The 72,089-nt window shown below is 39.6% G+C and overlaps 1 long non-coding RNA gene across 1 annotated transcript; it reads left to right on the top strand.

The window, feature by feature from the left end:
- Positions 1–20,222: 20,222 nt before the first annotated feature.
- LOC123378371 lies at positions 20,223–56,811 on the top strand. The gene is made up of 3 exons (XR_006582575.1): positions 20,223–20,363; positions 34,697–34,840; positions 56,554–56,811. It is a non-coding gene; the product is annotated as an uncharacterized LOC123378371 (long non-coding RNA).
- The last annotated feature ends 15,278 nt before the right edge of the window (positions 56,812–72,089 follow it).

The following is a 72,089-nucleotide window of genomic DNA, read 5'->3' as shown; positions in this document are numbered from 1 at the left end:
ATGGTATTAGTTATAGTTGGTGCTACACAGCCTTATCACAAACTACATATTTTAGGGGAGATTTTTGATGTAATTTGTTGTAGATTTTTTTTAAATCTACTTACTAGCAGAGGCAAATTAAAATCATTCAGCAAAAGCCCTTAATTCAAAATAATAAAACCTTAATGTCCATATATATGACTTTCCACTTGGTAGTGTTTCATTTTGAAGGTGTACCCATATGTTTCCATCTGCAGAAAAGAAGAGGGCCACTGGGATTCACATCTTCACTTCATTTCTCTGGGCACCTCGGACTCAACGTTCTCACTGGGCTGCACACCATCTCTTGTTAAAAAACATATCACAGTATTCTTCAGCAATGGTCCCAAACATTTCAGCTCACAGTAACGTTACTATAGTGATCTGGACCATTACTCTAATACTGCAATATCTTTTTATAAAAAATGGGCATTTGATATTGTATGGAATCCTCAAAAAATGAAAACAAAAAACAAAGCACCAACAAAGGGCTGGGGGGTCGTACACAGAGACAGAGCCCAGATGCTCCTGCTCCAAAAGGACTCCTGCCTTTAGGGGAGCAGTTCTGGGAGAGCAGTCCATTAACATACATTTTGATTCTTGTCCCCTGGTGCAACACTTTCACCACTGTTCACGTTGGGTTTTTGACAGTAGCTACTGAAATCAATAACTACCTATTCTGTATGGCACCACAACGTCTCTTCTGACTAGTCTTATGAGGCTGAGGTGGATCCTGAATCATAGTTAAAACATACCACTGCTCCAGCCCCTAGTAACTAAAATCTGTCAAAATCATGCACCTTAAGAGGTGATTTCTGTGCTTCTTGCAATGCAGCTGCATATGTCTCCTTCTAGTAGCAGAGTGCTTTTTTATTGTAAGCTCTTTGGGGCAGGGACATTGACTTATTTTTGATGTGTATTGTGCCTAACACACTATGGGTGCTCCTATAAACAAGCAAATAATAAAGGCAAAATTCATAGTTTTTGTTTGGTACCTGATATGTTTTGCTCAATTTTTTTGGCTTCTGGCTCTGCATTTTCTCTGTATTTTTGCATTGTTCTTCATATTTTGAGGCATAAAATATACTGTGGTCTTTTCTTATTTGCTTGCGAGTAAGTTAGTTGAGTTTTAATCAGTTATTCTTACAGTGTACAGTTGCTAACACATTTGAAAGTCCAGTCAATTTCTTAAGCTATATTAGCTTAATGAGCCATATATAGGCCCCCATAGTCTTTGTATTTATATGGCAATTTCCTGATTAATCCTAATTAATGACACATCAGTGCACATTTGAAGTGAATGATGAAAATGATCAGTCAACCCTGCTAATGAATGCATTCCCTCTAAAGCAATACCCAAGCCAGGAGTCAGAGAGGGAGAAGCTGGGTAAACATGTTTGTGTTTCTGTTTTCTGCTACAGCAAGTAGAAATCAAGCAGTGTTTGTTTTTAAGTTGCAGGAAGCCCCAACAGATTTGACTGATGGTTTCTGCTTTTCTGGTCTTTTTTTAAAGCTGCTTCCTAACTAATTTAAGAATGGAAGCTGATAGTCAGTGAGGAGCTTGAGAAAAAGGGAAATGCAGACTGCCCTAGAAACCAGCAGAGAAGAATGCATTTAGATATAGGTCAGATGAAAAGGGGCAATTTGAAGACCAAATCTTTCAAAAATCTTCAACAGTATCTTAAGAGATCACTCTTGCTATTATATTCTCAGACTGGTAGCAAATGAATGGGAAGAGTGGTTATGGTAACATTTGCCTAGTGGGAGCTGCTCAAAGGGAGAAGGTCGGGCTGGGGAATTCAGTGATATTTTATATACTAGAACTCTGACTTCCACTTATGCAATCTGCCATTCCTACTCTTCCACTGGGAGTATGAATAATGTGAGCACAACAATAAGAGCTTCTCTGCCAATATTCTGCACTTCCCTAGCATCTTGTAGTTAAGAATCTCAAAGTACCTTACCAACACTCATTAATTCTTACAATATTCCTGGACGGTAGGTATATATTACTAATATGGTTCTTAGTGACAGAGCCAGGAAGACCACCTGCCTCCCAGCCACTTGTCGAATTGTCTGTATTCATTATGGTAGTCAGAATTGAATTTAGGTAACTTCCTATTATTCTCCAGTTCTTCCATAAACAATCTGTGTAACAAAGTGGCTAAATTTATTTTGATCCCCTCTTATATCTGGGTTACAGAGGATGTAAGCTACCACTGCCACCAGCCGCCACAGTTCAGGGCAACTGTGACCCTAACAACCCCGCAATGTCAAAGTGCTCACTGTTCTGTAAAGACAAATTTTAGAAGGCCTGACACTACACGGTTGTCATAAATTTTATCCAAAAAGGAACTTGTAGGGTATCAAAAGAACACTGGTGAGTTTCTGGTCATTAATATTATTGTGTGATGTATCTATGGTTAGTATGTAAAGAGTTATGTATTTGTGCTGGAAATGTGTGTCTAAAATCTGTTCAGACCAAACAATCTGAGTAGAGTGGATGAACAGGTTTGCCTTAGCCAAGGAAATGTGGATTTATCAGTCTGCCTGAGCCAAGCTTTGTAAGCCAGAGACAATGAAAGAACAGCTGCATCTAAGATGAAGCAATCAAACCAATGGAAAAAGCTAATTGACAAGAGGATGAAAAAGGGACATGGATCCTGCACCCTGAGAAACAAGCAGGATGAAAGAAAAACTTTTTCTGGGAGGTTCCTTTCCCAAACACATTTCAAAGGTTTCTTGAGCCATAAGAAGAGGGGTAACAGACATTGAGGTTATCCATCACTTGGGGGACAAAGCGGTCAGCACTTTTAGGATCTGTGAATGGTGGATCACTGCAGCCATGTGGATTGAGGACTATGAAAACTGGCTGTAACTGAGAAATTGCCTGAGGCCAGGATTGTAATCTGTTAAATTTTAGACACTAATAAACATGTTTTATTTGTAGCCATTTTCTGTTTCTATTATTCTTGCTTACTCCCATGTAACTCCCCTGGTCTTTAATACATTTATTTTTTTATTTTACCATTCAATCACATCAGCGGAATATCTTAAAGTAAAGTGTGGTTCCTCAGCTAAACTAACAGGCTGGTGTGCCTCTCTCTCTGGAGGCAGCGGATTTGGTAATTTCTGGGATTGCCCAGTGGTAGGGGCTGGGTACTGCAGAGGAACTCTTTTCCAGGGTTCGGAAATGGGGGTTCACTGACTGTTACCTATAAGGCAAGGTTAAGACTGGCAGCATCTCAAGGAGTTTGCTAGTGAGGTGGACAGAATAAAGCAGCAGGGAGATAACACACAGTTTAAACGCCAACAAAGCTGTCTCTTGGTGAGGCAGAAGGGGAACAAAATGGCTTACAGTTTTGTATGCCCCAAAAAAGTGTCACAGCAACTACACCAGTATTCCCCCTCTCTGGTCTGCCAAGGACACCCACTCTAGGCTTCCAGCTCCTCAGCCTTTCTTGGGTGGAGACCCATGTCTCTCTCCCTCTTGACCAGGGTTTTTCCAGGTTGCTTTGAAGTTTCCTGCCTACACTGAGTTCCCCAGCACATCAGGCTGCTCTAAGTAGCCTGCTTTTCTTTTTCCTCAGAGGCTATAAAAAGCATAATTGCCACAGTTAAAAGTTACCACACAGCCCTTTCTAAGCAAGCACATTTATTCTTAAGATGAAAGCATCAGAGAGAAAACATATTAAAAACTATTACAAAAATCCTGCATGCATGCTAATTACCAGAGATCACCTCCAACACCAATGATGGGTCTGGCAGGTGATCAGTCCTTCAAACCCCACACAGGGGTTTTTCTGTGGTTACAAGTTCATGATAGCTGTTAGCTCAGAACAAGAACACCCATGAATCTGTGAGTCATTCCTTTATACAGTTGGTCCTTTTGATTTTGGAACCCTGGGACCAGGTAATCATCAATCACCCTTTCCTTAGGGCATAGTGTCAAAGGGAATAGTTTTTGCATAGCCAGGATGGGGTGGGTGGGGGATTTGTATTCACCTCCCACTAGATCAGGGGTCGGCAACCGGTGGCTCGCGGCTCGCCAGGGTAAGCACCCTGGCGGGCCGGCCCGGTTTGTTTATCTGCTGCGTCGGCAAGTTCGGCCGATCGCGGCTCCCACTGGCCGCGGTTCGCGGTCCCAGACCAATGCGGGAGGCAGGAAGCGGCACGAGCCGAGGGATGTTCTGGCCGCGGCTTCCTGCCTCCCGCATTGGCCTGGGACCGCGAACCGTGGCCAGTGGGAGCCGCGATCGGCCGAACTTGCCGACGCGGCAGATAAACAAACCGGGCCGGCCCGCCAGGGTGCTTACCCTGGCGAGCCGCGAGCCACCGGTTGCCGACCCCTGCACTAGATAGTTCTCAGGAAATCCACTTCACTTGTATTGTCCAAAAAGTTCATTTTTGTAAGCCAGATTGTTCAATATAAACCTTTCATCATTCAGGCCCACAATAATACATATAATACAATGGATTCCAAAGACACTTAAATGTAATTAAATAATATCTCCCAAAGAGATTACAGGAAATTGCCATATCTGTCAGAACAGCCAGTGGAGTTACACCTTTAGCTCATGTGAAAGGCCTGTACTTGTTGGCATGGAAAGTCACAGGTAGACCTGGGCAAAATTTTTCATCCAAAACTATTTTTCAGCAAAAAATGCAGATTTGGCAACTTCATTTCATGAATTCATTTGGGTTTCATTGAGTAGAAGAGCCTCTCCCCAAAACAATCTGAAAGAGCCTAAATATTTTGTTTTGGCATTTTCAAGATGAAACATTTTGATTTTTGGATTCAAAATAACTTCGGAAATTCCCTTCAAATTTATTTTTAAAAATTAAAAAGTGTAAAAGAACACGCAAAATATAAACACATTTTATTTTAGTTGAACTCAATATTTTGTTGGACTCAAAATGGATTTCTTTTCACTTTTCCATTCACTGACAATTTTAAATAAATTCAATTTCATTTCAACCCCAAACATTTTTTCTCCCATATTTTTCAGAATTGCCAATGAACAACAAAAATCCCTTACTCACACAGCTCTGATCACAGGTTCGCTCCTACTTGATGGCCAATGGTAGGGTGTCATTACAGTTTCATACCAGTAAGGCATGAAGCATAGCCTCTCAGAAAGACAGCTGAAAGATTACAAAGCAGATACAATGAAAAAGGCTTTTCCATCAAGCTGACATCAAAGGCTAATTTTAAGCCTTTTGAAGATTTTTCTACACACCACATAATGAACTGCTTTTAATCTCTTCTTCTGAAGTGGGGCACAGTTGTACTTCCCACGCACTTTAAAGCTTTCCCCAAAGCAAGTCCTGTGCTGTTCTCTCTTGCACCATGACGTGTTCTTTTCCTAGGATGAAGCATATTATCTTCTTCTCATTACTGTGTTATACCTGGCTGCACATCCTAATGGGAGAGCGACAGGACTTGGCCTTTTCAATCCTGTTCATGATACACCACTGCCTTTGTCTGAGGCAGCCATATATATGGGTCTCATGACAGTCCTGCTGCAATCCTAGTCCTTTCTCTGGCTAAAGAAATGAGCAACAGTGTTATTAATATTATAATAGGTTATTTGAAGAGCTGGTAAAGAAAAACGTGTTTTCAGAAAAAGCATTAGAAAGAAGTGACAATTTTTCATTTTTTCCCAAAACTTTGTGGAAATGTTCTGGTTGTTTTTTTATGGCAAACCAAAAACTTAAAAAAATAAAATAATAATAAATACAAGGTTTTATTTTTCAGTTTTTCATTGAGAAAATAAAAAAATCCTTTCATTTCCAAACAAAGGCCTTTTCACATTAAAAATCAAGTTTGATTGAAATGTTTTGATTCGCTGTAGTTATTTGTATTGCAGTAGCACTTAGAAACCCAAACAAAGATAAGGCCTAGACCATTGTTCTAGGCTCTGTACAAATACATGGCAAAAGACACTCCCTGCCGCAATGAGCTCACTGTCTATGGAAAAGTAACAATACTCTCCACTATGGTGCAATACCAACATTCTCAGAAGACCAGCACAGGACATTCTGTATAGTTCCCTAAAACTCCAAACCACACCTACAAGGTGCATTATTGAGCAGTCATGGCCATCACAGCTTCCTCCTATCTTTCTCTTAGTTCCACACGGTAAAAAGTCAGCTTCCCAGAGTATTGTTCATCTAATGAAGGAGACATATTCTCAGCTGCCATTGGGACAAAATGTAAAAGCAAAATCTCCTGGCCTGTCTCCCTGGGGTCTGTATCCTCAATATTGAGAATGTAAATACTGTGTTTTTAAGGCTCTATGTATGCGACTCTGCTCTAGTGGAGAGCAGGTGTGACTGACCCTGCTAATTTATACTGTTGCAAGCTCCCTTTTGTCTACATTAGGGGGTCTGCACCTAATTAGTTACACTGGTGAAAATTTTCCTAATCTAGACAAGTCCTTTGTGTGATCTGATTTCAGATTTTATTAAAAAGTCACAGTTTATAAATAAAAGACCAAAGGGGCCTAAATTTCACCTTTGACATTTATATTCTTTCTATACTTACACATAATTATTATATGACCCCATTTGATGGCAAAACTCTCATTGATGCCAATGGGGCCAGGACTTCACCCCAAGCAGGAAGCGGAATTATTGACTAGAAGTAAAGGGATGGGTCCTGCGAAAGGAAAGAAAAAATATATAAAAAATTCCTAACATTATGGTCTATTAGACTGTGAAATAGCCTCCCAAGAGAAAGAGTTGAAGTGTCTTTGCATGAGTCATTTAAAATTGGCTTGGAAAAAATTACTGACAATATACTGCAGGGTACTGGATGAACTAATAGGTCTTTTTCATCTCTAACTTTTACAGCTCTGTGATAATAAAAGACATAGAAATCAATTCTTTCAAATGATTCAAGGGATTGCTTTGCTTTAGGAAGCTAAAAATATGCCTCTTCACTTGGTCATGTGCCTTTAAGGTGACATTCTAACAAACTGCATTCAATTATCCCTAATTTGAAAAACTGAACTATCCTTTTCCACATTCAAATGATTTCACACATTTTTGACAGAACTTTTTTCTTAGACAATTTGCATCTTAGCTGAAGGAGAGGTGGGGTGAGGGCTGCTTCTGTTGTAGTGTAACTGGGAAGAATAAACATTAAGCATAAATTTGTATATTTTTAAAAAGAAATAATGTGATTACTGAGAAGGCAGTTTTGTATACATACTAATGATTTGTTCTAAAAAGCAAATACTGGTAATTGGATATTTCTACAACCTTCTACTACTGCTGAATAAAAAGGAAAGTTTTTTACGGCATTTATTTTTAAAAGTACATGTAGTAGCCACTTTAATTTATAAAGTACATCATACACTAGCCATGTTGGTTTTACTGAAAAGAATGGTCACTAATTTAATGAAAGCAGCAAAGAATCCTGTGGCACCTTATAGACTAACAGACGTTTTGCAGCATGAGCTTTCGTGGGTGAAGGTATTCACCCACGAAAGCTCATGCTGCAAAACGTCTGTTAGTCTATAAGGTGCCACAGGATTCTTTGCTGCTTTTACAGAACCAGACTAACACGGCTACCCCTCTGATAATTTAATGAAGGAAGCAAATGTGAGAAGTCAAAAATTTAGTTTGGGTAATGAAGAAATTGACCACACTGAACCCTTTGGAGACTAGGGGCTAAATCCTGGTTCCAATGACAAAACTCCCATGCAATGGGGCCAGGATTTCACTAAGAGTGGGTAGGTAGATAGATTAGGGAGATTATCCTTAACATTAATTTGTATGGCAAAGTGGAACATCTAACAAATTTTTCAAGTTAAACCATTTATTTGATTTGTGCCAGTTCAAAATATACACAGAAGTTCAAAATACTTTGGCTTACCTTCACTCCTTTGGAGTCATATTGGTTTATTTCTTTTCTACAAAGAAATACTAGAACTAATAGACCAGTCTATAATTAAATTGCTAAACTGCTCCTTCTAGTGGTACAATAGTAGCCCTGCATTGTTCTGAACTCTGAATACAAGAAACAAACAAATAATATATAAAAAATGATGAATTGAAAATTAGCTAATATACTTGGGTATCTTGGACACTTTTGTTACTTGAAAGGAAACAGATGTGCACTTGAAAGAACATAGATATTCTTCTTAATTTTTATGTTTTATCCTTAATAACTATGCAGAAAGAGCAATTAGGCAAGCTCAGCATAATAATATAACCACTATATATTTTGTATATAACAGAGAAAATGTAGTGATGGGCTGTAAAGAGAGAGCTAAACATATAAATACCAATTAAAGGCTTACATGGCAATGTACTTCAGAATTCGGCCCCATTTTAACCAAGCAGGTAAGCACATGTTTGTATCCATTCATATTTAGCACATCACTTAAGCATGTCCCTATGTCCCATTGACCTAAAAAAGATCTAAACATATGCTTAAAGTTAGGCATGTGCTTAAATGCTGTGATGACTAGAGATGGATGGCTGAATTGGAGTCTCTCTCCAGACTCCAAACACAATTAACTCTTTTGTTTTCTTTGCTGATCAGGATGTGGTAATGGATAAACATCTTAGACGTCTTAAAGAGAGAAGTTGAGTGAGGTAGTATCTTTTATTGGACCAACTTCTGAAGAACTGCTCTGTGTAGCTCAAAACCTTGTCTCTTTCACCAACAGAAGTTGGTCCAATAATAGATGCTACTGTCCTCATCCACCTTGTCACTCTAATACTACAACACTGGAAACAACAATTAAAAGTCTAGAGTCCCTCTTCAATAGTATGAGAGCAGATACCTTTACTGGCCTTGGGTTGAACCAGTGGTGGGCAACCTGCATCCCGCAGGCCACACGCAGCCCATCAGTTTGCCGTTCCCGGCCACTGGGAGCTGCGGGCGGCCATGCCTGCAGACAGTCAATGTAAACAAACTGTCTTGTGGCGCACCAATGGATTACTCTGATGGGCCACGTGCGGCCCGTGGGCCACAGGTTGCCCACCACTGGTTTGAACCATTACAATATCCTAAATGTATTCCAAGGCGCATGCCTTAGGTACCTTTTACAGTTATATTGACAATCTATTACAGAAAATAGTCATATTTTAAAAGGGACTGAACCTATGGTAGCAAGGCTACAAATGGTTAAAATAGCAAACTAGGGTTTAAGCAAACTAATAAATCAAATGGTTAAAATGACAAACTAGGGTTTACGCAAACGATTTAATAAATCCTTTAGCTATCCCTTTCATTTTTAGGATCCCTCTCATGTTCTGCACATTTGAAGTCATGCCACAGCTACTGAACACACCTGTCTATTATTTGAAGATGAACTTCACACGCACTGTACAGATATTATGGACCAAGGCAACCTAATATGGCTGGGCCTCTGATGCTGTCTTCTGTGTCTCAGGCTCAATGTGGCAAGTCCATTACTGTTTCTTCAAAAGTAATTTCAAAATGCAAATACATTTGCTAACAGATTCTTGTCTCAGAAAGATTGTCAATTTCCTGGCCCCGTGCACATTTATTTTTCATACAGAATGAAATATGGGGCAGAGATTTATTTGGTGACAGTTATCAGCAGTAACTCAGACTCAACACTGACCTAAATTCTTCTTGCTTAGGAGTGGTGAATTAGAAAATAATGAAGGTGATGTTATTTCTGAAATGCAAAACTTGAAATTGCTGGAATTTATTCAAGTTCCTTGAATATCGGAGAGATCAGGGCCTCTGGGTTTACCGTTCTATTTCTAATAGTGAATTCTGATGTCGACAAATTTGATTCTTTTCTATGTATCTTCATGCTGAATCGGATGCCCTAATAGTGTCTGTCTCTCTCCAATTTTTTTGCAAAAACCTTTACCGAAAAAACATTTTAACCATATTTATGAAAAAACAAAAATTCACAATTCTGTGTTCAGTTGTAGGCTATTGAATTTGTACATGTGTGTTGAGTTCAGGGCCGGCTTAAAGCACAGGCATTATGGATTCTCCATGGATTTGGTGGTATTTATGCTGTCCAGTATGCTGCTGTTTGAAAATCTGGAGAGGTCCAAAATAAAAGCTTGGGACTTAAATGGTTGGGCTTTGAATTTCGCCATAGGTGAAAAAAAAAAGCTGAGATTCCTTTTGCTTCTGTCTCCGGGTTCTCCCTATTTACATGTTTTTAAACCAGCCCCTCTTTCAGAGATGAATCAAAGTAGCTGGAAAAGATTGACTAATTCCAAACCAGCCTAACTTTGATACCTGGAAAGATACTGGAACAAGTGATTAAATAAATAAATTTATAAACACCTAGAGTATAATAGGGTTATAAGGCATAGCCAGCATAGATTTGTCAAGAACAAGTCATGCCGAACTAACTTCTTTCTTTGATAGGGTTACTGGCCTAGTGGATGAGGGGATGTTGTGGAGGTGATACAATCTAGATTTTAGTAAAGCTTTAGACACAGTCTGATATGACATTCTCTTAAGCAAACTACGGTAATACAGTCCAGATGAAATTACTATGAGGTGGGTGCACAAGTTGTTGAAAGACTGCCCTCAGAATGGTTTGCTTCAAAGTGGGGGGCATGTCTATGGGGGTCAATAGGGCTCTGTGCTGGGTCCAGTACTATTCAATATTGTCAATAAGGCTTGGATAATGGAGTGAAGAGTATGCTTATAAATTTTGAAAATAACACCAAGCTGAAAGGAGTTGCAAGAACTTAGGAGAACAGGGTTGGAATTCAAAACAACCTTGATGAATTGGAGACTTGGTCCGAATTCAACAAGATGAAATTCAACCAAAATAAGTATTTAGGAACAAAAAAAACAAATGCACAATTACAAAATGGGGAATGACTGGTGAGGTGGTAGTACTGCTGAAAAGGATCTGGGGGTTATAGTGGATCAGAAATTAAATATGAGTCAACAATGTGATGCAGTTGCAAAAAAGGCTAATATTATTCTGAGGTATATTAATGGAGTGTTGCATTTAAGACACAGGAGGTAATTGTCCCACTTCTACTCAGAACTGGTGAGGCCTCAGTTGGAGTACTGTGTCCAATCCTGGGCAATACACTTTAGGAAAGATGTGGACAAACTGGAGAGAGTCAAGAGGACAGCAACAAAAATGATAAAAGGTTTATCAAACTTGGCCTATGTGGAAAGATTTAGTCTTGAGAAAAGAAGACGGAGGGGGGACCTGATAACGGTCTTCAAATATGTTAAGGGCTGTCAGTAAAGTGGACTGTGATCAATTGTTCTCCGTGTCCATTTGAGGTAGGACAAGAAGTAATGGGCTTAATCTGCAGCAAGGGAGATTTAGGTCAGATATTAAGAAAACTTACTAACTAGAAGGGTAGTTAAGCTCTGGAATAGTCTTCCACATGAGGTTGTAGAAACTCGATCATGGGAGGTTTATAAGAACAGGTTGGACAAACACCTAACTCAGGGGTAGCCTAGGTTTACTTGGCCCTGCCTCAGCACAGTAGGCTGGACTCGATGACTTCTCGCAGTCCCTTTCAGCCCTACATTTCTATGATTTTATGAAACACACAAGCTATTCCAATCCTTGAGTAATCATGAATTTCAGCTTCCTGAGTAGCCTTCAGATCAGTGACTGCAGCCTTCTTTGATAATGTTTTTATTTGGATGGCATAAATTACTGCAGCCAAAGGTAATTAAAGCTCTGTATGTAGCTTTGACATCTCAATAGGAAATACCACCTTGCAGCTCAGAATTTTTAGGGAGAGATATAGATAACAATATGGAAGTCTCCCAGGACCCATGGTACCCTCGGGTAAGTTGATACGCAGACAGTTGTCTCATATACTGTGTCTGAATACCAATAGTTCTCAGATGTCTTTCTTTTGCTGTTTCTCTTCTTTCTCTGCATTTACTATAGTTGGCTAACTGCTGACTTCAGTCTGACATTAGGGATTGTTTTTCCCCACAGGGGTTTGTCTACCTGTCAAAGGCTTCCTTTCAATCTCCAGGGGTGAATGGAACAGAAGACAATGACTGAAGAAAACAAATTGCTCAAGAACATTTCCCACAGTGTTGAGTCTGATACAGAAATACAAATGAGGACTGAGAATTAGCATAGAAACCAAAGAACACCATCACAATGCTATACAGAAACTTCTCACCATAGGAGTAGAAGAAAAGCTTGACTTCCTTGGCATCTATACAGGCAAGGGGCAAATCGTTCTCTTCAATAATATCTACAATATTATTACTGATTTAAACTGATGTGATTGGAATGAATAGTGGATATCAATCAGGAAAAGAAAAATACACAGGTAAAAGTCAGCCTGAGAAGTTATCTGCAGGAAAGCTGAATTATTTTTAAAAATTGATTTAAATTTTTGTAGAGAGGAAATTCAGCGAAGAGCATTTTGAAGAATTACAAATCACATTAAAGGAGAACACTCAGCTCTGTCTCTCTGCAATATATAACTCCACACCAGGAGAACCTAAATTGTCTTTATTTAGATGAAGACATTTGTTGCAAGAACACATTTAATTCATATCTAAATCTGTTGTGGTCCTCTGGAGGCAAGGGAAGAGATGGAGAAGGAGGGTGCAGAACAGGCATAGGCTAGAGAGGTGAAATCTATTCTGATCCCACAGGATCTAATGGTGGCTGGCCCCTGCTTTGGTGTGCGTGTGAGGGATGGGAGAGACCTCTTGCAAAAGGGTGGCAAGGAAAGGTACATGTGGCCCCGCCCCCATGACAGAGGGCGAATAGAGCTGGCCCAGCACTGAGGAGAGAAAATGGTGTATCTTTCTGAGGGCTTCACATCTTCACACCCCTTGTCTAGTGTAAGAGACAGCATGTGGCTGCACTGTCTAGGGAGAACTCCAGGGAATTTGGCTCCCAGGAATAGTGTTCTGCTACTCCTAGTTGTGGTGGCTGATGCATTGGAGGAAGAAGCCAGCTGTGCCTATTCCTTGCCCCTCTCTGTGTACCTGCAGTGGACATGCAGGGAGGCTGTGTGTGGATATGGTTTGTATGTGTTTTACTCCACATTACACCCCTGCGTGGCTGTTTAGGCAAGGCAATGATCTAGTCCAGTGGGATTACGTGTGGAATAAGGTACTACACAATGTAAAGGTGGCAAATCTAGCCCATAGTGAACATTTATAATGTATGGTAATTCAGTGAGAATCTGAAGGGAATTTTAAAGAAAAAGAGCTGAAAATGGAGGTTCTGCTAGCATGGCCTAATATTCTATAATAAAGTATTTTGTTACGTTAATTCATACACACCTTTTAGCTTGAGATATATTGTAGTACAGTGAAATCAGGGAAAAATAATAGAACATGGAAGTATCACATACAGTAGGGGTTTCATATACTGTATGATATTCTGCTAATAGAAGATGTCATCTTACTAATGCAATTTTGTATTATTCATACTTGCATATTGAATTTTCACTTTTCATATTGTAATTTGTATTTGATCTCATTATTATACTTTCCTAGACGGCCATACTCCACTGGGGAATTGTTAGGCTGAGTATTTGGTCTAGTTTTATTTTCCTGCTCATGCTGTTCCGCTCTGAGGTGTTGTTAAGCCGAGAGTTTGATGTTTTATATTTTGAATCATTTGTATACCTCAGAAGGCTCATTATTTGAAAGCGTGGTATGTACATGTACATGTATATATATGTGTGGGTGTTGCTGTAAATAAGGAATATGGATAATAAATTAAAACATGGACACAAAGCTGGGCACCTAAATACATTGTTATGAACTAATTACCGGTAATATTGAAGTAAAAAGTAGGTGCAGGAGCTGACCCCCCTATGAAAATCTGGCCACTTCTTCAGGTCTTAAATATGGATTAAGGTATTTACCTTTAGGTTCTTAAGTTTGAAAAATCTTGGCCTAAGTGTGCAAGTGTATGTGAGTGTATTTTAACCTCTGCATGCACATACACATATTTACACTGCATATTTAATATTATTGTCTCTTCTATGATGCCATTGGGCATTGAAAAAGTGGGAGCTATGAAAAAAATGTAAGTTCTATAGTTTAAAAACTCAGATGAATCAAGATCTGGAGTTGAAACATATTACTATTATTCTTTATATTGTGGTAGAGCTTAGAAGCCTGAACTAGCAGCGTTGTGATGGGTACATTTTTTATTACACTGATAAAATACACATATTAAAACAAATTAATACGAATTGCCTTTTTATTCCTATTACTAAGTATCTATCCCAGACTATCTTGTTTCCTGTAGTCTTCAATGCTTTCTTTTTAAATGGTTCCCTGTATCACCTGTTTTTAGTTCTTTTTGAAGTCTGTTGTTATGTGTATATCTGAATGTGTGTGTGCTTGTATGCGTTATTTATATGGGCACCTCTCTTGTCTCGTCCTTCTTGGATGTCTCTGCTGACTATTTATTTTTATTTCCCTTCTCATCACTGTAACACATTGTCCTCAGACACGGGTAATTGCTAACAAAAGGTAGGATGATACTGGAATGAGACTGCAGTTCTGACAAGTCACGGAATTTGTAAGGGGACATGCGCACCCCCACTGCAAAAGAAGGACTCCAAATAATGACAGACCAGTGAGACCAGTCATTTGAATTAGCAGTGGTTATTATTACTCATGAAATGTTGACCCCCTACCAGGATTGAACTGGAAATCAAGAGCAACCTTTGAGAGATGCAATCTAGTTTTATCAATCAGTTCCTCTCTGCGACTGTATCATTCCTTATCTGTATGCCGTGGCAGACAAGTGGCTCAGATTTCAACTTCCTTGCACAGAGCCAGAAAGTGTGATGAGGCCCAGTATTCTAATTCTACCTCACATACATACTCTCTGATCAGAGAAGATAATTTCCATGGCAAGTAGTGATTTATTGTTATATATTCATTGCGAGAGTTTTAAAAAAAATATCTTGTCTCTTTAAATTGAATCTTATACACTATAGTTCCCTGATAAAATGGTAAAGCACTGGTGGTCAACACTCTTATGAAGACATAACTACCTCATTTATGTCTGTCGTTAATAATCATCATCACTATATTACTGCTTTGCATCTATTTAAGTATGGCACCTTTCACCTGAGAGTCTTAAAATACTTTCCAATTACTAAGCCTCAAAATACTTTGGTGAGGGAGGGAAATATTATTATTCCCCTTTCACAGATGGGACAATAAAGGCACATTGGTGTGCTGGCTGATTTCACTATAGTCATAAACTGAGTGTATCAGTCAGGGATAGACCCCCAGAAGTCATCTGCTCCAACTACAGGAGCCACTACCCTTCCTGCTGCCTGTTTAAAGGAAGGGGTGAACAGTTCAGCCCCACCCAAAGTACATTTTTTGAACTACAGACATCTCTTTCAATTGCATGTGCAGTTGCAGGAGTACCCCCTCAGAAGGGACATTTTCTACACTACATCGTGCACTGATAGTTGTTCAGTTTAGAAACAAAATTACATAGCAGGGAGCCAAAGTATAATCAATGACAGTTACATTATAAAGAAGACTTTTTCCCCATCACTGAAAATATACTCCTTCTGCAAGTGTGACTTCAGTGGAAGTCACGCGTAATTATAGATTCATTCAATGGACTTTGAGTTTAGGCAGCTTGCAATTTTATGGTATCTCTGCTTGTTCTCAACAATAGAGACTTAATTCTGGTCATTTCTGTCAAGGAAGGAAATAAGCTTTTCTTGTTCTCAGTAGATATTTCAGGTACTGTTGGCATGATCTCTGCTTCAGCAGATTGTCTGTGGGCAACTTGGCTTTTTATTAGCTTTTTCCTACAGTTCTGAATGGCTGCCTTTTATTTTAATTTTTCTATCTCCATACTGTATAGTGGACAATAGCATCAGGAAATCCGCTACATTTGGAGAGTGTTCGAAATCAGAACAGAATGATTGTTGCTCTTTGTGTGGGAATGTTAGCTCTGCAGCACATCTGATATATGAGTGTTTGTCTCTCAGCATTGCCAGATGGGTATGAATCCAGGATTTGGAGTGCTAAATTATCACAAGAGCATTGTGAGAATATTGGTTGCTAGTTGGTGGTCTTGCTATTCACCAAGGTGGCTTCTGTTGATGCTTCCTGCTAAGGTCTCCAGAGTTTGCCACTTTTAATTATTTTCACCTTTTATTTTGCCTGGTGTTTGAAGCTTTGAGACCATGACTGTTTCACTTGCTTCAAGCTATATGAAATGATGGCTAGGAAAAAAAGAAACCCTGTTGAACTTAAACTCCACTCAGTGATTTAATCACCATTTTTGCTAATTAAATCAGTCTCCAGCTTTTCCAAGCGCTCTGAAGGATATATTTTTACAAGACTACAATCTGTTAAGAACAATCACATAAATGTTATTCCTGGGGCACTAGAGGGTAGGGGAGATTTAGCTGAAGCAGAAACTGTAAGCCTCCTGCAGAGTCAAGTAAATATTCTCCCATGAGTTGCTTAAGTGTGTACTCTATGCCAGGATATACAGTACTATCAATCACCTTATTGCCTCTTGTTCTTTGATTGTAGCCATAAACCCCAAAAGGACTCATTAGGCATGTTTCATTTTTTATTTCATAGTCTCTGCACTTGGAGGACTTTTAAAAATAAAGGTTTTTGCCTGGGTGAAAGTTTTCTGAAAACATTTTGAAGATCAAACCAATCATCTAATGTACCAGACGGTCTTCAGAGTCTTTCAGCAGGAACAGGATGTGGAAGCAAACTGTGATTTATTCCAGTATTTCCAAATTAAAGGAAAAATACAACAGCTAACAGACAAACAAGTGGAGTGGTTTAATCAGTGGAACGTCATAGTTAACCAAATTGCATCATACAAGTTTAAGCTCTCGAGCCCAGATGGAAGAATAATGAGAACTGAAACTCAAATCAGAACAGGTGATGGATAACCCTAAAATAAGATTTAAGAAAACAGAAAATTGTACATATATAGCAAATATGCATTTATGTGCATTTATAGATACTGTGTGTGTGTATGTGTATATATATTTGTGTATGTGTATATACACACAAAAGTGTGGGGGTGGTATAAAGCTTTATTGGCATGACTTTAACTGCGTTACTCCTTTCCTCTGCTTTGGTATAGAATACTGCTTTTTTAGTCTTGTATTGCTGATTAAAGGTAGGATAAATGGTGCCAGATCCTCAGGTCAATTTCTTTCAATGGAGCACTGCCAATTTACACTAGATGCGGATTTGGTCCTTTGATTAGCAATGCATCAGACTCCAGAATGGTGTCACAGAGTTCTGTATAACAAGTTGCCTGTCTGTGATCTATAAAAAATCAACCAAAGCTTCATCCAATGTTATGTTCAGTAAATGTATATCAAGACAGCACGTTGTTGATTTCCTCTGGAAGAAAGCCATCTGATTTATATAGAGTTCAAATAAATGCCTTGTTAACATTTACAGCCATCTATTGTAGACTTATTCGCTCCTTACATCATAGCAGACCAATGTCAGCAGGAGCTGGATTTAACAAAACTAAGAAGGAATTGGTGCTGGAAAGTTATAATGGTTAAGTTCTTAAGACTCAGTTCTGCAAGCTGCTCCACATGGGTGGACCCTATTCCCATGCAATACCCCATTGACTTCAGTTAGGCTCTGTGTGGATACATGGATCTGCCTGCCTGGAGCTTCTTACAAGATGAAGGCCCTGTGTTGGAAAGGACCAGGAGTTGGATGCTCCCTCTGGAAGGATATTAAGATCCCAGAGGGAGCTGCAAAGATACATTTAAAAACCCCCACAACTATCATGAATCTGTCTCTGTATGAGATAACATCAGAGCTAAAACCATGAGTTCAGCTTCCCTTTATATCATGGCTTCTCCTCTGAATTTTATAGTTACAGAGAAAAGTGGAATCTATCCAGCAAGCTTCTATTTGGGCTGGTCCAGGTGCACCCTACTTTGTAGATACAGATCTTCACAAGGGTGAAGGAACACAATTGCTACTGAGTTTTCTGCAGACTTCATGTATAACAATGAGTACATTTACCTGTACTACACATTAAGTGTGAAATCCATTGACTTCAACAGGGCCAGGATTCATCCGAAGCACTTTTCTCCAGTTGAACAGATGGTGAGCAGTTTACTGCTGCTGGTTGATGTTAGAGCTGGCTGGAAATTCTCTGACATAATTGTTTTCTGTCAGAGTGCAGATTTATCAAAATAGAAATGTTTCAAGGAGATGATTAGAGGTTGACAAAGTTCTCATGGAACCCAGGTTGTGCTCTTAGGGAACTTTGCTTGCTAGGTAGCTTTTGAAACCTGTCTGGTTTCTTGCTTTGTCTCCTGCCAGCTTGCTTGGCCATTTCTTTGGCAGCCTTCCTGGTAGGCTGGTGGAGAGCTCAGGCTTCCAGGCTTCTTTGTCAGCCTGCCTGGAGAGCTTATGGGGAGATGAGAGCATGAAAGCCCTGGGAACACCAGTCCCCAAGCTCAGAGGCTCCTGGCTCAGCTGGTGCTCCCAGAGCTTCCAAACTCCAAGCTCCTATCAGCCTACCAGGAGGAATTATCAAAATGAACCATTTTGACATTTCATAACACTATTTTGCTTGGTTCTATTTTGTGGAGAAGGTCAAAACTTTTGTTTTTCATCCAGCTTGGAACTAATTTTGAAATCCTCTGTGAAAAAGAATTACCATTCTCTGCTCAGCTGTAGCTGATGTAAAATAGATTTGGTTGTCTGTTGTTAAGGATTAAAATGACACATTCATCCATGAGTTTGTTATAAACTTTTCCACATTTAAGGTAAATTATTCCCCTACCCTGTCTACCAGAGATTGCTACTTCTTCATGGAAGAGTATATTTAGGGATGTCTTTATTTCCCATAGTGCTCCCCTCCTTTTCAAATGAAAAGTCAAGGGGGTTTCATGCTTCTAGGAGCATTGCCCTAGCCAAAATCAGCTCTAATTGAGCAAGAATTGGCTAGAGGAGGGTCTGAACCAAACCCTGGATCCAAATATTCCAAACTATGAGAAGGCTTTAATGAGAAATCTGAATTTTGATCCCAAGCTGAATTCAGCAAATAATCCTTGTGTGATGGGTTGTCACCCCTGGAGTGCAGTCTGGGAGCCGTGGGAACTATTGTACCCCTCTAGCCACCCAACTGGGCTGGCCCTGCTCACACTGCTTTGTGGGAGATTTCAAGCCAGCCTCACCAGCTCCTGTTATCATTCAACACGACAGAAGGTGGCGCCACTCACCCAGACACCAGCCAATTTCCCAGCTCCCCAGGCACCCATCCCTCTGCTGGTGTATAAATCCAGAATTATACCATCTTGCACCTCCCATGGATCTGTACAATGTAAGCTCATAAATAGTTCACTCCCCCCTCGATGTGGGAAAGATATGCAACAAGCCTATGTGAACCAAGCTGAGATTTTTCTTCAGACACCTCACTCAAAGGAACACTAGTTTAGATAAAGCAAAAAACAAGTTTATTAACTACAGAAAGATAGATTTTAAGTGATTATAAGTGATAGCAAACAGATCAAAGCAGATTACCTAGCAAATAAATAAAACACAAACTAAGCCTAAAATACTAGATTGGATATGAATTAGCAATTTCTCACCATACACAGGCTAGAAATCCTTTTAGCCTGGGACCAGCACTTTCCCCAGTTCAGTTTTTGTTCCTTAGTTATTTCCAGGAGTTCTCTTGTGGGGAAAGATGCCCCTAAATGATGTCATACTTCACCTTATATAGCTTTAACATATGGTGGGAACACTTTGTTCCAAAAACAGTTCCCAGCCCAGTTTGTGGAAAAACACAGGTACCCAAAATGGAGTTCACTATCATCAGTTCTGGTGACATGCCCTTGCTGAGTCATAGCAGCCATTACTTACAGGCTGGCTAGAATGTTTACAGGAAGACTAAGTCTTTCCACAGCCTATTATCTTTGTTAATGAGCCATTAGCACTGTTTGGTTTCTTCATTGTTGTATCTGAAAGGTTAGCTCTGGGTGTTATCAGAGTAAGCACATTTGAAATACAAATACATAATAAATATTCATAACTTCAGATACAAAAGTTATACATCCACACAAATAGGATAATCTTATTCAGCAAATCAGCGCAAATTCCAATGACACCTCACATAACTCATCTTGCACAAATTGCATCATAATTATGTCATAATCATATCATAATCATACCCCCATGATGAATATGGGGTGTAGTGTCACACCCTGTCTTCATAATAGGCTGAACCAGAACACTTGAACTCTGGGGGATTCAAAATCCAGCTCTGGATCTGAATTTTATACCTCTGGCCTAATTTTTGCCCAAAATAGCACCTCCTTTTCTTCCTTCCTTGGTCTGCCAGAGTCCAGATTTGTTAACCTTTCAGGTATACTGCAAGACTTATTTCTTTCTGCAGACTTTTGGAAGACATATGAGTTTATAAACTCAGAGGGTGTAGAGTCTGAAATGGCATAGTTGGATTCTTGGGGTTTGGTGGGGCAGCTCAGTATGATTGTGGGAGTGGAGAACTGATCAAATCAACCACTGTATGCAGTGTAATTGTAGCTGTGCTCTTCCTAGGATCCTGGAGAGACAAGGTGGGTGAGATAATATTATTTATTGGAACAATTCCTGTTGGTGAGAGAGCCAATAGAAGCTCTGTGTGGCATGAAAACTTGTGTCTCTTACCAACAGAAGTCCAATAAAAGATATTACCTCACCCACCTTATCTCTCTGATATCCTGGGACCGACATGGCTATAACAACACTCCATATTGTCATGAAGATTATCTGTTTTGTGTCTTGTAAAAGATGTGGGGAGCCTGTATATTGGGATAGGTGAAGGCCTAAACAAAATAAATAAATAAATAAATAATGTTGTCCCATATGCCAGAATAAGGTAGGATATTGGTGGTTTCAGATATAGGAACTGTGAAAATGGGAGAGAAAGACAATACTGTTTATTGTAGTTTAAATATTGTTGCATTTTTTGGAACCCCACTCCAAATTTAACAGGTGGTTCTACTGTATTTCACTCTAAACTGTTTGCAGGCTGCTATATAAAACATGAGCAAACATGGCTTGAATTATGAATATGGTACATTAAAAATAAGGTAAGGGAAACTCTGATGTTAGTAATGGCCTAATATAACAAGGGTATAAATAAATTGCTCACTGTTCTCATGTATTTTTAGTAAACAGATTTGGGAATAGCACAACTAATCCCCAATGCCCAATTAAAGTCTCTTAACTAATTTAACAAATGCATTGTAAATGGGTAGCTGGAGATACTTTAAATAAACATACATTTCACAGAGGAACTTTAATAGCCAAACAAATGGAAAATCAGTTGAGATGCTTCTGCTTTCTCAATTGTCCTTAATAAATTAGTCATAAGAAAAACAAACACAATTAACAAGCACAAACATCATGTGTTTTTTGTTCTGAGAACAGTATTTGCCTTTTAAGAACATCTTAAATGAGAAGCACTTTAAACCTGAAGAAGAGCTCTGTGTATCTCATATGCTTGTCTCTTTCACTAGCAGAAGTTGGTCCAATGTAAGATATTATCTCACCCATCTTGTGTCTCTAAGGACTTTAGATGGTGCTTAAAGCTTCACTGGAATTCTTTTTTCCACCCCAGGTTTGCAATTATTTTGATGGGCTCTACTTTTTTTTGCTTTCACATATATTCCAAACCAGCTACTAGGCACTCAAAAGCTGAGGCTGACAACTTAGTGGTGAATTAAACTCAGAATGTGATTTAAGAAAGAGGCACAAATTTCCCCTCTCCCCGCTTGGTAAACCTCACCAGCAAATCAGCCAATGAAGGTAACATCTAGCTTTCTGGTGGGGATAGCCCTGGCATTTTGCCTGCCCATATTTTGTTCTTGTGGAATCCCAGTAAAGTGCAAACTCCTCTTCAATTAAAGGAGGCTGAAGGGTATATACAACAGATGAGCAGCATGTGTGCTGGGACATAGTTTGATGTGTCTACATCAGACAGCAGGATCAAGTGCAAAGCAGACAACTGTGGAAAATCTACTCTGGAGCAAATATTTAATAAATCAGGCATTAAAAAAAACCCACAACTATCAGATGCCTCTTGTTTGCCGGGAGTGTTTGAGATTCACTATGACCAGCATTTGGCAGAATTCTGTCAGGCAGACACCCAGCCATCCCCTCTCCTTCCTTAACATGTATGACAAGTGTTTTGAGAGCAGTTGTTTGAACAGATTTCCTACCATCCATATGATACCTTCCCATTCAAAGTTTGGCTGCAAGAGCTTTGGCTAAGGTCTGGGATTGTTTAGTTGAAGAGATACCCAGAGAGCATCTGTCACTTTCATTATTACAGAGACTCTTGTGCGTTTCTACTTAGTTTTAGCTGGCTTGGCTTTCATGTAACATTCCTGATAAGACCAATACAAAAATGGCAAGTTGTCAACTTGAAAATTCTTTACTAACAACTTTGAACATCCTTCTAGAAGCCCTATGACTGAATGGGACACACAAAGCTGTAGGCATGTCTACACTGCCAAAAAAGGTGTGTTCTTAACTTGGGTTAGGTAACTCAGGTTAGACATGGACTCCCCTGTAGGCTTTAACTCGAGCTGTGAATCCAAGTTAAAAGCCGAGTTGTCGTGGCTTCACTGCTAGAGTTAGCTAACCCGAGTTAAGAACACACTTTTTTTGGCAATGGAAACATACCCTAAAATATCCATGGGGACTTGCACTTGGGGCAAACTTTTGAATTTTTTTTGCAAAGTCTACAAAATACTTCGCCACCTGCATCCTCCTAGTGCCAATAAAATGAAATAAATTACTCACTTATATGCCTCCTTTCCAAACAAAAACATTTAGATCAGTGGTGGCCAGCCTGTGCCGCTTCCCACATTTCTCATTGGCCAGGAACGGTGAACCACGGCCCCTTGGAGCTGTGAGCGGCTGTGCCTGTGGACGGTCAATGTAAACAAACTATCTCATGGCCCGCCAGCAGATTACCCTGATGGGCTGCGTGCTGCCCGCAGGTTGTCCACCTCTGATTTAGACTGGGATGTCAATATGGTGGATAAGAATCATCTAAATCAGTGTTTCCCAAAATTGGGATGCTGTTTGTGTAGGGAAAGCCCCTGGCGGGCCGGGCCGGTTTGTTTACCTGCTGCGTCCACAGGTCTGGCCAATCACGGCTCCCACTGGCCTCAGTTTGCTGCTCCAGGCCAATAGAAGCTGCTGGAAGTGGCATGGGCTGAGGGATGTACTGGCTACCACTTCCAGCAGCTCCCATTGGCCTGGAGCAGTGAACCACGGCCAGTGGGAGCCGCAATCGGCCAAACCTGCTGACGCAGCAGGTAAACAAACTGGCCCGGCCCCCCAAGGGCTTTCCCTATACAAGAGGCATCCCAAGTTTGGGAAACACTGATTTAGATGATTCTTATCCACCATATTGACACCCCAGTGTTTTTTATTGTGAATTAATAATTCAATCTCAGTATTTATAAATAAACAGGTAATCCCATGACACTGAAAACCAGGGATGTCCCCGCTGTCATAGCCTGTCTCTGTGTTCCTATCAGTTTTATACCAAATGGTTGGTTTTTTTCCTGGTTGTTAACTACAACAGATTGCTCACCTTGCAGGAACTACTAGCCAGCTTCCCCAGTGAACCTGATGTCTAACACTCTTCGGTGTGACATATACTAATATTGCTATCCTGTCCTCTCTGGGGACAGTCAATGAAACAGAAGAGTGGTAAATGCAAAACAAACAAAAGGAAATATTTTTCAACACAACACACAATTAACCCATGGAATGTATTCCCACAAGATATAATTGAGGCCAGCACCTTAACAGGATTCTCAAAGGATTAGACATCTATCTGCAGAGCTAGAATATCCAGAGTATAATAGTAAATATTCAAATACATAAAATAAGAGCTTTGGAGAGCTATAAATCTTCATGCATAAGCTGAACTTTCAGGGGTGGGCGGAAACTTCATCTGGAGACAGGTTATACCATAACTAACTACTGCAGGGTGCTTGCGTCTTTCTCTAAAGCAGCTGATGAGCAGATAAGGGACTAGATGGGCAACTAGTCTGAGCCAGGGTGGCAGTTACTATGTTCCTTGTGTAAAACCAGTTCAGATCAGAGGAGAAATAGGCCCAATATATATTCCTTTTGTGGGTTCACCCAGTTGGCTTGACTGAAGGGATATTTGACTGGCTGAATATTCCTAACCGCATCAATGCGAACTGAACGTGCTTCACATAATGAGAAACTATTTTCCACGTGTTTTTTTCCATTCTGTCTCTACTTTGAGAAACAGAGATAACTTTGAGATAACTGGGAGAAAATTTAAAGTACCAAGGTAATCAGTTCTTTTCTTATTAATGTACCGTACATGTATAGTGCAAAATGTTAACATAGAATTTCTTATTTCACATACTAGACAATCTTGTAGCATAATAAGAAATTAAATAAAATGTTGATAAATAAGTTTGAAAAACAGAACACACACATATATAAAGTAACCAGGAAAAATAAGATATTGCAGTTAAGTGTCTTGCGAAGACCACTTCCTATTGTTTTTGTGCTGCCAGTGCTACAACACCATACTTGTAATAACTCTACTTAATAAGACTATTGCACAGGAAACACTGAAATAGACCAGAGTCAGTTCTTTGCCCAGACTCCAATTAATGCTATATTTGTCTGATTATCTGCAAATAAATAGCAAAAGTTGAAGTTTTATAGTGGTAGAATCATTTCAGCATTCAATAAAAGCTCAAAAAGAGAGAAAAAAGAATGAATATCCTCCACTTAATTGTGAAAGAAGGTTTTCATCAGTAAGCAAATTACTTGAAAACCTTCACACCTCAACTCTACATTACACAAATGTATTGATAAGTTCAATAAAATCACACCAAAGGAATCAACTAAGACAGAGGTGAGAAGCATGCAGATTTACAGAAATAATTGGATAAAGAGCTAATGGATACAAAGGGCTAGGATTTGGAATCCTTAGGTGAGCATTTATTCACATAGCCATAGGTCTATTCACATCAGTAAATGTTCACCAATGCGAGTAAGGGTTGCATAGTCTAGTCCAAACCAGTTCTACTCTGCAGTCAAAAAATCCAGCACCTCTTATCAGGGAGGATTGAGATTGACTGAACATGAACATTCTGGGAAAAAATGATCGCAAACAAATTTGGTGACAGTAGGATTAGAGAATGTAGGTCTCCTACTTTGCAGAACTACTGATCTGGTTATATCATTCTCACTATGACCCAGATAAAAGCCTTATGCTATTGTTTGACTTTAAACAGGTGAGCAGTCCCACTGAATTCAGTTAGACTACTCACATGCATTAAGCTAAACTCATGCATCAATCTGAAGGATTGGGACCTCATATCTGATCTAAATGATGCTTGAATATCCAAGTGCCAAAACAACCTTTGATGAGAATAATATAAAAATCACTATTTATGCATTGTAGCTGCTGAAATAAGTGTCATACATACCACAATTTTCATTTACTTATATATCTTGTGTTTAAAGATAATTTCTTAATGAATACTTTGAAACTGAGTTTCCTAATCAGTTGTGAGAGATGAGCTTCTCTTAGAAGAAACTGCAGCAGCAGCAGTAACAAAATTTTATTTACTTTCAATGCAACTTTGGACAAATATATGAAGAACAGAGAAAGGGACCAACTGGCACGCTGGAACACATATGTAGGCAATAGGTCGCTGCTCTTAATCTAAAGTTGTTTTCAGATTGTTGTTCAAACTTTCCCAACATATTTTCTGGGAAAGTTCTAAATCATTGACAATAGCACTGAATGAAAATATCAACTCTAACCACATCTGTACTGTGAGTTGTAGAGCACTATATTTCTTTGTAAAGCATTTTGTGAAATTTGATATGATGGATGCTAAATATAAATAGATTCTGTTGATATTCATTGTATATTATTGCAACTGCCTCTGTTGCAGATCTCTCTTGCAAATCCCTGTGTCAGTCTCTGAGGATCTGGCCCAATTCCATATTGGCTAGATCCTGGCCAATCTGGATTGGGCTGGTGGCATACGGTCTCCCCAGCTTCCCTTGGAATATGACATGGTTTTGCTGTGCACTGCTGTTCTGTGTTCCCAATGCCCTTCTTCTGATCCTGCGAGTGATGATATATAGGTTCTCTCTATACAGACCAGCTTCTCTGTTGGGTAAATTGTCTTTGACCACCAATTTGAGAAGATATCCACTCACCTATAAATACAGAAATATTTTCTTAAATTATAATATTTGATTTACAGCTATGTACAGTACAAGGAAGATATGCAGTTGGAGCTGTTTCCCTCCCACACTCCCAAATGGCTTTTGGATTAAATAGAAATTTTAATAATTTTTTTCTTTTTTCAAGGAAAACTCAAAAAAAAATTAGAAGAATTTTTTAAATTAAAATGAAAATGAAAAGTTTTAACTTTCATCAGTTTTTGCATCTGGAATAATTAAATCATTTACCGACCATCTTTATTTTAATTACCTGAAAGACCCAGGTAATTATAAGCCTGTCTGCTTGACATTGATCCCAGTTAAGATAATGGAGTAGTAGAGATAGGACTTGTTTAATAAAGACATAAAGGAGGGTAATGTAGTTAATGAAAATCAACCTGGGTTTATGGATAAAAGGTCCTGTCATACTAACTTGATATATTTTTTTTATGAGATTACAAGTTTGGTTAATAAAGGTAATCGTGTGGATGCAATACAGTTATACTTTTGTAAGGCATTTAACTTGGTACTGCATGACATTTTAATTACAAAACTAAAATAATATAGAATTAACATAGCACACATTTAATGGATTAAAAACTGGCTAACTGATAGGTCTCAAAATGAAATTGTAAACAAGGAATTGTCATCAAGTGGGTGTGTTTCCAGTGGGGTCCCTGAGGGATTGTTTCTTGGCCCTATGCTATTTAACATTTTAATCAATGACCTGGAAGAAAACATAAAATCATCACTGATAAAGGTTGCAGATGACACACAAATTGTCATCTGCAATGGTAGTGGTAAATAAAGAAGAGCATAGGTCACTGCTTTAGAATGATCTAGATTGCTTGGTAAATTGGGTTCAAGGAAATAGTAGGCATTTTAATATGGCTAAATGTAAGAAACAAAGAATGTAGGCCATACTTAAATGATGGGGGACTCTTTCTGGGAAGCAGTGACTCTGAAAAAGATTTGAAGGTTGTGGTGGATACCAGCTGAACACAAACACCCGGTGTGACCAAGTGGACAAAAGAGCTAATGAGATCTGGGGATGCATAAACAGGGGAATCTTGAGTAGGAGCAGAAAGGTTATTTTACCTCTATATTTGGCACTGGTGTGACTGCTGGTGGAATATTGTGTCTGCGTTCTGATAGCAACAATTCAAGAAAGATGTGTGATAAATTGGAAGATGTTCAGAGAAGAGCCACAAAAATTATTAAAACAATTAAGTGATGAAAGAACACAAGTTTCATTAAACATCAATGCGATTTGTGCTCCTAAATCACTTAGGACCAGATGTCCAAAGATATTTAGGCACCTAAAGTTGCAGATAGGTGTCTTGTGGGATTTTCAGATGTGCCTAAGTGTATAAATTCCATTAAAATCTATTTGAATTAGGCACCTCACTTGATTGAGTGCTTTTGAAAACCCCTTAAGGTGCCTATCAGCAACTCTAGACACTTAAATTCATTTGGACAATTGGCCCTTTGGCACGTTTGAAAATTTCACCCCACAACACTAAGATGTCTGGGATACTTTGGAGTAAGACACTTTAGAAAGCATGAGGTGTAATGTCTTTTATTTCCAGCAGCTATAGGGTCTGTCTGTATAGGTAAGACCTAAACAAAAATCCTCCTCCAAATGTTACAGAAGCTGAAGCTGGATATATGTCCCTGTAGTTGACAGCAAATCACAAATCAACTGAGATTTTCAGTTCTCATTTAAAACTAAAACTTAAAAATTGCAAAGGACAATCTTACATCACAAGCTTGTGTTTATACATTTGCATTTGGGGTGTGACATAGTGATTAACCAAATATGTAAGAATAAAACAGTTGAGTACAGTTTAGAAAAGAACAAGGCAAACCCACTGCATGACACACAGAAAAGAAATAATGAGATCACTTTAAAATATTTCACCTGAGTTGCTTTGAAAATTTACCCTTTCTCTAACAGGATCTGGGAAGGTACATCTGCACATTTCTGAGTTGTCTGGTCTATAAAGTACTTCCAAAGCCTCAACCTCTGGGCCAGTTGTTAATTTGTTTTATATTCTCATTAATGTCTAATTAGGACAGCCACTAAAAGTCAATATTGTTAATGGGAAAATCTAACAATGTAATCAAATTCTTTCCATTAGATTAACATTTTTGACTTTTAATGGACATCTTAATAAGGCATACTTATTAAGTGGAGTTTTACACAAATTAAAACCAGGCAAGAAACAAGACCAGCCCCTTTCACAATGTAACCTTTTCCCCTTCCATTTTTCACAGTCTTGTTTTTCTGTTTATACAGATTAAAGGGTAGCTGTTCTCTTACTCTTTGTACCTAACCTCAATGTTTGTCCACAGCTAGAAAAAGGAATGTCTCATAGGTGTCAGAGTTGAAGCCTCATCTCTCGTATTCTCTCTTTCCAGTTTATTTTTCCACAATCTTCTTCTTTTAAAAAAAATTAATGTGAATTTAAAGCTTATGAAATGTGACAGAGTGACAGCCTTGGAAAATGAATTAATATATTTATCCATATAACAACTACCTGTAGGCAAGGGCAGTGCTAACTTCTCCCTGGTGCTCCCAATATGATCTACAGGAACCAGCACTAGCGATAAAAGGATATTTTGGTCTCTAGGCTCAGGCAGTCCTTCACCTCTGCTAAGTCTGCCAGAATGGGTGCCAGTTAGTTCCAGTTATGTGATGTGGGACCTGCCCATAAGGACTGAGGGAAGATATCTTAGCATTTTCTGAAAACCAGGCCCCCCTTTAAGGTGTATCAAGTAGGGTACGCAAAAACTGAACCACCCCAAATCATTAGTCTCGTGAAAATCTTGCCCCTGGCTTTTAAACACTCCTGACCTGAGATAGGTTTAAACCAGAGAGTTATTGGAAAAAGGATTCATAACCTGATGTCTTTGTCTCCCCAAATTGTCCCTTCTGAAACCCTTTCATTATGAAATAGTCTGATGTTAAGATCTTAGCACAAGAACATTTCAGAATCATCATTGCATGTTCCATATAATGGGCAATATATTTTTTTAAATGTATGTGTAATAGGTAATAGAGAGTTGCTACATTGTATTTTTCAGCACTTGAACCAGAGCTTACTGCACAAATCATGGTGTAGGCAGGGATAAAATGCAGGCAGGCAAGTATATATTAGTGACTACTTTTATATGTAATGTTGTATGCAAATCTGCTGGGTGGATCTCTGGATTTTTTCTTTATTTATAAATTTAACTTTAACATTTCATTGGTAATTAGTGATGATGTATGTATGCAAATAAAGATGGGATAAATGCTACACATCTTTTTTAAAGCTACTCAGATGCTTTTCTGACTTATGATTAGGAGATGGACCTAAGATATGGTGAATGCAGAGGAATAAATCACCCTCCCATTAGTCCACAGAGAACAAGTTTCTCTGACATATTGGGCCTGATTTTGACATCACTTACATGAGTTTTACCCTGATTTAACACCACTGACTTCAATAATGGAATTACTACCAGTTTACCTGGGTCTGAGAGGGATCAGAATCCAACATGTAGATGGTGGATTTCCTTGTTGAATTTGCAAAGGAGGTTTAGCACATGGCTGATTTTCCTTTAGGTTGGGACATACAAGGTGTGTGTGAGAGACTGGAGAAGAGCAAATGGAAAAGGGGAGCAAAGAAAAAAAGGGGAGAAAGAAAAAAATAATTCAAGTGCACACAGATGCTTAGTCACTTAAAAATTAAACACTTCTTTATTGTCCTTTAATGTTATAATTTAATATTAGGTTGAAACATTCCTTTACATTTAAGTAAGGATGCAGAACTGTTATACAGTCATACAACACCTAGCCCCACCAATCTGATTAAAAATATTCACCTGATATAGTCAGTGAATGAATTTTAATTACATAAAAATAATCTAATTCCTAGTCCAGATACTCAGCCCTGATGTGTCTTCTTTGTGCTACTCCAGCAGTGTAAACTAACCATAAAGATCTCCCATGGAGGCTCTTGGCTGGCATGGAGCTGGCATGTTTGGGTCTACAGCCAACTAACCCATCCCCATCTATGAGGTGTCCCTGGGAAGGTGGGCCTGTGGGGAGGGAGCATAGCCTGAGCACTGCCACTGGCACACAGGCCCCTTGGGGGTTGTTATCAGTTAGAAGCAGTTAGAGCAGCTGTGAGGCGGCCCCAACTTAAGTGTAAACTTGGCAGCTCCAAGGATTGCGTGAGCACAAAAAGTGACTGACAACCATCTTTGCCCTGTCCCTCATCTTGCCAGGTTATGTACCAGGTGTAACTTGGCCAAAGCCAATCCTACACACACAGCAAACTGCAAATATCCCATAGCGCCATGTGAAAATACAGCAACTGAACATCAAGCGCACAAATATACTAAAAGCATGCACAGTTTGTTCCAAGAGTTATGTTCTTTCAAAATTAATATCATTTAATAGATTAAGATCTGATACTTATTTCCCAGTCATTTTGGGTACCAAAGAGAAGGATAATGAATTATTTAGTTCTGATCGAGTTTTTGTTTGTTAAACACTTAGAATAATGCTCCAGAACATGACACCTTAGGCAGTTGTACTAGTCTAGCAGACTCTTAACTTAGTTGCTATAGAGTCTATGGAACTGTGTTTCACTAAAGCTGTAAAACCACCAGGGGTGAATCTTACCGCTGGAAAAACTGGGAAATTGAGAAGACTGTCAGTTCATGTTTGAGGAACAGTCAGATTGTAGGGAAGGCTGCTACATTTGGAAAGGGGAAATCTATACCACTATATGTCCTTCCATGAAGATGTTAGCAGAGAAAGACCCTTTGCCCCTCGGGCTCATTTAAGTGAGAGACAGACATAATTATTCTTTCAAGCCCTTTCTTTCGTGTATGGTTGAGCAGCTTGGTTTGGAAGTACAGGAAAGAAATTAATTTTAACAGATGGGAAGTTCTATAAAATTGGGACATTTATCTTTGCGCTCCATAAGGTATTTCCTTTGCTTTTCTCCACAGGCTCCTGTAGGTAGCTACTCTCACTCAGATTCACAGCCAGTGATGGATACCTATTTCTTCCTCTCAGGCACAGTTCTAAATCTGAAATATGTGTATTGTTGGGGTGGAATGGGCTCCACTTGTGTTTTGGAAAGGCCAATTTTTTAAAAATTCATATTAGGAGGTACATGCAAGTTGTGATAAGAATGGATTGCTGGTTGGTATTGAGGGAGGAAAAAAACTGGAAAACAGAAGAGAAACTTTCCTACTAAGTCAGTTCAGCTGGTCTCAGCATTATTGCTGGGGCTGCTGATGCTACTAAATGCGTGGCAACATACTGTCATATACATGCTTTGCAGAGATTGCCCAAGTCATCAATTCTGGGTGCTTGGATTTATTTTGTAGCAATATCAGAATATACCTTCCTTTAGCAAATGATCAAGGAAAGTTGGCATCCTTTTTGATGTAAAATGGTTGAAAGATCTTGGTGGTGCTAATAAATAAAGATTATACAGTCCCAACAATTTTGCAGGTTTGGAGCCAGATTTTAATCCGATTTACACCCCATACCAATCCACTGGCTTTGGGGACAAATTTTGCACTAATTTACACTTAATTAATTGCTACTCACCAGCAGAGATAAATAAATATGGATTTTGGCCCTTTATTTAAATAAGCAATCAGAGTTTGTATAGTTTACTGAGCCTTATGATATGATTATCTGAAGCTTATTGGATGGTTTTCTGAATGTCATATCTCTAAACTCAGGACAAACCTCTCATGAGAAAAAGCCTTTCTCATGAGACCTGTAGCATCAGTACTTCCCGTTTCTGTTTAGGCTGAAAATACCAGAAGACCAGCCTTTTTTTACAGAATTTTGTCACTTTTCACTTCTTGGTTGGAGGGAACAAGGAAATGCAGCAGAGCACAAGAATGAAAAATAATGAAAAAACATTTCCCAGCCTCAGACATTGTTCATTTCAAGCTCTGGGGAAAAGTTCATGTTGTTTCTTATTTTTTTCCTAACTTGATTGCCAAGCCCATTTCTGAAAAGGGGGCATTTCATGGCTAAAGCTATTTACCTTTATGCTCAGTTTCCCTCCCTTTATGGCATGGTCCTAAAGAGTTTAGAGGAAAATGATAATTTTTCTAGAGGTTTTTTTGAACCACCCTATAGGATGTAATAGAGAATTCTAGCCCTTCAATAGAACTCTGTTGGGTGATTCAAAACACCTGTAGAAAGGAAATATCTTTCTAGCTATGCTATGAATTCTAAGGTAGTTTCAATAGAATCCTGTCAAATTTCCATATAATTGTATTGGTTTAATCCCTGTTTCATTCAGTGGGATTGTCCAAAAGGATTTTCTCTTTCCTCTCACCTTCCCCTTTCCTTTATTTACTTTCACTCCCTATAACTTATTGTCTCTTTTCTTTAATATTCATGTATATTTTACACTGGTCTCCTAAATTAACCTCTCCAGTCACAATACCTCCTCCACCGCCTCCTCTCTGGTAGTTTGTCCTGATGTGTGGTTTAACTAATCTCCTTTGGCAGATCATTGCTATAGAATGTCCCAATCTTGGCATATGAGTCCCCTGCTGCTGTCCTTAACAATTTTTTAAAGAAAGTTGCATATACTTTCCCAAATGCTTGAGCTGACCTATTCCATTAGCCCTATATGAAAAGCTTTGTTCAAGAAGAATCAGAGTTTAAAACATGTTTCAGTGGACCCAACCTATCTTAACAGCCCACTAAAATTTGCAAAAATGTATGTAAAGGTCAAAATAACAATTTACCAGTAGACTACTGGGCTCAAAACTGTCGTGCTAAATGCTTAGTAGGCTTTGACTTTCATTGCTATGTAACACGCCTTACTTAATAGACCAAAGTGTATAAGGGCACTGTCCTCAATCTGTGCATACAACGCTTACTATGGCTACACTTACAAATCTGCAGCGCTGGTAGTTGCAGCGCTGGTCGTCCAGCTGTGCAGGGCCAGCGCTGGTGTGTGGCCACACTCACAGCTACCAGCGCTGCAGTGTGGCCACATTTGCAGCGCTGTTGGGAGTGATGAATTATGGGCTCACTAGAAGGAGTTTTAAGACCTTCTCACAAAGTGCCACAGTGAGCAGACCTTAGTCAAGGCTGACCTAAAGTGAGCACTCCCAACTTGGAAGCAACCCATTGTAACAGACCTTTATGTTTGAATATATAAATATGCCACTGCTTTATGAGCAGCTGTTGATTTTATTCACTGTGTGCAAGTGTAATCCTTGTAAAAATAATGCAAGTGCTGCTGGCAATGCTGTCATCAACTATTCATGAGGTGGCTGCTGTTTAGCCGTACGGCTCACTTGGTCTCTCAGCAGAAGCGAGCCGAGGTGTGACACCTGGTCATTCGGAACATACAGCAAGCCAGCAGTTCCACTCAGAACAGTTCACTCTTCAAGACGCTGGCACTTAAAACAGTGCGAGATTAAATAGCTACTTGTAAAGTAAGTCAGAATAACAGTATTGTAAGTGCCTTTCACTGTTAATGTGGTCTACTACTGTATGGGGGACCTATATCAGATTTAGCAAACAGCCTGCAACTGTAAAAGGAACCAAATGTTTGTTGTTATCATGTACCTTTCAAGGCTCATATATTATTCTAGAGTGTGCGTCAAGCTATTGGCAAGTAACCGGTTTGGCACAGCAGCCTTCTTAACACTAGTATGATTGGTGGGAATGCTTCTGGGAATGCTACCAAAAGCAAAAGAGGTATAAGGGGAGCCAGAAGTTCATGGGAGTAGGGAGGAGCACACGTACAAGTGATGGGATACATGTGAAAGGACATGGTTCTTGGTTATCAGAAACACAGAGGTTCGCTCTGATCTCATTGGTTTAAAGCTGGAGTACTTCCACTGAAGTCCATGCAGAGAGATCAGGAGCATGTCCATAATCGGTTGCTCTGGGAAAAAAATGGAATTTCCACTTCAGCAAAACTCCTTTAAATAAAATTAAAATCTATCTCCTCTTCCCCAAGGAAATTGGACCAATGTCCTTAAAGTGCGGATTGTATTGCTTACCCTGCTACTGTGAATTCAGTGCCACTATTACAGACCAACTTTGGCACTGAGTGCTGCTGTCACAGAGAAGGAGCCACACACAACAGATTCTATCATGAGTGATAGAATCACTGGGGTCCTGTGACTACAGTCACTCCCAGAGTATTATTTAGAATTTTGGGTATTAGGGATGAAAAATGAGACATGAACAGAGAGAGACTGTTATGGCTCTCTTCTACCAATTGGAGGCAAACCGCACAAGCTTGAGAGATTTAGGGTCAGATCTTCAGCTGGTGTATATAAGCTTTGTTCCATTGACTTCAGAGGAGATCTGCCAGATACTAGCTAAGTATCTGGCTCTCAGTTTGGATAAGCAGGCAAATGTTTGAATTTTTATCTGATTCTTCACAGAACATTTTCAGAGCCTTGAGACATCCTCTCTCTCTGAAACAGCCTCCAGCTTGGTCAGCAGCTGCCTAGGAATGCCTGAAGCAGGTCAGCTACTTCCCTTCATTCCCACAAGAACCACTTTTCTCACAGGGACAGAAAGTTCTGGTGAGTTCTATGATTTCCTGGAATTGTGCATTGCAATCTGGGGTGCAACTCAAGTGGAAGCCCTAGGCAGGTGACAAATTGGAAAAGATCGATAGACTATTGGGCCCTGTTTCCTTATCCTAAAAGGTAGGGAGTCTTGAGGCAGTAGGATAGCAGGTGAAAAACTGACCTGTCTCCCTGACAAAAGACTCAGGGAGGACAGAAACTTTTGGTCTGTTCTTATTTGCTTATCATTGTATTTATTTATTTACTTATCTGGCACTGAACAACAACTGCACAAGTTTGGAGAAGCAAGAAAAATCAGATACAGAAATCCGCACTACATTCTCTTATCACCTCTTTTTTCCTTATCCCTTCCAAGCCAGATCTAATTATCACTGGCTAATTTGGGGATGCTATTGCAAAATTCACTCTGCTATTCAGTTCAGCAAGAAAACATTATTTCACAGAAAGGAAGATGACATTTTTCCAATCAATCAATTCAATACTCCCTTAAGCATAACCACATCCACAGATTTATCAGGGTACTTTGACCAAGCTATTTTAATGGCTTAGGATGCTTTAATTATTAATACATTAAGCTTCTTCTTTTTTTACAAAAACTGCTAGTTTAGCCTTTGGAATCTTGATAATGGACTTAATCTTCTAGGACCAGATTGTGATACTCTTATTCATGATAAAAATACTTTAGCCCTAGTATTTCTAAGATACTACTGAGCATGAACAAAGATATCACATTCTGGCCCTTAGTTTAAGAGCAAAGTATGATTTTATAAAACGAGGGACCCCTCCATCATGTTTCTTTCCAATGTATTGCTAAATCAGTGGGCCAAAGATGAAATATTAGGTCCACTCAGGAACCATGGAAACATTCTTAAATTCTTAAATGTTCTGTTTAGTGTCATATGCTCTGAATTCTAAGAATTCAAATTGGTAGAGTTTGTCATATTGAGAAGTGAGGTAGAAATTGCCATGGATACAAATGTTAATATTAATATTAAAGTATTTTCTGAAAATTCTTGAGAAACAGAATGAAAGAAGCCTATATAGGTGGAGGGCAAACATCTGCATGAATTTAATGAGTGTTTCCATGGAAAAGACACCTTGAAAACTAGCCTTAGCAGAGTAAACAAAACCGTTTGCCTTGCTTTCATTTTTGTTTATCTCTTTTTTTCAGAATGGTACAAAAGAACCCTAACTAACAAGGTTTACACATGTATCCTTATTTGTAGACTCCAAAAATCTGCAACTATGGCGGAGCCTAAATTTGACATCATTTAGGATCTGGTTCTGGTAAATACAACTTAGCTCTTATATAGCACTTTTCATGCATTGATCTCAAAGCATTTTACAAAAGAGATTAGTATCATTATCCCCATTTTACAGATGGGGAAACTGAGTCACACACAAGTTCACCCAGCAGTTTGGTGGCAGATCTGGGAATAGAAGTCAAGTCTCTGTCCAGTGCACTTTGAGTAGTACCTAAGTTCCCGAATAGTCCTGCTGAAATCTACATCCCAGTAGCAAAGACTTCCAAAGTGGTGTCTAGGTGAGGCTAAGTATGGAGTCCTTCTGAATAAAGTTAACGAATGAACTTTAGGAAATTGAACGAATATTAGCATCCAAGAATTCTCTTGATATCATAGCTTAATACACAGCTGTTTGTTGAGGCAACTTACCTGAAGTCAGAATCATGAGTATTAATATCTCACTAGCTAGAAGTGAATGCTTAAGGTAAAACTTTGAGTTAATATATTTATTTACCCTTATTTAGTTTCCTATATCATCTCTTTTGAACATCTTTGAAGTGTTCTATGATTTATTATTTATGCTGGTGAAGAGAAGTGAGTGTGTAATTGTTAGTTTTGCAAGCCTAATGTTGTTGAGTCAATTTTTTCTGCATTGAACATCTATGGCTGATTTATTCTTGTTACTTTGTGTAGCATTAAGTGATAGAATAAACGGGTGGAATTTTACTAGAACAAGTGCACAGAGGGTCTGTCTTGGTATATATGTCTTTACTAGTTTTCCTTTTGGATAACTAATGTTATGGAAGTATTAATATCATCTTAAGTTAATTTATTGAAAAAGGTAATGGAGAAAATGTAATGGCACGCATGGTATTCTTTCATCTGTAGTAAATATGGCTATCATTAAGATTCCATTAAAACTTTAGATAGCCAAAATATACGTTTTGGCCTCGATTTTCATGAGTCCTGCAGTTCTAACTGCCTGCTTTTGGACTATGCAGTGTTATATTGTAGTCATGTTGGTCCCAGGTTATTAGAGAGGCAAGATAGATGAGGTAGTATCTCTTATTGGATCGACCACTGTTGGTGAAAGAGACAAACTTTTGAGCCCCACAGAACTCTTCTTCAGATCAGGTCAGAAGAAGAGCTCTGTGTAAACTTGAAAGCTCTTTCACCAACAGAAACTGATCTAATAAAAGATATTACCTCACCCATCTTGTCACTCTTGGAATGTCATTTCTGACAGCATTGTTTTTTATAAAGACAATTGCCAAGATTCTCAGGAGTGACTAGTGATTTAGAGTTTCTCAGCTTTTGTGTGCCCAACCTGATATACCTCAAAGGGGCCTGATTTTCAGGGGGTGGACACATTTCTGAAAAACTCTTTTCTGTGTCTCAAGTTGAATGAGTCATTTTGAAAATCTTTATCCTTTATAAAAGCCAGTGCTTCCAGGAATGACAGCTGAAGGGTGGTGAATTAGCACTGTGTGACTTGAAGAAAATCAATACCAGAGGAGTAGAGGATAGGTTCAAAAATTTCTGGGAGCGACATTGCGTTATTCCAGCAACCCGAACAAATTTAATACAGAATGGTCTCTCTTCCTCTAGTGCTGGCTTCAAGGGAGTTATTCTAACAAACTTCTCTCTTTAACTAGTGAGACTATAAATAACAATGATACAAAGGGAAGTGAAACTAGCTACCGTAGGTAGGCATTGAATTTGGAAAAGATGTCTGGACACATCCATGATGTTATATTGGTACATAATTATGTGGTAAGTGTTGTGTTTAGTTTCCTATTACAAAGTGACACTCACATCTGAATAATAATAATTACTATACTCTTTGATAATTTGGTTGGAGCTGATTCCTCTGTTTCATTTAAATCAAATCACTAAACATCTAGAGAGTAACAGACACATAACAATAAATAGCATAAATAATAAATCCCTGCTTGACAAACTTTATTGCTGTTTTGGATAGAATTATAAAATTAGTGGCTGATAGAAATTCAAGACATATCATGTATTTGTATTCTAGTTAAACACCTGATACTGTATCTCAGGCAATCTTGTTTGAAAAACTAATTCACATTGGCTTGAATAGGAGCACTGCCATGTGGGCTGAAAACTATCTACAGCACCATAATCAAAGGACAATGGTAAATGGCAATACACTGAAGTGAGGTTAGGTGTCTAGTGGGGCGCTGCGAGTTATTTGACATTTTCGTTAGTGATATGGGAAGCAGGAATAAACAACATGGTAATAAAATATGTAGATAGTATTTGGCAGCAGTCAGACAGGAAAGCAACACAAAGGGAACCAGAGAAATTAGAAACAGAAGAGAATAACAAAATTAGATTCAGCTTGGAAAATGCAACTCAATATATCTGGAGAAAAATGCTCTGAAGCATATGTACTCAACGGGAGGGACAAACTGGAAATCATTAATTCTAAAACAGACAAGTAAGTGAGACATGTTAGCAATGTCATATGGCAACCAAAAGGGTCAATACATTTTTGGGATGGATACAAAGATACAAAGCAGATAGTTAATAGTTCCTCTCTATACAGTTTTGATGCAACCGCTCTGAAAATACTGCATACATTTTTGGCACCCCTTTATTACTAGAGGGATCGGAAGGAATTCAGACAACAGATGTTGGAGGAATTAATTCATAAGCAAAGGTTAAATGAGTGAAACATAGGCAGTTTGTTTAAAAGGCGACAAAACAGGTGATGCAATAACAGCCTAGAAATATTGAAAAACATAAATATCAAGGGTGATTTAGAGAGCTATCTAGTGTGGTACATGGCGTAGGGGGAACTCTTTTTTTCTTTGTTCTCTCCTATTTTCTGGTACCTGAGGCTATGGCCCTGGGCCAAAACAAACCTGCAGAGTTAGGGCCCTAACTTTAGAGACCAAAGTTTGAAGATATTCACAATATTTAATAGCCCCCAAACTCATGTTTTGATAAGCGGCCTAGCGATTTGAAAGGAGTTTGCAGTGAATAGTAGCCATTGTTCTTAGTTTCTTCATTTATTTGCCTTGAACTTAGAAACTCAGGATGCATGGCTAACTTTGAGCCTGGGGCTCTTTCACAAAGCAGGTAAGTGCCCTGAAATGTTCAACTGGCTGTGTTTATCCTAGTTTTCAGGGGGCTGTATTCTTTTTCTTAGTAGCTTTAAAAAAAGTGAGGTAGGTAAAAAACCAAAAGCCTGAGCTAATGGGAAACTATTTACCTGTTCCAGGAAAAGTTTTGAGATTTTGAAAAAAATCCCTTTCCTGATTTGGTACAAAAAGTTGAAATCTCAAAAATGTTCACAGCCCAACAATCCAAGCAAATATTCGGTTCAGGTCAATCAAAATATGTTGACCTTTAACATTTTTTTTTACTTGTTTTGGCTTAAATTTTGAACTGAAAAATAATTTCAAACTGAAAAAATGGACTTCTAAAAAAAGGAAAATATAGATTTTTTTTGCAATTTCAATGCTTCTCCCCATTATATAGTCTCTTCATTATATACTTAATTTGCATTAGAATGAAAAATAAGTTCCATGGGGAACACATGACTTTCTTTGTGTCTTTGTATTTTTGTTATTCAAATTTTTCTCAATCTACAGCAGGGGTCTGCAGCCTTTCAGAAGTGGTGTGCCGAGTCTTCATTTATTCACTCTAATTTAAGGTTTCGCGTGCCAATAATACATTTAAACATTTTTAGAAGGTCTCTTTCCATAAAGTCTATAATATATAACTAAACTATTGTTGTATGTAAAGTAAATAAGGTTTTTAAAATGTTTAAGAGGCTTCATTTAAAATTAAATTAAAATGCTGAGCCCCCCAGACCAGTGGCCAGGACCTGGGCAGTGTGAGTGCCACTGAAAATCAGCTCATGTGCCGCCTTTGGCACGTGTGCCATAGGTTGCCTACCCCTGATCTACAGTAATGTTTTTCCTTTAATTGTTTTTTTTAAAGCAAATATATTGCTTGGGAAAGGCGCTGAACTGACAGCTGAGGAGACTGAAATCCTGTGTTAATCCACAGAACAGGGATGGCACAGACAAGAGTAGTGGAGTTTTCCCAGTAGCCTCACAAATGTGCATCAACCCTGGGGGAACAGCTTCTAGAGAATAATGGGTAGTTCAGTCTCCATGTCCATTCTCTCTCCTTTGCTTGTACGAGGCTGAAGAACATTGCTCTGCTGTCAGTTGCATACCAAAAATACAACTTTTATAAATTAAAATATAATACAACCTGACTGCAAAAACAAGAACAGAAGGACATCTCACTTGATCTTTCTACTGTGAGAGACCCAGTTCTTAGAAGTGGAATTATACTGGGTCAGAGTAGGAATTTATAAAGATGCTTTAATAATAAACTATGAGGAGTTGCAATTTTTCTCAGTTAATATCTAAACTCACAAGTCACCAAAATAATGGAAAATGTGGAGGGTAGAGCTTTGGTAGTACTTATTAGTTTGATTGGATTAGACTTTGCTGTTGGTCCAGTTTATACTCCTAATGTTAACAAAGGTGAATTTTATTATATTTCACAAAATGTTACTGTACTGATCCCCACTTTACAGTATATATATTAGCAGGAGGGGTGGAAGGTGTGAAATGAAATATTAGATTCAATTTTAGATAGAACTGGACCACCATACAACAATTCTGGGATTAATGAATGTGTGACACAGGATTAACAGAAGTCGGAAGAACTTTTCACCTAAAAATAGATAGATACACAATCTTTCCCAGAGTGACAAGATGTTTTTCCAAGCAATTTTTACCTGACCTCAACCAATGTAATTGCTGGGGTATTCTGGCTCCTGATTTTCAGCCCACTTCCCTGCATTGTTAGTTCTGTATGCAGTGGCCAAAAATATAAATGACAAATCCCTTTACAATAAAAAATAAAGGTTCATATTTTTAAAATTTAAGGCCAAATCCTCAGCTGGTGTTAATCAGCACAGTAGAGAATCTGGCCCCGAATTCTAATATTGTATGGTGAAATTTAGAGCAGGAAATGTCAAAATATCAGAGAAAAATGTTGAAAAAGGGAGAAAGGAGGTCTGTGTGCAAAGAAGTACCCAGAAGGCATTCCCAACTGCATACACATTTGCCACAGTTGTGTGCACAAACTGGGTAACTGCAGGCCCAACTCATTGTCAGTATTATTTATTTGTACTACCATTGCGCCTCTGAGCCATAGTCGTACAGCTGCGACAGAGCAATGGTGATGCAGTGTTTGATATTTCATGACTAAAGCACCTGCAAAATTCAGAATCGAGTCTAAATTAGGCTCACAATTTTTAATGTATTTCAAATTAAGCAGTTAATCTGTGTGTGAGGTTTACAACTCTTTCATCCTAAAAGGATAAAAAGGGAAGAAATGCAAACAGACAATAGAAAAATGATAGCTAGTTATTGGGTCACATGTGGTAGAATGCTGAGGTTTTATTTTCTTCTGGAACCACTACCTCTTATAAACCTCATCCATCATATGTAATGAGAGCTGTCAGGAATATTTAGCTGAGAAATAGCTACTTGATATGCTAATGGTGGCCCCTTAGTGAATTCATTTGGTTCTGCTGCATGACATAAATGGTTTTCATAATCTAATGAATGATGTGTGTAATAGAAGTAAGGCCACAGGGAATGACATTGTGAAGCTAGTGAAAGTACTATGCATATACGTATATATATTTTATAAACACATACACACAATTGCTTTTGCAAGGTGGACAGAATAAACACAAAGTAGATATACACAAAAATATATTTTGTAACACTTTTTATATTAATAAATATTCTAAATTCTTTATTCCAAAATCAATGCATGCATCAAAGTACCTAGATAGATAGCCAGACTTTCGCTCACTTTCAAGGCCTCTCCTCATACTACCTATCATCTCTCATACACTACCAAGATGTCATCTCCTGCCTCCTTTCTGTCAGTGATGGCAGCCTTCTTTTCCCACTTGTTACATTTGGGGATTTGTCTTGCTTTGAGCAGGGGATTGGACTAGATGATCTCCTGAGGTCCCTTCCAACCCTGATATTCTATCATAAACATAAAGACTGGCCATACTGGGTCAGACCAATGGTCTTTCTAGCCCAGTTTCCTGTCTTCAGACAGTGACCAGTGCCAGATGCTTTAGAGGGAATGAACAGAACAGGGCAATTATTGAGTGATCCATCCCCTGTCATCCAGTCCAGGCTTCTGGCAGTCAGCTTCAGGAACACCCAGAACATGGAGTTGTGTCCCTGAGCATCTTGGCTAATAGCCATTGATGGACCTATCCTCCATCGAATAGGAGACACCTCCTCCCCAACCCCACTTCCATGCTAGTGTAGCTGCAGCCTCAAGTACAACACACTTTGTGGTATAATGGAACCAGACACTCTTGTCGCCCCTCTGTGCCCAATTGTGTTGGTTCTCCATAGCCTCTCGCCTCCTTTGTGCAGTTCAGCTCCACTGGTCCATTCCCTTTCAGGCTACATGTGCTAAGACTGGTGCAGTTTGCTTGCCTTAGATAATAGCAGAATCGTAAACAAGGAGCAGTATAGATTTATTAAGGCTAAATATTGCCAGATAAACTCAACCGATGGTTTTATGGTAGAATTAAAAAATTATATGCTGATGGCAACACCACAGATATACTATATTTGGATTTTAATGAACGCTTGATGCACCAGACATTTTGCTCCCAGAACAAACTGGCTTGTAAATGTGCACCATGATAGGGACTGAAACCTGGCAGAAGGTCTGAAGGAACGATTAAGCTAAAATGATAATGTATCAGATTGCAGGAGGATAATTTATAGGCTACTATAAGGACTTGTGTTACACCACATCTTATGTAATATATTCATTAATGATCTAGAAAAGCAGATAAACATCAAAGTAATTAAATTTGCAGATGATATTAATCTGAGAGGAGCTATAAATATCACTGGCGACAAAAACATAGTAGAAGGGACCTAAATAAGTTATAAGTATGGATGGAAAATAACAGGAGATTAAATCTTGGAAAATTAAAGATAAGTGTATCTAGAGGAAATTAATCCAAACAGCTTCAATGGGAGAGAGACCCCTAGGAAGCCATAATACTGCAAAGAGATCAAAGGTGATAACAAATCGGAAATTAGACATGTATTTGCAATATTGCAGCAAAAACATGTGATCTGGGGATGCATACAGAGCCATCAAGTTACAGAACAGGAAAACAAGACTTTCTCCTGTGGCTTTGGGGTGATTGCACCTGGAATACTGTATATAGGTGAAGGCATCTTATTACTAAAAAGATCTTAACATGTTTGTTGTATCAAACAGGCAAGGTACTAACAAACTTCAACAGGACTTTATTTTTAAAGTGGAAATCTCTTTAGAAAGCTGCTGCTGCTGCACTCTCTGTAACTCTCACTGCCTCCTCAACTCCTCCCCCCTCCTTCCTGTTTCCTGTCCTTTCAGACTCCCAACAGCCATTGCTCCCAGTTCTAATAATCACAAGCAACATCTAAACACCACAATGTTAGAGGGAGTTCAAAGAAGGCCCACAACAATTATCACTGGGCTGGATGGATTGATTTATGCAGAAAGATTAAGAAAATGAAATAGCCATGGTTTGGCTAAGAGTCAAGAGAGGACATAACAGTCTACAAATATTTTATGGGTGTGACTAGTAAATAGAAGGGGCTATAAGAAAAGAAACAGGATGAAATTAGGAAACGGAAAATTTAGACAGGAAAATAACTTCTGGATACTGAGATGTATCAGCTATGGGCCATCCTCCCAGGGAAGTGGTGGAAACCCCATCACTTGGGATGCTTAAAACTGCATTTGATAAAGCACTATACAATATTCTGTAAGGAACATTCCTGCTGGGATGGAGAAATCCAAAAGACCTAATTAGCCTCTCTCTCTCAATCTCATTCCTCACATTCCATGACTCTGTAGATGTTTTGTTAGTTTGTTTCCTGCCACTTCTCCATTTTCTGGACAGATTTTCTGGAAGCCTGATATGGAGTCACATTAGCCAGCTTTTATTCATTTCAGCATTATTTTTTCCATTGGCATTGTAGCATTGCTCTTTAAACACAATGGCGCCTGCTTTTCAAGGCACACAGCTTCCACTGACTCTAAAAGAGATTTGTTTTGTGGGTGCTGAACACCTCAAAAAATTAGGTCTGGTGATTTTCAGGATCTACCAACCTTCTGCGGCACTCTTGGTTTTAATATTTCCTCTCATTTCACCATGCTCGCTAAGTGTCTTAACTTCCCCAATTTATGGTGTTTTATAAATAGTCTTTAATATTTGAGTTACTTAGATACCTGTCATATATTACAGGTTAAGACTATATTTTACATGTAAGTTAAATAATGACAATAGTATGCTCCTGTTTAAAAAAGTGTAATATCAGTGCAGTCTAATTTATTTAAAACATGTAACTACCCCCTCAAAGGATTATTAATGATTTTATTACATTCCTGTTTCTTCTCCCACCTGGCAGATGGAGCAACGCAGATGGTTCGGCACCACCACCACATCATCAATATTTTTGTTAAATTCGAGTGAATGTTATAATTTATACATCACATTTTGTCTTTATTGGATTTATACTCTCTGGCTTATTATTTAATAACCTAAGTAGTTCAAAGGAGCTGCAATACTCAATGCTTCTTCTTTTTGTCTTTTTGCTATACCTTGGATCACAGTAAATTTGTTCATGCAGGGCCTGACTGAAAAGTGCAGAGTACCTGCAGTTCCCAAGTCCAGCAACTCTTGAGATCAAGGGTCCGATCCTACATCACTTTCATGAATAGGAATTTGTTATTGACATCTATGGGAGCAGGACTGGGATCCAAGTCTTTGTTTTAGTTTTCTATAGGCTTTTATGTTTTACATTATTTTAAAAGCTATTTAGGAATGTGTAGTATGTAATATTGAAAGCAGACTCAATATCTCAGTGTATCTGCTCTGCAGATCCAACACCTGTAGGTCTGTCTAGGGGAACCGAATCAGAATGGGGATGGGGGGAGGAGATGGATGTTGTAACACTTCAGACATCAAGCACAAGGAAAAATTTTCAGCAGCAAGATGGGATAGTTTGAAACAATAACACATCAGTGATCAGCTAGTAAACAATTTGGTTCTCCAGGTGAGAGGTTCCTTTTTCTTTATGAAAATACTTACATAACATTGGAGCTTTGTTAGTACACAGTGGTATTGCACATTACAAAAATTGTAACCAATTCAAAATAGCCACTCTCTTAACGTTAAACCACTCTTTTATCATTTCTTTTGGAACTGAACAATCGCATTAACAGTGTGGGGGCTTCTCATGTGCTTAAAGATAAGCACGTGCTCAGGTAATTTGCTGGATCAGGGCCTTAATCCTCAATGCTTATGATGATTAGTTATTTTGTTTGACTAATATTCAACTATACGGTATATGGGTCAAATTTTATACTGGCATAACGCCATTAACTTCGTTAGTTATGCCAGCAGAGAATTGGGTCCTATATCTCACTGCTAGTGGGATACAGAAGCAGGTGGAATTACTAAACTACTGGAAGATAAGCACATGCTCAAGTGCTTTGCTGGATTGGGACAATTCTGACAAGTGCTGAATGTAACACTGGAAGTTATTTGTTTTCTCTGTTTAAACTGGACACATGCAAGCTCTTCCTCCTGATAGCTTTCAGCATTTCTTTGCTGCTGTCTGCTGGCTTTTTAATTGATAGATGTAATCTAAGCTACATGGCTACCCATATCTATTTTCTATCCTAGGATGATGTTAGCTGGTCAAAGCCCTTTTTCTTGGAACATGCATAAAGCAAACTCATTTATAAGGACATTTAGGATAATCCAAATGAGGTACAAGTAGTTCATGGTCTAACATTTGTTAGCTGTTAAATGAGAAAAATATGGCACAAGGCATTTCTATAATAAAGTAAGTCAAATTTAAAGTAAACACATACAAATTCATCACCGAAGGGTTACACAGAGACAGTGCATAGGCAAACAGCTATTACCACATAGACATTACATTTGCCTACACAAAACATCACAGTCAGAGACATACTTGATGGGAGTACCTTGGACACTTCTGGCTTTCTTGAGAGGAAGGGTATAAAAAGGGGTCTCTCATACCTTTGTTGGTCTCCATTTTCTCTTTAGTAATTCCTGAAGAGTAGAAGGAATGGAGTGGCAAGGAAATGAGAGGTGAAATATGCTGGTGTCAGCTCACTGACAAACCAGCATAAAACTGGAGGAATACAGTGGTGAACCAGGCCCATATTTTCATACCCACTTTGTCCCTTTCTTTCTGGAGTCACATCTGTAGGAAGACTTGAAATTGAGACACAATTTGCCATATACTATGAATGAAAGAACATCCTCACAGAAATACCCCCCAAACCTCAAATGCCTACTGTAAAATGAGGCGACTTGATATTCCTTGATCCTTTAAATGCTGCTGCTCTGAGCTTTCTCTCCTGGGCCTCTTCCTATCTACCACCTCCATCCCTCCCCTTATAATTTCCCCCCTGCTTACTTATCTTGCCTCCTTGTCACTCTGAAGGTCCCTGGGTAGGCTGCCCCCATGCCCTTTCTCAGAATCTCAGATGTCAGGCCCTGTTCTGGGCTGGAATTCTGCAATTTGCTCAGTCTCCGACCATGACCTGGGCTACAGCCTTCCCTTGGGATTAACCATGACTAATTCACTGAGTCCGGCTGGGACTGGACCCTGCAAAGTTGTCTTTCAGGAGCCTATGGACAGTAGTAGTATGCAGTGTCCCAGAAGCCATTTCTCCAAAACAAAATAGGATTTATTTTGCCCAGAAGGTTACACAGCACTTAGAGGAGTGGTTTTAAAAATAACAAAGAAACCTATTTTCATAGTGGCCTGAACAAGTATCTCCCTCTCGATGCTTGTAAACAGGAAATCTATTTTTGGTAAGTAAGTTTATTCAGTTTCCCCATGCATTCACCAGTCCATTGGCTGATTGGTGCTCCACAGTATGCATATTGTCTTAACTGCTAATATATCCCAGTGCTACCCAGGCGAATATTATCCCCCAAGCAATAGGTTATAATAGAGCTACAATCTCCACATGAGAGCAGGATGAGCTTTCTTATTCCTTGGCCATTCCAAATACATACAACATAAATATTGAGGGGATGGTTAATTCCCTTGAGATAGTGACAAAGAGATCTTCCCACCCATAATCAGGTGCTGACAGGATATATGAGCTCACATTCTCATGTGTTTTTATCATTATCCTTACACAATCAGGCACTCTGCCCATGAGTTACCCTATGTATAAGCATCACCCTGTTACGAGCAGCTCATCCATTTTTTATTTGGATAGGAAATTCATGACAGGTATCTGGGATCTCTTCTGAAGAATGAATTCAGTGTACACTAGGATAGCATTTTTGCAATGAGTAGTAGGGATGCTACCGAGAGGAGTCAGCCTTCTGGATCCTGGTGCTTTCTCGATCCCTTAATGACACTATAACAGACCCAGGCATTCGTTTAATTTCTGACAACTCCACATGCAGCAGCAGACTGCAAAGGAAGGCTTAGATTTAATTTCTGATTTTCCCATGGTTTTAGGCATGATTGACAGCATCTGCTGATTGATTTTAATGTGGCAGAGAATGAGGAACTGTGTGTTGTGAGGAAGATTTTCCATGAGCTGAGTCCTACAAAAAAGTGGAAACTCGGTCAAACTACAAAGGATGAATATAAACAAATAACACAAGTATGTAAGGACAAAATTAGAAAAGCCAAGGCACAAAATGAGATCAAACTAGCTAGTCTCCATCATTGGGGATTTTTAACAGCAGGTTGGACAAACACCTGTCAGGGATGGTCTAGATAATACTTAGTCCTGCCTTTAGTGCAGGGGACTGGACTAGATGACCTCTTGAGGTCCCTTCCAGATCTATGGTTCTATAATTCTATGTAGATATCATGTGTTGTAAGAAATTGTGCTCTCAGGGTGCACAATATGCAGTTCCTCTCATGATCTCTAAAGGGAGTTGCATGCAGGACCAAGACCATGAGGAGCTGTTCCTGAGAGATGCTGAACAGCTGAAAGTCCCATTAAATCATCATTTGGAATTGTTGGGGCTCTGTCTTTCTCAGGATCAGGCCCAGTGTTCTTGGCAATTTTGTGCACATTTATAACATGCAGGAAAATGACTTGCTTCACCTTACACCTTGAATAACAATAAGTCAAAAGGAGTTGTTATTCTGTGGTCATATTGTGAAGCATGCATTACAATGCCTGCTAAGCTAAACCCTTGCTGATGCTCCATGTGGCTATCACGTTATATAATAAATATGGTGCACAGCTAACAAATCATGTAAATGTATTTAGTCACTGTGCATGTCTATTATTGTTGTACAGCACACACTTGCAGGCAAGTTTTAAGCATGATGTTTAGAGATATAGCCAAGTGATGTTTATTGATGCTAATAGTCTCCTAGTTAAATTCCTGTGTGTTATGGTAAAAATATACCCCTTGATTGAAAGAACTAGTACCATTTTTTAAATCAGAACAATTCTAAATTTTAAGTGGATTGTATTATTCTGTTAGCTTTAAAAATTGCTAATGAACAATGTCATATTGGGTTAAATCTAACCCAGCATAATCAGATTAATTTCCATTGGGCCAGATCCTTAGTTGGTGTAAATCAGAATAGCTACATTTAGGGTGACCAGATGTCTCGATAAAATTGGGACTGTCCTGATGTTTAGGCGTTTGTCCTGTGTCCCGATCGATGTTCAGTCGGGACGCAATTTGTCCGATATTTCGCACTCCTGTTTTGTTTTGTTCCACCAGCGGGACTCCGCTTCTCTCTCTCTCTCTCCCAGCGGGACTCCGCTTTTTTTTCCCTCTGTCTGCCTGCTGGGACTCCGGGACTCTGCGCTGTGCCGGCGGGACTCCGCTTTTTTTTTTTTTTGCTCCGCCAGCGGGACTCCCGCCTCCTCCATGTGTCCCGATATTTTCTTCATCCCACCTGGTCATCCTAGCTACATTTGACCTCAGTGCAGCTATGCTGATTTGCATCATTTGAGCATCGGGCCTGATTGACTACAGTAGAGTTACTCCCATTTACAGTAGGGCTGAATCTGGTCCCATATATTTCCAAAGACTATTACCCACATCATAGTTGCATCAATGCGCATTGATTTCAGCTTGTCACATTTCAGATGGCACATATCATCTCAGAATTTTGGAATTTTGATCCACTTTTGTTGTTTCAAACCTTTCCAAAATAATTATGTTTGTATGAAAATGAGCACTTCAGATCCAAAAGAGATTTAAGTGTGAACAAACACAATGAGTTTGACAAACAGTTTTTTAAATGTTGAATGTTCCACTTCTTAAGCTATCTGCTGCTAGACACTTGTGTAATGTATCAGAAGCAGGATCCTGTTATGTATTACTGTTTGGAAGGAATAATCAATTGCACAAATACCAAATGGGAATGGACTGCCTAGGAAGGAGTACTGCAAAAAAGGAACTGGCGGTTATAGTGGCTAAATATGAATCAACAATGTAATGCTTTTGCTAAAAAAGTCAACAGCATTCTGGGATGTATTAGTAGGAGTGCTGTAAGCAAGACACGAGAAATAATTCTTTCACTCTACTCAGCATTGCTATTTAGGTGCCTAAAGAAAGAGTTAGGTACTTTACTATAAACACCCCAAGTTTGAACATTTGGCCTCAGTACTTACTCTTTGGTGCAGATTTTATCATCTGGAACTGTATTTACGTTTACCTGTTTCCCCCTGACAATTGCTAGTGGTCCATTTATTTATAATAAACATGGGACCAGCCATCATGCTAAGATCCTCACGCCCTTGAAATTTGCAAATCTTGCATCTAAATTCTGTATAACAGGCCTGAACCCAAAGCATGGCTAGAAAGAACCCCAACTTAAAAAGTTTTCATCTGGATTTCAATTTAAGCTAATTTGTAGTGTGTAGTAGAAACATTCTCTATGAGGCTACAATGGCTCTGGACTTTGTCCACCCTGCTTCCACACCCCTTTCTACAACAATCAGTCTCTCAGGGCCTTCAGGGAACACAGTAAGGCTCATCTCTGCCCCCACCCCCATTCCTCCCCCCACCCCAGCATTTGAAAATGGGACTGTGGGAGAGGGGAATTTGGAAGGGGGGGAAATGTGGGAGAAAGAGAATTATATGATCTTTTTGATTTGTCCGGTTTGTTGGCCGTGGGAAATATTAGTTTGTACTGCAGCACTTTAGCTGAGGGTGGACCTTATGTTATTGTATTTAAAAATTATGTCAAGGGCCCCTACACAGTGGCTCTCTATTTTTAGCATTTGTATAAATCTAAATTAGTAGCTAATACAAATAAATACTGGTGGGTTGATTGGTGTTTTGTAAGTGTCACGGTGGAAAGTGGACCTTTAGGAGAGATTTGAATGATGAGAGGGTAGTAGCCTGTGTGCTAGCCACTCTTGGCAAAATTAGTAAGAAGATGCATCAATATCCAGTGACTTTTCTCCAGCATAAGCGGCATTCACTCTCCATCTGGAAATCAGAAATTCACAAACATGCTGGATATCGTCTCCTCCCCATATACAGAGGGTGTCATAAAAAACATTCACCTCTCATCAGCAACTGCAGAATGATGGTATTTCCTTTTCTAAGTACCGGAAGATATGTTAGTGCAGGTACTTGATGAGAAGAATGGGGTGTGGGAAGGTAGGGAGATCTTTTCGTTAGGATACTGTTTGGGGACTCAGAAGACCGGGATTAAATTTCCAGCACAGCCACCAACATCCTGTGATCTTGGGAAAGTTATTTAATCCCCCTGTGTTTCCCATGTGTAACATGGGGATAAAACTACTTTTGTCTGAGGTCTTCATGGCAGTGACTGTCTCAGGCTATACGTTTGTACAGTGCCTAGTACAATGGGACCCTGATCTTGGCGGGAGCCTCTAGGTGCACCTGTAATATAATAATACAAAATAGAACCACTATAGCATGTTCAAACATGCTCACTGTACATGTACAATGATCTTTGACATTAAGAAGAGTGGTAATAATAGTTACAATTCTTAGGGCTTGTCTACATGGAGAGTTAGTTAGTATGCTGCAAGCCAGAGTATGAATGTACAGCACACTTGCCTGCCGTGCATAGCTGGCCATGTGGACCCTGCAATCACACTCTAAAAATTCCACATTGCATTTTGATGTACTTCTGTCTGAAGTGAGAGTATGTCAAATTGCCTGGTAACTTTAGGTGCATGGGAACAACTTTTAGTGCATGGTAGCAGGGTTCACAATGTGGTGTTAAAAACTGTGTTCAGATTATAGGCTGTCACTTTAAATTTCAGCCTTTTTCCCCTGTCCCTGCTTGCAGGCTAGGGGACTCTGCAGAGAAGCATGCAATCAGGGGATAGCAGCAGTCAGTGTGCAGCCAGCCAGCTGAGAGTAAGGTGGGGCGAGGTGTTCCTCTCTGTTTTAGGGAGCAGCCTACTTTCTCTCTTTCTGGTTTTGGGTCCTTGTATGTTATAGTTCTAAATCTGAAGAACTAAAGTAGTGTTACATTGCAAGCAAGAGTATTTTATGGTTTTTATCTAATATCTTTGTGTGTATGCTGTACACATAACACACACAGCCAGTTAGTGTGTAGCAGGCTAGTGTGCGGTACATTCACACCCTGGCTTGCTGTGCACTTAGTCGCTGTGTAGACAAGCCCTTAGCTCTTATCTAGAGCTTTTTGTTTTCAAAGTATTTTTAAAAAATGTGGGCATATAGAGAGAACAAATGAAGCCTTAGGCAGACCAGAGAGCTAACTATTATAGTTAAACTCGGGGAAACAATGTATGGATATGCTAGACGACACAGGCAAAGATAAAAACCTTGCCAACAAAATGTTCAATGAAAGTAGCAAAATAGACCAAACACTCTTTCTGGTTGTGTTAATTCTAATAGTCTCTTAAAAACCAAACGAAAACAGCCATTCAGAATACAAACTGGGAAAAGGCTAAGAGCATGATCAAGTATTCAAAGCCAGTGTGTGGAACAAATAGGTAAGTACTCTAAGGGAAACATTTACCAAGCAATGAGTGGGAGGTACATACAGAAAAATCTCATCAACAAATAATGGGACTTGCACATGCACTCTTTGGAAATATAGCTAATAAGCTATAAGGGCCAGCTAACCATGTCCCCAGTTCTTTGCAATCAGTCAGCGAATTTTTAGCAATTCTTAGATCCATAATTAGTTTAGTTTAATGGTTTGCTTGATTCATGTTGAATTTCTGTTCTGAGTTTTACCATAATTAAATATTTCTCTCTAAGCAGGTCTGCAACATGAACAGAACATAGCACTTCTATATACGTCAAATATTTCATCATGCTCCACAGAACTATATACCTTCACTACACTTGCAACAACCCCCATCTCACTCAGCAGGCTAAAAAATTAAACTCCATAGGGGGATGAAAAATAAGAACAATGCTTGATAGTAATAAGAGATGAGAGCTAGTCCAGACGTGAACAAATTCTGACACTTCTAGTGTGAAGAAAATATACTATTACAAAAGAAGTGTCATAGGTAGTTTCAGAAAGCAAGCAACAAAACAAAATTAACAGCACAGGATATGAATTTGTTATTGCAATCACGGTATTATTGTATGGCTTCCTAAACTCATTTGTTGTTACCTGATGATGAGAAAAAAAACTATCTCTAGCATGTCACCTTTCATTAAAACTGTGTTTGTCTGAGATTTTGTTATTTGCAGTTGCTCATCTGTTAAATTAGAAGTTTTAATTCTTCACAGTTTGTCACCTTTTTAATTCCAGTCTGTTGACACGTACTTTTCTATAATGTAGAAAAGGTTAAAAATGAAATTTAAAAGAAAATTAGCTGATATGAAGGCTCCCAAAGAAAGCTTTGGTCTTTTGCCACTAAAACTGTTTTTTCAAGACTACATGTGAAGTGAGTTTGGAAGGCTCAGCTAATTGGAAACCAATGGACATTTCCACTATGATATCTCAAATGTTTCTAAGTAACTGACAGCTTTGTGTTCAGGGAATCACCTCTAGGGAATAGAGCATATTTTAGGAACATTCAGAACTAGATTTTACCTTTAAGGCTCAGTCTTATCCATAAGAGTCACTTAGCTTTGGTGTGCTGCACACGCTGTTGTCTAAAGATGCATGAAGGAAATATGGTTTCCTTCTGTGTTTGTACAGCACCTAGAATAAGGGGGTCTTGGGCCATGACTAGGGCTTCTGGGTGTTACAAATAATAGGTGTTAGGGAATACAAATAATAAATAATATGTGAATTACTGGACCTTGAAATCCCATATGTTTTGGGACCACTATGCTGCCTGCACTCCAGTGAGGTGTACTCTGTGGTAGCATTTGAAACTTTATAAGCTTCTGGTTAAAATGCATCTTTCAATAGAGTTACTCTTCAAAGAGTCATTCAAAACTGAAAAGGAAGCTTTGACCACGACCGTTCCCTCCACAATACGCTGAGTCCAAACAGGAGATTAGTTCCCTAGTGGCCACTTTTGAAGCTTTCGTTTTCTTAAAGAAAACCCCTTAGAGCAGAGGTGGGCAAACTGCAGCCCGCAGGCCACATCCGGCCCGCATAGGTGACCAGACAGCAAATGTGAAAAATTGGGATAGAGGTGGGGGGTAATAGGAGCCTATATAAGAAAAAGACCCCAAAATTGGGACAGTCCCTATAAAATTGGGACATCTGGTCACCCTAGGCCCACGAGACTCTCCTGCCTGGGCCCTGAGCTCCTGCCCCAGGAGGCTAGCCCCTGGCCCCTCCCCCACAGCCTCAGCTCGCTTTGCTTCCAGCATAATGCTCTGGGCGGCGGGGCTGTGAGCTCCTGGGGCAGCGCAGCTGCAGAGCCCGGCCTCACCCAGTGGTCTGTGCTGCGTGGTGGCATGGCTGGCTCCAGCGAGGCTGCCTGTCCTAGTGCTCTGTGCTGCGCGGTGGTGTGGCTGGCTCCAGCCGGGCGGCGCGGCTGCCTGTCCTGGTGCTCTGGGCAGCGCAGCTGTATCACTACTAGTGCCCAAGGCAGTGCGATAAGGGGGCAGGGAGCAAAGCAGGTTCGATAGAGGGCAGTGGAGTTTGGGGTGGTGGTCAGGGGGCGGGGATGTGGCTAGAGGGTGGGGCAGTCAGAGGGCAGGGAACAGGGGAGTTGAATGGGGGCAGAGGTTCCCAGGGGGCAGTCATGGAGAAGGGGTGGTTGGATGGGGCAGGGGTCCCGGGGGGCAGTAGGAATGAGAGGAGGGGTTGGATGGGGTGGCAGGGGGGCAGTCAGGGGTTCTGGGTGCAGTCATGGAGAAGGGGTGGTTGGATGGGGCAGGGGTCCCTTGGTGGGGAATCAGGAATGAGAGGAGGGGTTGGATGGGGTGGCAGGGGGGCAGTCAGGGGTTCTGGGTGCAGTCATGGAGAAGGGGTGGTTGGATGGGGCAGGGGTCCCGGGGGGCAGTAGGAATGAGAGGAGAGGTTGGATGAGGTGACGGGAACCAGTCAGGGGTGGGGTTTCATAGAATCATAGAATCTCAGGGTTTCTGGTGGCTGTCGGGGGATGGGGGGGTTGGATGGGGCAGGAGTCCCGGGAGGGCCGTCAGGGGGTGAGAAGCAGGAGGGATCAGATGGGGGCAGAGCCAAGCTATGCCTGGCTGTTTGGGGAGGAACCCCAGCTTCTGCTAACCAGCCCTCCATACAATTTTGGAGACCCGATGCGGCCCTCAGGCCAAAAAGTTTGCCTGCTCCTGCCTTAGAGCATAAGCAAAACTAAAATAACCTTTGACGAAGAAAAAAAGAACCAATACAACCAAAGCTTCCCATAGCCTCCAAAAGAAGCTGAATTGACTTGCTGCAGGCTGCTATTTTAGATTTCTTCTATCTGAGGAGGGAAATCAACATGACCATATCAGAAGCATAAGAGGCTTTGTTCTAAAGAGCCTTTGTTTATAGGCAATGTTCAAACAGGTTTTTAGAAGCTAAATTTAGTTTTTTAAAGCTTCAAATTGGCCCACAGAAATTCCGTCAGAAGAAAATAACCCAAAATGGTGGTGTGAATTTCAGGCCATTTTAAAATCTTGCTACTTTTCCTGCAGATTTGCCACATTTTCAAGTTATGGCTATTGTATACATCTACATTTTCCAGGTCATGGCACTTTTCTATATCCATGGAACAATATGGTGTTCTAGTTAATGTTCTCAGATGCATAAAATGTTCAATGTTTTTCAGTGTCCAAAATCTCAGATTCTTATCCAAACCTCCTGAGTCCGCAAAAGAAGACTGTATCAGAGAGGTAGCCGTGTTAGTCTGGTTCTGTAAAAGCAGCAAAGAATCCTGTGGCACCTTATAGACTAACAGATGTTTTGCAGCATGAGCTTTCGTGAGTGAATGCCCACTTCGTCGGATGCAAGAGACGAAGTGGGCATTCACCCACAAAAGCTCATGCTGCAAAACATCTGTTAGTCTATAAGGTGCCACAGGATTCTTTGCTGCTTTTAAAAGAAGACTGGAAATTCCTCAGCAATAAGCTTTCTCTTGAAGTTTCTGATCTTTCCTGCTTCCCATTGAACTGGAAATGCTGCCAGAGCAGTTTGTCGCATGAAATTTCATTGCTTAAACTTCTCGTCCTCGTTGGAAGTAGAGAGCACAGTAAAATAGGGCACAAAACTATTTTCAAACCCATAAATTAAATATTAAGAAGAGGGCCAGTTCAATTGTTCAGTTTAAGCAAACTTGTTTGCGCTTCATTGGTTACTATAAGGTTTGATACAGGAATGGTGAAATGTCTGGGGGGTCACTGATATACCATATCTATATTTATTAAGAAATTATTGATGTGTGTGTGTGTGTGTGTGTGTGTGTGTGAGAGAGAGAGAGAGAGAGAGAGGGCAGCGAAGCTTCAATCCCCCAACAATCCCTGTTCTCAATTCAACCCCAAATCAATATTTTTAAATGGCTTTATCCCTTACAGTTGAAAGGCTTCAAAATTTAATGATCTGTAACATACAGGAAGTCAGAGTAGATGATTTACTTGTCCCTTCTGGTCTTAAACACTATTCATCTATGAATCCTGCAAAGGGATCTACTGCTTATAGGCTTCAATGGGAACTCCATGTAGGATTATATTTGCAGGATAATGGCCCTTGATATAAATGGGAAAAAAGGCTTCTTCAAGTAAAAACAAAGAGAAGACACAGGTTAAATAAGGTCAAGGAAAAGGGACACTCTTAAACTAGAGAGTTCTAGCAACTGTATAGGCAGTTTAGTAGAATTAATGGTCTAACGGGTCTGATCTGCTATATGGCAAATCGTGTTTTCCCATGGCATTATAATGTGTGAGCACAGATGGGAGGGTTAACACAAAAAATATCTAACCTATCAACTTTTATCTTGTCTTTTCAGATATGAAGTGGACAAAGTGAGGTTATTGTGTTTCCAAAAGAAATGTTCATTCAACTTAGGAAAAGAAGGGAACATTGTAGAACACCTGGGATCGAAAGAAAGTTTAGCTTTATTGTTATACCTCAAGCAAAAGGAGTTGGAAATACCCATCAAACATTCAAGATATTGTTGTGTAGATTCCATTGAAGATTGATTCAGATAAGAAGGAATAATCTCTGAAAGCCAATGTAAACCTATTTCTTAGCTCCCCTTTAGATGTTCAGGGTAGGAAAAGGAGCTTCAGCCTGTAATGGGTTAGAACTGAAATACCAGACCAAATGGAATAATCAAATGAATAGTTGTTTGAAAAAAATACCAAAATTATGAATTCTTGGTGATGCTCCAAGTTTGGTCTCAGCAGAGTATAGCACAATTTCCCAATCTGCATGAAACACATATGCAGTGCGAGGGGAGAAGATAAGAATAAGGTGATGAGAATGAATATGGTTGTTTCTTAACTGAACTGAAACAGGCCAGGAGGCAATGGGAACAGAACTTGAAGGGATTGGATCACACAATAATTGTCCTGTTCTGTTCATTCTCTCTGAAGCATCTGGCACTGGGCACTGTCAGAAGACAGGATATAGGGCTAGATGGACCGCTGGTGTGACCCAGTATGGCCGTTCTTATGTTCTTTTTTATCACAATATCCTTCCACTGATTTACAGAACATGCCCATTGGCTAGAAGCACAGAAGAACCTTTTTACTGTGTTTAATTTTTTTAGAGGACAATTCCATTATGAATAAGAAGAGTGAAAGAGAGAGAAACTGACTGAGAGCTTGTCTGTATACAGAAATTACACCAGTTTAAATACAGTTGTGATGCTGTACCAATTTAAACTGCTTCAACATTGTATATTGACACTCTTACAATGATTAATCTTGTTTAACAGGGGCAGGTTAAATCCATAAAAACAATTTTAATCTGATGTACCTAAAATTAAGTATATAACTCATGATTGTGAAGGTGCTACTACACACACACACACACACACACACAATACTGTGAAGGTACAGTAGAAAAACTTCTTACACTTAGTCAATACTGTGATTTTTTCTCTTTCATAATGAAGGATCATTTTACCTAAGGACACCTATTTATCACAGTTAGAGAATTAGTTCTGTGCCACTTTCTCCAGATACACTATGAATTGCCCACAGACAGCTGGACAGATTTGGCCCAGAAGTGTTTCAACACGTACAGAATTTGTGCCAGCCACCAGCCAGATATTTTCCACTCACACTGCTTTAAAAAAAATCATTGGCAGTAGTAGGAATAATAAACTTCTCCCATAACATGCTTGAAAAAATAGAAAAAATATCAACTTATTTGTGATGGGTTTATTTTTATAGATAGGTAACAAATAATTTCTTTTTACAGTGCTTTAAAAGATGATGTACAGTAGTTTGAATGAAGAAGTAGTGAGAAAGCACACAGATAAAATAAGAAGGACATTCCCATATCTCAGAGAGTGCCTAAGATCTGCTATAAAAACAGGGTATGGAACGTATATTGAAAAATCTCTTTTGTGATCATGACAAAGTGATTATAGCATTTGCTTGTCTAGTGGCTTAAATTTCTCCCTAGTAGCTTACTAGACAAGTACTGGAACAATATAAAGTTAGTGGGAAAGTTGGTTTGCCCCAATTTTGATATTGTCCCTTTCCTTTGCTTTTGAATTGAAATCAGAGCTTCCATATTTCCATATATTCTTATTTAAATATGCATAATACTTAAATGTATTTTTATTTGTAATAGTCCTTGGCATAAAATAACCATTAACTGATGAGGTTAAACAAACAGTTTTCCATATGGCAGATTACTCCTATTTTTATTTTATTTATTTAGATTTTAAAATAATAAAAAGATGCCCATCCAAGGCTTTAGGCACCATAAAACATGATTACTAATACAATAAAATCCCATCCATATTAAAGTAATAATTTCAACAGGAACTCAGCCAGCCAGCCAGCCAGCCACCTGCAGAGTCTCCTTCTCACCCCTTAGCTGTTGTGGGAAGCATACTCTCAGTCATCTCCCAAAAGTCCCTCAAACAGATATCTTTTGCAGCAGGTCCTGAAGTTCACCAAATTAGTGGTGTTTTTGATGGATAATTTCCATAGCCTTGGAACTCCCACAGAGAATGCCTTGCTCGTCACCTTTTTTTGCATAACAAAGAGAATCCAGCTCAGGATCATAATTGTCCACTGTAAAACTCTTGTATCTTCCTGTGAGACAACATGTATTGGACACTGTCAAGACAAGACATTGGAGTAGACAGACCAGTGGTCTGATATGGTATGACAGTTTCTATGCTATATTTATGCCCTAGTTTACGTCGCTGACTCTGGCCAGGCTTGACATCTCAAGATGAGCTAGAGGAGTTGGCAGAGATTATGGCAGGGTACAGGGGAGTATGCTTGGACATCCTCACTCAAATGCTCAGAGCTAGTTTGTTGGTTTGGGGGTTGAGAAGGTGTTTTCCATTGGCAATACACAGACCTAGCTACTGGTTTTCTCACCATCTTCTGGAGCACCATAAAGGAGAAGTTCATATCCTGTGTGGCTGGGATGTGGGAGTGTTACAATTTGAGAGTGGTGAGTGTTTGGTCCAGGGCTGCAGCATCTTTGTTTTGAAGCCTATCAGGCAGTTAGCAATAGGGATTTATTTGTCACAGGAATTTGTGCTTTAGGAGTATATACATAGGGCTCGGTGCCTATAATTCCAAAGTCTGAGATTAGACTTTGGAGAACTATTAAGGCCAAGGCTGATAATGGTTTGAACCCCTGGCAGTAGACCATACTGACATGCATAGGTATAATGCAACATCCACAGATAAACTGTTTGTGGCAAAGCCTGTGGGCAGTGAGTTGCCTATCAGGCTTTAAGGCTTAGAGCTGACTATGAAACAAAAAAGGATTAGGACCACTGGCTACTCCTAGGCTAAGTGTTTGCGGTATACTAAGGTTAATAATTTAGGGGTTGACCCATAGTCCACCAAAGTCAACAAGTGTCTTTCCACTGACTTCAGTGGTCCTTGGATCAAGTCCTTAAGTCATGGCTGGAAGACTTACCACCATCATATGGTGTTGAAGGGTTTATTTTCACTGCCAGCCAGTGCCACTATAAGGCTTTATTATCACTGTCAGCAATGCTATTATAATCAGAAATGGGAAATGTCTACTAGAACACCTTATGCATCGCCGTGGCAATAACCTTTACACTGTGTTCTTGAGTGCTTTGTCCAGTCTATTTTTAAATGATTCAAGGACTGGAGTTTCCACCACTTCCCTTAGAGGACTAGTCCACAGTCAAAGATCCTTTCAGTTAGTGATCATACCTACAGACTATTTTATATTACATTAGATGTTAAATTTTTGTTTTTGAACTACCACAAACTCTGCGACAGACCCTAACCCAGCAGTTCTTACTTAGGCAAACTTCTATGTAAAGCAGCGGGAGTTTTTCCTGGATTAGGATTGCAGAGTCAACGTTCAGTCATTATACAGACAAAAGAATTTCTGTTGTTTTTGTGATAAATGTCTCCTCACATGTCTCATTTCTAAGATGTATTCAAGGATTAAATTCAGAAGTCTATTAAATGTACTATATTTATGCCCTCAGTAATTTACTGAGGGACAACTGATAAAATGAAAAGAAAAGTTATGTAAAAAACATCCCTTTGCACGGTGCATTCATTTTCCTGTATTATCTCTTACTACCTCAGGTTTGGATATTTACTGTTGAAATAAATATAGACCCCTGAGACTGCAATTAGTTCTTCATGGGCCCTTGCTCACATGGAGTTTATTGAACTGGGACAATGGGGATTAAATGAAACATACTGCAAGTCAAGTGAATTAGCTAAAGGTATCATTTGAATTTAGCACCTTAAGTAAGTCAAAAGGAAAGTGTGAACCGCACTGGTGATTGAATCTCACCAATTAGCTAGTTGCATGCAGCTTTATGGTCTTTTGGATACTCATTTAGGAGACAAGAAAACAAGAACAAACAACAACAAAAAGCCCAACTGACTCTGTCAAACTTGAATAGAATTCCCTAGGCAAATTTGTCCAACTCTTGGATACCTTGTTTATGTGTGGAGCAACACATCACTTAAATGAAAATACTTTCATTTCATTTAATGGTGTACCTAGCCAATGGCTTTTTCCCATCATTAATGGTTCAACAGAAAAGTTTGCTTGTAGACGATCAGTCCATATATTTGTTGATTTCACCATTTTAAAACTTTAATTATAACTTATACAAGACTGAACAGCTATAATACAATGGATTGGTCACACACATTAGTTTGCTTCAATGACAAAACTCAACCTTTTAAAAATTTAAACATGCCTTTCTATTAGTTTCAATTAAATTACTTCAGTAGTCATTGTAACAAAGGCAATTATGTGATACAGTATGAAGTAATTGATTGCAGTTTGATGTTTTAGTATACCAAATAAATAAGAGCTCATTAAAATAATATTTAGCATTTGTATAGTCATTTATGTGACCAAAGCACTGTACAGACATTGATTAATTAATCCTCACAAGCTAGGTGTGCAACATATTTATCCCCATTTTACAGATACTTTAACTGAAACAGAGAGATGAAGGGACTTGCTGAAGGCCACTCATAAATCAGTGACAGAGCTCAGATTAAAACTAAGGATCTCCTGCTTTCCTGCCTGTATGCGTATCTCCATATTACTCTGTCCTTATGCGCACAGTTAATGGTGTTAAAGCAACAGAAGGTTAAGGGCCTGATCCAGCTGTCACTTAGGGTACGTCCATACTACCCGCCCGGGTCGGCGGGTAGCGATCGACTTCTCGGAGTTCAATATATCGCGTCTCATCTAGACGCGATATATCGAACTCCGAACATGCTCCCGTCGACTCCGGAACTTCACCACCGCGAACGGCGGTGGCGGAGTCAACGGGGGAGCCGCGGACTTCGATCCCACACCATGAGGACGGGTAAGTACTTTGAACTAAGGTACTTTGAGTTCAGCTACACTATTCGCATAGCTGAACTTGCGTACCTTAGTTCGAACCTGCCCACCCCCCCAGTGTAGACCAGGCCTTAGATAATGCGACTATTTCTATTGACTTCAGTGGGAGCTGCACTGGGCCCTAAACCAACAAGTGTTGATAACTTTCTTTTTAAATCACTTTGTGGCCCTTATTCAGGAGGGATGGGGACCAGTGGTAGTTTTTCAGGGTCAGGCTTGGCAAAAGGAACATTTGGAACCCCAGAAAAGAATGATTTTGTCAGATGTGTTTCCCATTTGGTTTCATTGGCCATTTCCTTCCACCTCAACGTTGGAAGAAGTGGAGCAAGTGAAGGCGCTCACACTTCAATTTCCTGCTACTGCCAGCTTTTGTGTGACTCTTTCTGATACCATCTTCTCTTAATGTGGCGAAACCAAAGGTGTTTTGTGAATAATAATCAGCACTGATTACCCTTCCTGCTGATTGCTGCCCGGAGGTTTTGCCGTTGTCATTCTATAGAAATGAAGTATCACCACAGCTGGTACAAAATGTGGCAAAGTTAAACAGTTGGGGACAAACACTCCTGCCAGTGAGAGCAGTGTGACTCTGACTGAGATCAGTGGATTAACTGAGAGGAGAATTTGGCCCGTTTTGTCCAGATGGTCTTTTTTGCTGAGAAGTCTTTTAAATTGTCACATACTCTGTTAATTCTGATCAGATTGGCCTTTTTGTGAGGGTTATCGTAGAATGAGCTCTGTAGTTTGCTCATTTTAGCTGCCTTGCTAGCACTTCAATGATACTCAGTAAAACTCACTGTTAGAAACTAAAAACAACCTACATATGTTAACATAGACTGATGGGCAGCTGCATCATGAAATGAAGTCACTTATTCTCCACTCAGAGCAATGGGGATAACAAGCAAGGAAATGGACCCTCCCTGCGCCACAATTATTTCCCCAAGCTCCTCGTGAGTTACCACATCCCCTTCTCTGGGCTCAGCCTAATGGATCAATTCAGTCTTTGGTGAGTAATTTCAGTTAACAGATGAATTCAAGGAAACCACCATCTGCTCATGGAAAACAAGTGAACAGAAAAAGAGGGAAAATAAATTAAAGAAATGCCTGTTATAATTTCACCAAGCTCTGACGGCAATCCTGGTATTAATTATCCCATTTCCAATGATTTCCCAGGGTATTTAGTTCTTGAAGGAGCTCTATTTCTCATTCATGGGGGTAGTAATGTTTTAAGGGAGAAATTGCTGTACAGTATTTTTATCATAGTCAGCACAGCTGAGAAGGATTTGAAGTGAATTTCAAGTGCTGGCTCATCATGGCAGCTGTGGGAATAATATGCCAGGGGACTCCATTTCTTCAGCAATATAACTTGGTAAGTTCTGAGCAGAGAGAACTCACTTTTAATGGTAGTGTGGATGCCTCCTGGGCCATTTTATGAAGCCATCACACTCAGTCTATGCTTAGAAAAATATTGCACTGCTGCAAAGCAAATAAAACCAGGAAAAAACATACAGTCAGACAATAGATCATTTTCCCCCAATCTGCTATGCAGATCAATACAAACTGTTCAAGCTGATTGAACAGTGTAATTCTTTGCCCAGCCCGAGTCAAAAGTGTAAAACCTAATATACTGAGACAGTCACCCAATCTTACTGTAAATATCAATGTTTTCTTTTTTTAATGCATTAATCACACATGCAGTTTGGTGGATGAGACCCATCTTTTACATTTCCATTTTCAAAATGTGAGACAGTTTGTTGGATAAATACGTGTCCGGTGAATTTTTTCAAAGTGTGGTGTTCATGGCAGCAGAGATGTGATAGTCTGTCCTGGAAACCCATTTGTTGACCTGATAGAAAATAATGTGTCTTGTAGAAATGTTAGAGTCTGTGCTATTGAACAGGCAGTTGTGTATGAGCTAGAGCATCCGGTGAGAAAAAACTTTGCCCTGCAAGTGTCACTGAAATTAGAGCATGCTGAGAGCCATGTTGCTTAAATAAAACCTCAGTTATTTGAAAGGTGTAAAGACCCAGGCCCACACACTGCTGATGGACTTGGTGGTGCCTGCATCATGCCACGAGAGAGGGGTGCAGACTGAAAAATAAAAATTAATAAAATAAAATGGGTTTCAATGCATCCTGGACGACTGAAAAATGGTGGAAAACATCAATACAAATTTTCTGATATTTAGAGGAAAACTCACACTTCGGCTGAATGTTTAATCTGCCAAATGTCACCCTGCCCTTGTGTAGTAGGGAGAGAGCAAGGGAAAGGATGGCGAGGGGCTGCTGAGCCGCTAGGGAAAATGCAGAGGTATAGCTGGCCACCTGCTGCCGCAGGTCCAAAGCCCCTTAAATCCTGTCAGAGTCTTTCCAATGGGTTCAGTGGGATTTGGATCAGGCCTATGGTTCTAGGACATAGGCCAGCATTGCAGTTACTCTCGACAGACTTTCAAAACATTGGACCATTTCATCCAAAACAGGACTGAACGGCCCTGGGGTCAGGTTTCAAGTTTTGCCTGTCTCTCTCTTTCCTTGACCTCTAAAAGAAAACCCTTCTTGCACTCCCCTATCCTTCTCGTTCCTCCCACCCAGCCCTCTCCTCCCAAACACAGAATTGTCTGGCTCCCCTAAATGTATATCACTTTCCTATCAGGGCCTAGTAAATGCAGAGACATCCTTCTCCTTATTGCACTGCATCAGCTGGATCTTGCATGATTCTGTATCTTCCTCTGCAGATACACAGGACGCTCAAGGATGTGGCTGATGGAAGCATGTGAGATCTGAGTGCATTAGCTACTCAGGCCCAGCAAAGAGGAGGAAGATACCTGCCACATCTTATTATAGAACCTTCTACTGGGGGAGGGGAGGCTTATATTGCTCACAAAGAAGAGAGCATAGGCGCATAGGCCCCATCGGCTGTTTCAAGGAAGGAGCAATGGATGGTCCTGAATAATTTCTCTGACATTCAGGTTCTCAGCATCTCTAAAAGTCAGCTCCTTCTTCTTTGAATGGTCCAACCCCACTATCTTGCTGAGGGAGAGCTATGTGACTAGCACACAATGAACTGCCCCACTTCTGTAAAAAAGATCCAATTAAAAACCTTAGTTAAAACTCTCAATTAAAAGCTCTCAGGAACAAGTGTGCCTTGCACGGCACCCTGGAGCATGATGAAACACCCACCAGAGCTATTTGCAGCTCAGAGACTGCAGAAGCACCGCAGCTGAACTTAATTGTCAGAATGGCAAGCCCTTATCCTTTTCCTGGTGAACATTTTATGGCCAATGAACCCCAGGAAATAACTGCAGCTGATTATAATGGAAATGCTGAAACCTCTTAAATTATGGCATCAGGCAGGAGCAGCACTGTTATAATTACTATGCTAATGACCAAGTAATATTGAAGTACTCCTGAGTCATTTGCCAGTATTTTTTAGTACCCATCTCTTATGCCCTGCAGAGGGCTTAAGAGCTGTTGCCACCCTCCTGCTGGGTTCCCAGGCAGTTAGTTGGAGAGCCCTCACTATTCCTCTCCTTGGCCACACTGCAGGGGCCTGGACACCTGCTGCCTTTCTCATCTTTGGTTCCCATGCACGGAATTGCTTATAATCCCCTCCTTGGTGCCACTGCAGGGGGCTAAAGTGGAACCAACCTTGCTACTACAGCCTTTGTAGGAGGCTGAAGAGCTGTTGTTCCTCTCCCCTCCCTCCCCCCCGCCCATAAAGAAGGCAGGGCAGGGAAACAGGGCAGCATAATATAGAGGAGTCAATACAAAGAAATCATGAAAAAGATACAAATCCAAATATAGGAATAATTTCCTTGATATCTGCAATTTCTGATAAATGTCAGTGACAAACAAGCAGTCCCTACTAGTAAATAAGGTATTATTAATGAAGAATATCAATAGGTCTCTGTACATTTTTGGGGAAAAAGAAAATCCAATTCTGGTTTGGGTCTGACAGCTCAACTCCCCACACAGCACTTCCTTAACACCAATTGTCCTTCACCTAGCTGACAACTTAGAGCCGGAGGCTAAGAGTCATTTACTGGGAAAGCAATAATAATAATAATAATAATGTTGCTGGCAACTTGAACTTTATTTTTCTTCTGAACAGTGTTTCTGAGAGTGGGAGGCTGCAGATGTTGCAGTACTGTTTTTAAAAAGAGCTCTCCTCGGGCCTGATGTTCAAATAAATACAGAGACCTGTTTCTAATTCCAAAGAGTGAATTTACAATGAAAGTGAATTCAAATGAAAAGGAAATGCAGATCTTTAAAGTAACGCTCTCTCAGAAGTCTTGAGATTTGTTTCTTCACGTTCATTGTATTGTATTTAGTGCTTGTGAATGGTGTCAGGAAACAGCACTGGAAAAGAAAAACCTGTGTGCAGCCACAGTACAAATATTTTATGGGCACTGGTAGGGCAAGATTTCTCTCATACACGTTAATATGCCCAAGGCTTGGCCTGGCAGGATCACCTCAAGGAGTGAGAGACTATAACATTTTTCATGCCCATTGAATCCGTGGCCATTTTTCTGAGGCTGTCAAATAGCTATTTACTGCCCGTTGCTTCTGATAAGTTCAGTGGTGCAAGACGTCTAGGTGATGCCATATGGGCCATCCAGTATCCGTCAGGTGGTTATGAATTTTGCTGTGACTGACCTGCACCATGTTTACATTAGCGACAAAGAATTGAAAAGATCTACCTTCCAATATGTGCTCATTTGCTTGAAATAGGCAGCCCTGAAAAATGCTATTATGATCCCCAATTCTTTATGTTTTGATTATGGCTATTCACTTTGGAATGGATCTACTAGCCAATAACCTCATCTAAGGGGAGCTCAGAGGCAGCATTTTGTAGTAACTTTAGAGCTTCAGAGCAGTAGAGATATGTGAGTGACTGTGAGCCAATGGTTTGGGGAAAGATTCCGTTCCCTCCATCCTTTGTACGTGTGCAAGGCCCATTTACTCAAAACTTGTGAAATGGTACAGAATTTGGTTCTTTGTGATTTAAAGGTTACAGAAATTGATGCCCTGAATCCAGGAAGAGAGAGGTGAAATGATGAATGCTAAGACTTTCCTGACAAGCAACCCCAAACCAAGTCACCATCATCCCTAGGCTGGGAATGAGATGGGTAAGGCCCGTGTGAGACCACAGAAATACTTTTTCAGGGTGCCCCAAAGCCTCTCTGCCCTAATTCCCTTGTTTTTGTTCCTTGTAACCCTTCTGTCCCAGATTGACACAAAAATAATATTAGCTGAAATAGTCTTATAGAAGCACCACTTCATCAGGACAGTCAAACCAAATGTGTGAAAAAAGGAAGCAGAGAGACCCCCTCCTGTGAATGAAGGAGCAGAAGGGAAAGGGAGAAAATGAAGTGACAGAATTACCATTTAAGTCAGAAAGTTCAATAGCATTAACCCCTCCACAAAAAAAAAAAAAAAGGAAGGAAGGAAGAAAGAAAGAAAGAAAATATTTCAGTTTAAGGGCTTGTCTGCACATACAGTGCTGCAGCTGTGATGCTGTAGCGCTTCATGAAGATGCTACCTATGTTGACAGCAGAGCTTCTCTGTCTCCCTGAGAGGTGGTAGCTATGCCAATGGGAGAAGCCCTCCTGTCAACATAGCGCAGTCTACACTGGGTGTTCGATCAGTATAACTACGTCGCTCAGGGGTGTGGATTTTCCACATGCCTCTACGACATAGTTCTACAGACATAAGTTTATAGTGTAAACCAAGCCTAAGAAGGGAGGCAAATTAACAGAGACAGATTAGGGGGTTAGTGAAAAAAGAGCCTAAGGGGTTTGCCCAATGTCCTACGAAAGTCTGAAATAGTTCAGCAGAAGATGGTTATTATGTGTCTAACCCATACAGGAAGAAACTATCCCAAAGATTTGTTCAGGTTCAGATTTGTTTGTTCCTACTCTAGTTTAACAAAATAAGCAGCTCCACTCCATCATACTTTTTTGTACCATAAAATTCCTAGAAAAACACATAATTTTTGTCCTAAAAATGATTGCATATCATGTTGGTTCTAGTTTCTGCCTGTGTTACTGCAAAATCCCCTTGTAGCTTTGGCAGGAGTTTTACTAGAAATTTGATGTCTACTGGGTTTAGATAAAGTGTCAGTTTACCTGTCAGAGAGAACATTTCTGATTGTTCTTTTTATGAATGTTAAGTGTAAAGATCTCATATTGCATTCCTTAGGAGCAGTATTCATTGCTTTATCTTTCTTTCACAGACGCTTTGAACTGTGGAAGAGGACATGTTGAAAAAAAGCAGGGATAACATATGAAGTTGGCCATACAAACAGAAATGGAAACAAGATGTTATTTATACACATTTTATCTCCACCAAGTAAAAAGATTTCTCAAGTGAATATTTGAAGGTGGGAAATGATAACTGAAACTTGTCTTGCTCTGCGTGGTAAAGTGCATTGCAGGTCTTTTCTCTAACCAATGGCTAGGAGATCTACACGGGCAACTCCCATTAGTGCTAATAGATGTCACACATATAAATCCCCATGCATCAATAGGAGAAGCCTATAAGACTTTAACTGCATGCCAATATTTTAAGCTGAACAGAGATAAATGTGTTCTGTGCACACCCAGGGATATGTACCTTTTGACTCTGACTTACAGAAAACAGTGTAATATTTTACATTACACTTTAACAAAAGGATCAAAGAACACTTATTGCATGTGCCAGTTTAAAAAACAGATTTTTGAGTTTTGACAGCACTACGGCAGACCCATATGGATATTTCAAAAGTTATTTTAATAATTGGAGCTTAAATAGCTTTAAATAAGTATTCTAATTAGCTTTGTATCCTTGGACCTACCAGTGTAATAATTGCATATTAATGAAAAGAAAACAACTTTTCATTAAAAACTAATCAGTTGAGGTTAATACATTTAATAACTAGCTGGAATTTAATAAACATACAATAACAATGCAATTACATCTAATTTAATGCTTAGGGCCAAAAAGCTGCAGTTTGCACTCATCCTGCAATGAGGTAAAATTTCCATTGTCTCAGTGGGAGTTTTAATTGAATATGGATGGTAGGACTTGTCCAATATATAGTTTAATTTGGACAAAGACTCTTAATTTTAGTGTAATTGTCAAATTATTCTTAAAAATATGCACTTAGAACATCACAGAACAACTAACTTGGGTTGATTACATAGATATTTTATCATGGGCCTCAACTATTATTTTCCACTCAATAGCAAATATTTCTGTCTGTTCCCATTTTAATTCACACGAAACCCCTCAGGTTTAATACAATCTAAGGAATTTGGGACCAGATTTTCAAAGGTGTGTAGGCATCTAAAGATGCAGACAGGTGCCTAGTGTGATTTTCAAAAGTGCCTTAAAAGGTTTGGGGCCCTCAATTTCAATGAGAGCTCGGTGCCTAAATACGTTTAAAAAATGGGCTCCTCAGTCTCATTTATACTGTTATGAGTTGTGTGTTGAGTGAAAACCCTATCGAGGTTGATAGTTGTGACCTCACCTTTCAGTTACCATAACTGTAAACATCAGCCCCCTGTAAGACAAAAGGTGTGTGTGAACCTGCCCAGGAGCTTTGGGGCGGAGTATTGTTTTGGGTAGGTGTGTGTCAGAGTGTGAGAGAACACACAGATACTGAGGTTACAAGCAAGATCAGAGAGAGAGAGTCAGAGGAAAAGAGACAAGAAAAAGCCAACCAGGCTCCTGTAAGCACAGCGTGACTCTGGAAAAAGCTAGAGAGCGTGCTTCTGGGTCCCTCCAACCAGCCTCAAATCAGGACCCAGATCCCTACCCTGGACATTGATGTCTGACAAAATGTGAGCCTTGGGCTGCTGTATATTTTTTTATATTCCCTGTAGTTCCAGGAGGTGCACAAGAATTGTTCTAGAGAAAGACTCGATTGTTTGCATAGTACAGCCTTCTGTTAAATTAGAAATATATATATATATATATTTAATATATATATTAAAAAAAAGCAAGCAACCAACCAACAAAACTGCTTGGAAAACAATAGTTAGGCAATTGGAAAAAAATATAAAAATGTTTTCTGAAACTTGAAAATGTTTTGCAAAGCCCCATATTTAGATTAACATTTCTAGAGGCTTCAAGAATCATTCTTCCATCAACACCTCTCCTTTTCCCACCCCAAATTTCCACACAAACCCACATAAAAAAGAATTTTGGAAAAAAACAAGTTACTCGCATGTCAATTTAAATGTGATTTATTTACCTTTGAATCAACAGATATTCACCACTTTAAACGAGACATAATTTCTATGACAAGTTCTAAAATGAGTTTATTTTCCCTTTGGCTAACTTTAGTTTTAAAAGTGACATTTTAATTAATGAGAAGAGTGTGTGGAACACACACGTCAATTTACTGTAACTAGCTGATTAAAATCACGTTCCTGATTTTGAACAGAATTTTTAATGTCTTTGGGCCTGATCCAAAATCCATTAAAATGGAAACACTTTCACTAGCTTCAGTGGACTTTGGATCAGGGCTTTTCTGTGGGAAATGACTTTCTGGTGAATGAGGTTTGGTTTCTTAATCTATCACTTTGCAAATAGCCTCATGTTTTTATTTTGTTGTTATTAACTAGGTCAGCTTTTAAAACCCATTGTTATATGTGCTATTCAGGCATCCAGGATGGAGTTGTCCAGGCATCTTTTGCCTCTTCAGTTAGCAAGTTGTAAACTTTCAGTCTTAAAGCACAAATATTTTACTTTTTTCCAAAGTTGAAATGATAAAAATATGCACAAATTTAGTGATTCTTCAGGGACAGAAAACTAATGATTTGAATTAAAAAAATACTGTGTGTCTTTTAAAGTTTAATATTTGCAGTTAAGAACAATTTGGAACAGCAATAGTCCTTGAAATCTTCAAACACTTTGGAGACTTAGACCTTGCATTACTACTTTTCAAAGGAATTACTTGTTTTTTTCTTCAGATAATAGTGATTGGAATTTCAGACTGCACAATCCACACGTGTCTCGTCTGTATCCCAAGTGGAGTTTGAGCTTGTTATTTAAATTAGTGTTTTTGAGCTTGTTATGTAAAATAGTGTTTGAGCTCTCTGGTGCTAGCATTCTGCAGGGTGAATGACTTGCTGAAGGACTCAACAGAGTTCTTTTCAGTTTACCTCCAATTTCTCTCTACCCTTCAAAAGTCAGTCTCAGTATAGGCACAGTTTAGACTTAACCACGAAAAGCCCCCAAATCCTTGGCCTTCAAAAGTCAAGTTTAACAGCAACAAGATACAAAGCAATATCACGTTGTCATTAACTCCCTATGTGCACTATAAAGTCAGTGGAAACTGCTTGCTGTCCCCAAATCTCAAACTGAGGGCTGAATCCACAAGGCAGTAATTCACCCCGTCAGGTACTGTAATTTGGACAGATGCATGCCATTAAAAAATAGTTGCAGGTATGACTTCATAAGCCCAAGGAATGGCTCAGAAAACAGGATTTGGGGGGGGGGGATGAGGAGAATGGTGTCATCTTAAAAATACATTTGGATTATACTAGAGATAACATCAAAGGGTTGACTTCATTGAGCTTTGGATAAGGCCCAAAGGCAAAACTCCCATTGGCTTCAATGGAGCCAACATTTCACGTCTCTTAGATTCATTTAGTCGATCTGCCCATAGAGAGTGGTGGAGCTGGTTTGGTGATGGTGCTGACCAGAGGGAGGAGCATTCTGTCTATATCCTGATGGAATATTACAGTCTGCAATCATCGATGTCTAGATTGCCCCTTGCCCTCATCACTTGTCATTCTCACATCTTTCCTCATGGGGTGGAAACTATAGCAGAGCCCAGTGGCAAACTCTCCATTCATTGGTCGACCAGTGGTGGCAGAGAGAATATTTAAAATTTGATGTGGTTGTTGTGGAGGCAGAGAAGTTTTCCTGCTTCTCTCTGATAGCATCCTCAGAGTCTCAGCCAGTAAAACGGAGTGATAACAGCTTGGGAATATGCACAGTCATCACCTCTCCCGCACAAACTCAACACCTGGAGGAATGTAAGGAGGACAAAGACTTTCAATGGGGGAAGGTGGTCCTGGGCTGGAAGGCAGTTCCAGCCTGTGTATTGAGGAATTGTGACCTGTTTGTACCATCTGTTAGGGTGAGATGCTGCTTGATTCAAACCCTGTTTAGTTTGTAGAACTCAGACTGCAAATTTATTTTTATTTCTTAGGTAACCAATTTTGATCTGTATGCTTGCTACTTATAATCACTTAAAATCCATCTTTCTGTAGTTAATAAATCTGTTTTCTATTTCACCTAAAACAGTGTGTTTTGGTTGAAGTGCTTGGGAAATCTCAGCTCAGTTTACAAAGGCTAGTATGTGTCCTCGCCACATCGAGGGAGGGGTGGACTGGGTTATGAACTTATGCTGGGCAGGCTTCTGACCAGTGCAAGAAGATACATTTCTGTGGTGCAAGGCTGGGGAGTGGGGGGGGGGGGGGAATTGGCT

Source organism: Mauremys mutica, chromosome 10 (assembly GCF_020497125.1).
Source record: "Mauremys mutica isolate MM-2020 ecotype Southern chromosome 10, ASM2049712v1, whole genome shotgun sequence".
NCBI classification, from domain to species: domain Eukaryota; kingdom Metazoa; phylum Chordata; order Testudines; family Geoemydidae; genus Mauremys; species Mauremys mutica.
The sequence above is the reverse complement of the archived record's forward strand: the minus strand, read 5'-3'. Positions and strand labels throughout refer to the sequence as shown.